Source organism: Phytophthora cinnamomi (assembly GCF_018691715.1).
Source record: "Phytophthora cinnamomi strain GKB4 chromosome Unknown Contig34, whole genome shotgun sequence".
Lineage (NCBI taxonomy): Eukaryota > Oomycota > Peronosporomycetes > Peronosporales > Peronosporaceae > Phytophthora > Phytophthora cinnamomi.
In genome coordinates, this window is record NW_027150967.1 from 7,882 (window position 1) to 79,492 (window position 71,611).

The 71,611-nt window shown below is 51.9% G+C and overlaps 4 protein-coding genes across 4 annotated transcripts; all 4 read right to left on the minus strand.

Annotated features, from left to right (window-relative positions):
• Positions 1-5,411: 5,411 nt before the first annotated feature.
• On the minus strand, positions 5,412-5,555 carry IUM83_17041 (TKL protein kinase; the record flags this gene model as incomplete). The annotated part of the gene is made up of 1 exon (XM_067941967.1): positions 5,412-5,555. A coding segment is annotated over one exon (144 nt), but the record flags the coding sequence as incomplete, so codon positions are not given.
• A 619-nt stretch (positions 5,556-6,174) lies between these two features.
• Positions 6,175-13,185, minus strand: IUM83_17042 (TKL protein kinase; the record flags this gene model as incomplete). The annotated part of the gene is made up of 3 exons (XM_067941968.1): positions 6,175-6,424; positions 6,486-6,640; positions 12,877-13,185. The coding sequence occupies 3 exons, from the start codon at positions 13,183-13,185 to the stop codon at positions 6,175-6,177; spliced, it is 714 nt and encodes a 237-aa protein (XP_067792539.1).
• Positions 13,186-30,090: 16,905 nt separating this feature from the next.
• On the minus strand, positions 30,091-30,824 carry IUM83_17043 (putative long-chain-fatty-acid-CoA ligase; the record flags this gene model as incomplete). Its single annotated transcript, XM_067941969.1, has 2 exons — positions 30,091-30,465; positions 30,762-30,824. The coding sequence occupies 2 exons, from the start codon at positions 30,822-30,824 to the stop codon at positions 30,091-30,093; spliced, it is 438 nt and encodes a 145-aa protein (XP_067792503.1).
• Positions 30,825-35,539: 4,715 nt separating this feature from the next.
• IUM83_17044 (Long-chain-fatty-acid-CoA ligase) lies at positions 35,540-36,212 on the minus strand (the record flags this gene model as incomplete). The annotated part of the gene is made up of 2 exons (XM_067941970.1): positions 35,540-35,919; positions 36,059-36,212. The coding sequence occupies 2 exons, from the start codon at positions 36,210-36,212 to the stop codon at positions 35,540-35,542; spliced, it is 534 nt and encodes a 177-aa protein (XP_067792505.1).
• Between the last annotated feature and the right edge of the window lie 35,399 nt (positions 36,213-71,611).

The window sequence follows — 71,611 nt, forward strand, 5'->3', positions numbered from 1 at the left end:
GCTTGTTTCTGGTACGTTCCACCGCATTCACATTCGATTTTCACACACCTTCGCTGTTTCAGGGCTTCTTTCCGCTGACGGTTTGCCTCTTGTTGCTCTTGATTAATCCGTTGTCGTTCTTCTGCGCTGGCTATCCCATATCGATGACGCTCCGTCTGTTCATGTCGTGTTTTGTGCCCTTGAGTGTATGTTTCTCCACCCCATTCAATAATTTGGGAAGCGTAATCCCTGTGTTTGTCTCGATGGCTTTCACGATAGTATTTCTGATCTTGACGCGTTTCCTCTGATATCCATGCGGCTTGCTTATTAACACAGCTGGTCGTGTCAATAACTAACTGCTCAAAAACGTTAAGATCACGTCGGCTATCAATCTCATGCTCAGAGATCAAATGAATCTTGACGTTTTCAATACCGTGCTCACGAAAATGGTGAAAGGTCATCGCTGAGCATCTTTCATTACCTTCGATCCATCGCTTGTAATGGCGTAAATGATCTCCAAATCGCTTTTCGATTGTCTTAGTAGTACTTCCTACATATACAATAGTTTCGTCGGTGTTGGTGATCTTGTAAACGCGTCCGATCATGATGTTATATTAATATAAAGATATTTGTTAGGATCAACTAGATTCTCGTTTGTAGGATCGAACGATTATATAATCGCCTTTCTTTACATAATTCTATCATCATTAGTCTTGACTAATAGGCGTCTTACCTGACCCACGAGCGATTTGCTTAACTTTATATCGATACTAACCTGGGACACGAGTAAGTGTAAGACTCCTCTATCTGTGAAGTTATTCATAGTTATGCTAATGTTGATTTGCTTTTCTAAGATCATGAATGCCCATAAATTAAATATTATTTTTTCAAATATTTCCTGATGCCTATCTATATAGATAGACTGGATAATAATCATGAGTTCATTAACGTTTGTAGCATAAAGGAAAGGTTATTGAAGATGTATATGCTTCTGATCAGGCTCTGTCGTTGGCTGCTGAATCAAAAGATTCTAATTGATTCAACTTGCGATTGCTGAGTTTATTAAGAGCAAATTCAATAATGATGACGGCTCGTTCCTAATGACTGGGAAAGCACAAAGGAAGACTATCGAACAGATCTATTCATTCGATTGTGGATACATCGATTGGCTAAAGAAGAATGACTTTGTTAATGAGAAGATGCAAGTTGTTAGCTGCTCTAAATGAGCTCTAAGCTAATGGTATTTTTTTGAAAAATAGAGAGCGCTTGTAAACTAAAAATATTTACAATTTATTTTGCTTCAATAGCCACCTCTATCCATTGCTGATAGGTGTCTTCTTTCCCTAAAGGGGTCAATACCATGCTTCGGGATATGATATTCAGTGTAAATGATTTATAATCCGGATGATGGCTCTCAATATGACAAAATGGCTTATTAGGTGCCTTTTACATTTCCTGCCTGAACTTGGAATAATATATTCACACATAATTATGGTTGGATCGTTGGATCGTATATATGATTATTTATATCTTTATATTTTCTCTATCAGGATGGATCGTTCTTTATATTTGAAAAACTGGCAGTCATTTGTGCATTAGCTGAAACAATATTGAGAAGTATTGTAGCGTCTGAAAAATTAGAGAATGCTCCTTTGCATCAGATGGTATCGAGAGGTCTTGCCCATTTTTTGACTACTTTTGGTATTCGACGGTTATATTACCTGTAGGTGGTAATATATTCGTTGAAAAAAAAACGGGCGGTCATTTGTGGTCCGGAATTACTACTCTGACCTGAGTAAGATACCCATCTTCGGGCAGGCCGTAGTGGCACGCATTCCACCGGAGATCAGACGCAAAAACCTCCGTTTCACTGACGCTCGTGGAGAGCTGGGAGCTTTCGTCGGCTGCAACGATTCAATAAAGAGTTTCAAGTTCACATTCCAGGCTCCAACCGCAGTGTTATCGAATCTCGAGATGTACGTGTGCTTGACCAAATGATACACGAACTCAACCCAGTCGATGAGGATGAAGACCTCGGTGACGCAACTGATGAAGATGACTCCGATGCAGAAGATTCTAGTGCTGAGGTCACTGCTGACCCAGCTCCATCGGAGCTGACAGCCGCTCGACGCTCCAAGCGTATTGCGCAACGAAACGAGGATCAGACGCATGCGTTCTCGGTGCCCGCCGAAGTCATTCGGGAGCCGATGAATTTGGCCAAGAGATCCCCTCGATGGCCCCGCTGGGAACAGGCCATAAGGGAGGAAATCGCGGCCCTCTTTGAAAACGGGACCTTTGAATGGGTTGAGCCCCCTCCTGGTGCCAAGATCCTCGATCATACGTTCCAGTTTAGGTTAAAGTTGGGATCCGACGGGGATATTGCTCGATTTAAGGCGAGACTATGCGCCAGGGGTGACAAACAAGAGTTCATACTGCTTTCCTGGACACCTATGCTCCAGTAGCTGCACTCGTCACGGTTCGCATCTTTCTGGCTATAGTGGCGAGGCTCGAGCTGCACGTGCGCCAGGGCGACGTGCCATCGGCCTATGGGAAGGTCGATCTCGTCGAAGAAATCTACATGCGTCCCGTGCCGGGATTTTCAGACGTAGAGCATACTGGACTGGTTTGGCGGCTACGCAAAGCGCTGTATGGACTTCGTCAAGCAGGTCGACAATGGCACAAGGAAATTGATGGTTTCCTCAGGGAGTATGGGCTCTCGCCGACGCGCGCAGACCCGTGTTTGTACTTTGCTTATGTGAATGACTCACTTCTGCTAGTGTGCTTGTATGTAGACGACCTCCTCATCGCACGCAAAGAAGAGGAGCAAGTGTTCCGTCTTATGGCTGCGTTCAGTCGCAAGTACCAGGTCAAGGACCTCGGCGAGCCCGACCAGTTCCTCGGCATGCGAGTGGAGAGACCATCGAAGTCCGTCCTGCTGCTCTCGCAAGCGGCGTACGTGCAGGAAATGCTGCACCGCTTTGCAGTTGACGAGACGCGACCAGCCAGTACACCCATGGTCCCGAACACGCGTTTGGACCTGGACGATCAAGTTCGAAGTCCACCGTCATGCAGCGCCAGCCGTACCGTCAAGCTGTCGGCGCGCTTCTGTATCTGGCTCGCGTGAGCCGACCGGACATCAGTTTCGCAGTGAGTCAGTTGCCAAGGCACTGCGCTTCACCAAGGAAAGCGGCTTGGGATGCGGTGAAGTTTTTGTTCCGCTACCTAAACGGGACCAACCCGATGCAGCTACGATTTGAACCAAGCATCGACGATATCATTGTGGCGTCCGATGCTGACTGGGCTAACGACCGCGTGGACAGGAAGTCGATCTCCGGACAGGTCGTGTTCCTTTTCGGGTGTCCAGTCTCTTGGGGCAGCTAGAAGCAGACCATCGTCGCGAAGTCAAGCACAGCTGCTGAGTACATCGCCGCAAATGTCGCCATCGAAGAGGCGATGATGGGGCGACTGATCGTCGACGAGGTCATGCACCGGAACACACCGTTGACGCTGTGCATGGACAGTCAGCCCGCCATCGCCCGATTAAAGAGACACGGGTTATCGAAGACCCAGAAGACCATGGACGTCAAGTTCAAGGCCGCCTAGAGCTTGCTTCAAGAGGGATCGATTGCAATGCAATATTTGCCGACGGGTGAAATGCCTGCCGATCTGCTCACTAAGGCTCTAGCCCGAATCCAGCACCTACGCAAGTGTGGCATGCGTTGCTATGCGAGCACCGGGTAGCAAAGCTGCTCCCGTGCTGCTTGTGGGGGAGGTGTGGAAATCGGCGGCGTGATACTGGTACAAGCGGCACGCAAGCCTGCCCCACTGTCCTGGACTCGGTGACAGTGGAGGCGTGGCCAGCGAGCGTTGGCCAGTGGACCTTGAAGAACGACGTCGTATGCGTATACATGAACCAGAAAGGAGGCAAACAGAATCTCTAAACCAATACACTTTTTTATTTATCCGCCTCACAGAGAAGCATCGCGTAACAAATCCGTAGTAGATGTCCTTCGGGAAGTACCAGGCATACGTGATGGCCCACAAATCCGTGAACCAAACAGATCGACCGTACAGTTGCGAGCCTAGAGGTGACCCCTTGCAGTCTCCATCGCGTTTTCCGGTTTTCTTCAGACCACCACTCGTCTCCCCCGCGGCATTGAGAGCAGGGTATGGATGGCACCCGTTGACGATTTGGAGACTCGGTTTGAACTTGACGGCGGCCTTCTCGGATATGGTGGTGGGCTCAGGCTGAGCAAATGGCTGCACTTCATCGTGGCCGATTGAGTCGGGTGCACCGCTAGCACGGTTCGGACCGTGTAAAACGGTTCACCCTGAACCGCCCTAGAACGCTTCCTATTGGCCGATCATGGGATGGGCGGCTTGGGCGGTTCGAGGGAGCCGGAAACGGTGTTTGCACAAGCCCACACGAGAGGACAACAACAAGGACAAGAGGGGAGTAGAGTTAAGAAGGACAAGTAGGACAACTTTGGTAACTTTAATCAACTCACTTTGGCATGTGCCACCAACATCACAAGCGTTCCTCAATAGGCTATGACAACGCTGAGCGTAGCGGCGGTAATGGTGATGAAAAGCAGCGAATGCAGGTTCATGGTGGGCAGTTCGCAGGAGGATCGAAACTGAAATGGTCTCCGATGACTGTGCTGGCCGCAGGCAGCCACGAGCAGAAGAGAGTCGGTTGGACTGTACACCCGCGACAATTTGCGAGTCGGTAAGGTACGGGAAGGATTATCCTTAGGACGGGGCCTTGGTAAATTCCATTTCGGCCAAACTCCGTAGCGAAGTTAGTCTTCTCAAGCGCGGCATCCGACACCCCCAACCATTTTAATGTTATACTACATGGTACATGTACAATAGTAGTAGGATTGGAATACATGTACGTGGTATACTTGATTGGTATTCGTTTGAAAAATTATGTTGCAGCAACTATTATACAATTGTGACTACCGGTACCACTATAATAGTCACTTACGTTGTCGACCATTGTTTGGACAAAGCCGTGCTTCGCTTGGAATAGATCTGGATTTTGCGATGAGCGTGCGAAAAGAAGTATATGATAATACCGTCAAGCACTAATACTAGATCGCTGTCACTTAAACCGGGAGGGCTACTATGAACCCGATGGTTGCAAATAGATTTGGGTGAGATGTATAATACGCAAGTGCGCTATCGTGCGTGACCCCGGTGACAGCATAGTTTGGCAATATGAAACTTGTGAGTGAGAGCTGCGGCAGAAGTGAACGAGAATTTCGTGATATCCCGATTTTGAAGTTTTTGTGTGCTGCAAAGTGTATTCCAGCCGAATTAATCATCGAAACACATCGACTCGGGACCTGACGGCGAGAACTCCACGCGCGGCATCCCCTTCGGCAGGATCGACGTGTCCGACAACGGCCGACTGTCATACCCCTCACCTGCACTAACGCGTACGGCAGCGAATGCACATCGAGCTCCGACAGCAGCACGCCGAACGAAAACATGTCAGTCTTGACATCGTAGCACTCCCCGAGCATGACCTCCGGCTCCATCCAGCGCGACGTCCCGACGCTCGCCGTCATGGTGTGGTCCAGCCGCTCGCGAGAGATGCCGAAGTCGGTTACATTTTTTTCGGTTCGTCTGCGGGTCGGGTCGGCCTCTGGTTCTGGTGTTTTAGAGAAGTTGCGTGCAGCTGATTTGAAAATTACGACCCAGGCCCCTGAACCCGACCAACCCTAGACATCCTCCGACATGCACACAAAACGTGCCGATAGGAGGGTGTCACAATACAATATCCCCCAGCTACGCGCTCCGCGCGATTCCAAAAACCCTAAGCCCGCTGCGGCTCGCACGCGTCGCCTCCGCTTGCGAGGCCGACCACTGCTGGGTCCTGGGTTTGCAGCTGCGTGCTCCGCACACGGACTGTCAAACCGCAGGCGGGGGCTCACTGCGCTCGCTTCGTACCATCCATCCCCAGGTTCCGACCAATCAGCAAACGGGGCAAATAATCTATCTGGGAATAGTCCGCATATCAAATCGGTAAGGGGTAGGGCAGTGGTTTTATAATTCGACGGGATTTGACTCGAAATTTGTATGATGCTCGTCTTAAGTGCGATAGGAAATTTGATCATATGTAGCGACAATCGCTAGTAATTATAACTGACTCTAATTTTCGGATTGGATCGGGTTGTCGATTCGAATTTACTGGTAATTTACCGCAATAAATCCCCAGACCCGGAAACCCGCTCCCCGAACCGCAGACGAACCGAATAAAATTCTACCGCCGAAGTCCGTCCGCTTGACCACCAGGTCGCTGCTTAGCAGGACGTTGCGCGACTTGAGGTCGCGGTGGATGATCGCCAGCACCAGCGAGTGAATGTAGGCCAGCGCACCGCAATGTGCATTGCGATCTGTGTCTTCTGCCGGTTGAAGCCGATGGCGCGACGCTCGGCTTCGTATCTGCCAACAGCGAGCGCAGGTCTCCGCCTTTCATGAACTCCAGCACCACGCACAGGTCCAACGCGGACGTCCACGTCACAACCACGAAGCGCACAAAGTGCGGGTGGTTGAGCGTCATGGTGATCTTGACTTCGACCACGAAGCTGTTGTCGTGGTCGTCATTCTCGTGGGTCTCGGGCGGCAGCTTCTTCACCCCCACCGTGTCCCCCTGAAGGAGCCCGAGAACACTTGGCCAAAGTTCTCTGACCGATGGACTGGCCCACCTGCACCTCTTTCCTCGGGATTCGCTAGCTGACCGAATAATAATCTTAATGAACGGAGGCGACCACTCCTCACATCCACGAGGACGGCATGTTGCCTGAACGCGGAAAAAAATCCGCGGATGTCGCTCGAGTGATCAAATGAATTACCTGTCACAGGTATTATACTCGAGTACAAGTGTTTTTTCTGGGATAGCAGTGACCTGTGGCCAGCCCAACACACATTAATCAGGCGTCACCGGTACCCGTTGTTTGGTACATTCGTGTCGCTAAAATCGGGGTCTTCAGATGGTACATCGGATAGCTCTCCCTGAAGTTAAAACTTTCGACGGGACCTACCGCTGGATCAGGAATAACGATGAACCGGACCGTGAGCCCTCCCCAGCAAGCCGTCAAGGGATATCTAAGTAGAGTCAGGCTACGGAGGTGGATGAAACCACTCTCGCGGAATCTGACAACCTTACTCGAGCAACAGCGAGTCGTGAATCTGGTGTTGGGATTCCGGCTGATATTGGTATTAAGAATCTCCCCGAGCTCGGGACGCCCGTTACTCCTCAACAGCTTATCATGGGAGAGTGTTTACGACAGGTTCTTTTGCAACGAACCCACTTCGCACACGTACGGGCAACGAGCAGCCCAGCGCCAACTAATTCTTCATGACAACGACGAAGAGATTGAGTGGGTGAGGAAATGCGAGCGGAATTTGGGGACCCGGTGGTGGACCCAAGGGGGAGGCGCAGTTCGAAGGTTGAAACAACGACCTATAGACTGAAAGGAATAAATTAATTGGAATTAAAAATTTCAAAATGGCAGCGGATAGAGCGCATAACCGTTTTTCGTTTTGCAATGCCGCCGTTGGAGGCTTGCATGGCGAACCCATTTTCCTGCATGACCCATCCACGTTGCATGTAGACTGCTTTGGAGAACATTCGGAGGATGTTCAGGTTTCCGGATAGATGATAGGAGTTTCGAAATCACTACTATTGCTAGGTACGGCAGGCGAGCAGCAGCGAGCCGCCCCCAGATAGTTTATTCTCGAATTCGCCTCCGATCGTAAAAGTACCCAGCCTTCTTTCTCTGACCGACGCTTCCCGACGCTCAGAACTCCACAGCCATGTCAACATCCCAAGTCATCGCCGGAGCAATCGCGTTTGTCGGACCCTGCAAGCCTGGAGTGCTTCTCGTACCTATCGGTTATCAAGGTCCTAGGTTCATCAGCACTCATGCGGATCACAGGCCCTGATACCAGCGACAGCAGCCAGAATTCGACATCGAGACATCTATTATACGCCACCGTATAGTGTACTAGGCGGAGACCGAGCTATGTCCAGGTTCATACGTCGGTCATTTAATCGTATTCGTACAACCCGCAGGCGCCTCCATAGACCAATGGACGTATGGAGTCGAAACGGGCTACAACAAAGATGGTGGTTCAGCCAACCTCCACATACGAACCGACCAACACAGTCATCAACTCAAACTAACAGGTCCATCAACAGTAATCGCAGTTGGTCGTCTCAACTACGTGCTCTGTACAGGTGCAGCAGTGAACGTCATGGTACTCAACGCACTGGAACTCGTGGATCGACAGAACGAAGCGATCGTCGCCTGTGGAAAGAGCAGATCAGGACTCCCCGCCAGTGTTATTATTACGACGATGCTCAGCGTGCCGTTCGTACCTGAGGAGCGCGTACCTCTGATTCGATCTGATACACTGGAGGTTGTCCACGTCCGGCGTCAGCACATTGTAGACTGCGAGCTAGTCGACTGCGGCAATGACCCGTCCGAGGTTTTCAACGACCCTGTTGCAACAGATAACGACGACGTCAAAGCGCGCACAAACCTGAGACCTCTATTGACTAACAATGTTGATCTAACTTTTAGTGATTCAGATGACGAAGGTAAAAGGGATTCAATGCCAACGGAGCAAGCAGATATCGAAATGGTGCGCTTACACACCTGCCCGTTGCAGAAACGAGCCCGGGTCGCCACGCCAAGCCACCAAGATCTCCTATTGCCGGACGACATCGACGTTCCTGTCCTGGGGAACTGCTCGGATGCTCACAAGTCAGCGTTCCGACAGTCGGAGATCGAGCAATATGTGCACAATACCATCGCACACCCGTTGCTAATTGGTAAGCAAGCTCAAGCAGCTTTAGAATCATCTCATCGCAAGGACCACGGACCAAATTTCTCGGCACCCCGCCCGTGTTACGTCTTTCGTACGATCTGAGTTTCGGCATTCGAGGACTCTCATTGATGCATTTCCGCCGATTCTTCCAAGAACTCGAGCAGCAAGCAGCTGTGGACGCGGTGAACATGAGTGATCTAATTCCCTCCAACCAGCAACTTCACCGAGTAATATCGACGAAATCGTCGACGCTTTCAAAACGCTGCTCTACTTTGCGGAAGGCTTCTACAACAACACAGTCTACAACTTCATTAAAGCTGGAGCCGATTTTATGGTACCGTACGCGTTGTTCACACGACCCCATGCAGCTACGTGCGCAATGTTCGTGTTCTGGATCAATGCAAAGATGGGAAAGTTTCGCAGTCAACTCATCACGGCGGGTCTCGAATCAGCAGCTCTCATCGGACGGGAATTTACTCGCAATGACGATCAACTCATGGAGCTCTATCAGGCTCGCCATGATCGCCAAATGGCTTCCCTGGTGCCGTCCTAATCGAGCCGCACCCCACCAGCAACCACTCGACGCAGCAACGACAAGCACGGAGCCAAAAAGTATCAATGGTTCCTCGGGAACTACTTGCTATGCTGCCGAAGCAAGGCAACAAGTCCATTTGCATGCGCTACTTGTCGAAGAAAGGATGCACCAGTCCAGCTCCGGGTATACGCTTTGATCCAAACAGGGCCCACTTCAAACCACTCGCTCTCCCAGCTGACGCGAAGGAATTCATAGACAAGAATTTCCTTGGTTTGGCCCCAGTATTCCAGGACCTGTGGCGCCAACACACAGGGACAGCACAGGATAACCTGGAAGTTCAGACAACTCACAGCCATCAGCAGGATGGACGAGCAATTTCAAATCAATATTCAGATTTCACTCAGAAACAGCGTGCTGCTCACTCAAGTTTTCATCAAACTCAGTTTGGGGGTAAGTCGTGCAATAACGGCCGCCCGGGAACTTCAATATCGAGAATTCGCAACCGGTCACATGGTGGAATTGCCGCACCAGCATTTTTGCCAAATCAGTCATTTCAATGTAGAGCGTATCATGGCCGACTCTGAGCTTGCGCGACGCTCATGTCTCTCGCTGGCCCATTTCATACGGATATATCGTAACCAGAGCTCAGATGATCCAAGGCCCAACAAGGACATATTCGAGCTCCCACAGCCAGCCGATCCAGACCACCGAGCAGTGGTCGAGCAGTGGAACTCCATTGTTCGCGAAGGCGTCCAGCCTCTGTGGAATAACAACAAGCCCCAAACGCGACCGACCAATCACAACTCCATGAAGAACCTCCACCAAGACGTCCTCGACCACATCGTCAAAGGCCAACATGACGGTCTCTATCTGCTGGTCGAAGCCGACCTGCGGAAGTCTGGGCTAATATCTTCATCAGCCCGATAGGAACAGTGGACAAGTCGGGGTCGGCAACTCAGGTTACTCCTTTCCAGATGGAGCCTTGGTGAAAGAGTTCACTGATCGCTCGAATTTTCCCATGATCACGTACAACCCCTCCACGCGATATCGCCCAACGAATATTCGAGCTCCGAATGAAATTCACTAATCAACCTATCCTGATGATGTTCGGTGATGTATCGGGTGCTTTCCGTCACATCCCCATGCACAAGGACCATGTCCACATGTTCACCTTCCGGTTCGAGAATTATATCGTTGTTGACCTTTCTTGCGGTTTCGGGTGGTGTGGATCGCCAGCGTTTCACTCGCTCGCGGGTACTCTCATCAACAATCTCTATGAGACGCAGAAGCCACATGCAGCACTCTCTCCTCTCTATCACAGTGAATTCACAGGAAACGTGTGGTGTGATGACAACACGTGCGTAGAGGTGAGCACGGGAACACGATGCCTCGGAGCAAACTTGGCACTACGCAAGGCAATGTCGACGGTACTCGGGCCGAAAGCTTTGAATGAAGACAAAATTACTGTATGGGCAACTCACACCAAGGCCCTAGGTCTGTTGTGGAATACGAACATTGACACAGTGTCGGTGCCCGACGCCAAACTTACACAGGCACGTACACGCGTTCTCAGCATTCTCAATACTATGAATTGCAACCTCAGTTGCTGGGCAATCTTCGCTACGTATCTACCTGTTTCCCGCCAACACGGGCATTTTATCAAAACATTCAAGTCTTTGCAACCGAATTTAAGTCACCGGATATGCACCGTCTGATTCCTCCGGAAGTGAAGGAGGATTTACGTTGGTTCTTCCTAGTGCTTACACTACACATAAAAGTCAACTCAATTCCCGTCGAACACTTTGTCAGGCTCGAACCTCCATCTCGGTACATTTGGATGGACGCATCTGACACAGGTCTCTGTGTTTTAAAGCCTCAACTGAAACAATTCATACGCATGCAATTCAGCGATGCAGAGCGAGAAACATTCGCAACGACAAAACAATAAAACTCTATAAACGTGCTGGAATTAATGAGTGCGGTCCTGGCGGTATGCATTGGGGTCCAGTATGGGCGGCAACTGGTCGAGAGCGGATCCATGTCTGCATGTGGATTGACAATACGAGTGCCGTGGCGTGGCTGTCCAACCGATCGAGTCGCCATCCAACCGCTCGATTGTTTAATCGACTGATTTCAGTGTCAGGGTTCCAATATGGGCTGACGTGCTCGGCGGCACATATCGCGGGAAAACAAAACACAATGGCCGACGCGGGGTGCCGAGCGTGGGTTCCAAATCACTCATTGTATTCTGTCTGGACTAACTTATCCGATGCATGGACACAGGTTCCAATAGTGCTGCCGTTCGACAATCTCTCGATGTATTGGGCAACGTTATCGGAGGACACGCTGTAGCGGAGTCAACCTCCGGAAAATATAACACTTATTGGCGGCAATGGTGTGAGTTTTCCCAACAGCTGGGATGGTCACCGTGGATCTCGTGCCCCGGAAGATCGACAAACAACAAACTAGGATGCTTCGCGGTCTACTGCTGGAAGTATGGGTGGAACCTGAAGAAACTAGGCACCATCATACTCAAGTTGGCTAGTATCAGGTGGTTTCACCGTCGATACCTGGGAATCAACTTGACTGTCTCGCCCGACTTTACCATGTTGCTGAGAGGAATTAAGCGCCTTTCACTCCCCGTTCACAAGCTCCAGCCAATTACTCCAGCTTTTCTGTGTCTTCTGTACCGCCGTCTCGACTTACAGCAGCCCCATCAACAACTCCTGTGGGGCAGCATTCTAATTGGCTTTTCCTTCTTGCTCCGGAGGTCGGAGTATATGCAGATAGGGCGGCGCCGGCATTTTTACTGCCTCAAGCCCCAAGATGTCTTCTTGTCCGACGCCCAAGGAAGGCCAACGAGTGAAAACAGCGCCACATCAGTCACGATCGGCCTGGAGGGCGCGAAGAACGACCAGTTTGGGCGAGGTGCATGGCGCACAATGCACGCGTCGAGAGACCCAATCATCTGTCCAGTCAGCTCTCTCAGGGAAATCAACGCGGCGCGAAGAATTACAGCCCACAATAGTCCCTACCTCTGCGGTGATCTCAAAGCTACAACGGTGCCAAGGTGATCAAATCAACCGCGCGGAGTATAGGAGTTCCAGAGGCAAATTACTCGACACATTCCGTGCCCATCGGAGGCGCCACTGCACTACTGTGCGGTCAGGCCAGCAATACGGCCATCAAATTACTTGGTCGGTGGCTCTCCAACTGCTTCGAGCAGTACCCGACACAAGCCAGCTCGACAATCACTTTATCGCGGCAAATGATGGGCGCCCCGGCGCACAGTAACCACGCGTAAGGGCCTTCGAGCACATCTCAATGGGGGGCCGCTCGCCACGCCCTTCTCGGCTGGTCGACGGCAAATAAATCACATTGCCCCAAACGACTGAATAGTATCCATGGAAACTAGTGGAGTCTTCTATTTTCAAAAACAAATTGAGTTAACGCGAACTATGGCAGTAGCATACACCTCGATTCTTTAATACTCCAACTCCTCACCCTTCAGCGCTCACTTTGCGAATACACATCAACACTCGGCTCATCTCATTCTTGGTCATATCATCTTTGAGGATCTCGTCCACGCCCACCTCGAAATTATGCTCGAAGTAGGTGTTCACGGGATCGTCGATGAGCAAGACGAAGAAACCGGCCGGGTGGCCGTATTGAGCGGGCGGCGCAGTCGGTGCGGCGGCGGCATCATGAAGGCGCACTCTCCCTGCAGCGACGAGAACAGCACGTCCCTCATGGCCCACGAGTTGTCGAATGCCGAAGTAGTCGTAGCTTTCTGGACGACTACAGGCGCTGTTGGCCCTGTATTCCAGAGATGGCTAGTGTTGCACCAATGTTACTTAATGACATCCGAAAAGCAGTCCCAAACGACAGTTCTTCGAACTACGAATTATATTTTTCTATGAGCCCAATAGTAATATAAATATAGTTAGTAAATCACATTTTCTCCCGAATTTTTAATATGACTTTAGGGGTGAAAGCGATATTACTACTTTTTCGACAGGGCGCACGACTTCAGGGGTACCGACATCCACATCTCAAGCTGAGATCAGCCATACGCGATTATCTCAGCTTCAGTCATCTCAGATAGCTGAGCCAAGCTCAGCGTTCTAGCTTCAGCACCCTCTGGAACTCCGCTCAGCCGTTGAAAGGGCGTTGCTCTGGCCAGAGAGCGCTTGACCAGGCTCCGCCACCTCCTGAGCCAAAGTAGTCAGTTCCAGGCGCATAGCAGAACCGAGTTGGCCCCGTCCTAGCCTCCGCTGAGCCTTGCGACCTCAAAGACATCTCATGACTCCCCAACAAGCTCAGCGCACCACCCTCGACTTGGCTACTATGACGAGTCGCAGCAGTTGTCTCCGGATGAGCACTTGACAGCAGAGAAACTTCGGCCTGAGCCTTCGGTTCATTCTGGGAGGCTTCTGTTTGACTCTGCGCAGGTACGCCTTGGTTGTGACCTTCATCGATGGCTTACACGTGTCTTGACCCATTCGCCCCGGGTTTTCTTCAGTACAAACACGACACTCCACACGAAACTTGCCCACCTCTTCCGAGACCTTGGACCTGGTCTCCGTAGCTTCTTCACTTCCTCCGGCGACTCCAGCTGAGACCCTTCCACAGGTCTTCACTCGTACCTCATACTTAGAGTGACCCCGAGAAAATTGGCTCGGTTTGAGCCTGTCCGTAGTCTGGGTTCTCGCTCTGCGCCCAGGGACACCCGCGCACCGCGCTCAAAAATGATCGAAATTCAGCAACCGCACTGAAGACTTGAGCCTATCTCAGCCCCCGCGCAGTCGCTCCGCCGAAACCTCAAAAGAGTCACTTACTCCCCGAAAATATGAAATACATGGTAATGTCGTTCAGAACACGTAATAATATAAAATAGCTAATTAGGCTCCTTCTCACACCGAGGCACACCCAAAAAGACTATATGGGATTTGCGTTTTGATGGAACCGGTCCTCGGCACCCTTTTACACAAGGAAACACTCCCACTTGCGTCCTTCGGGGCAAATTCGATGCGGATTCAATTATTACACACGCAAACAAGCCCTTTCAAGTGGGGGCGCACAGCGCCGTTCGGATGCCACCCCTAAACGGTGCTAAAACATCCTGCGAGCTGCCAGTGTGCCAAAGGTATTCGGCGCTTCAACCTGAGTTTTAGCCAATAAATGGCCGAGCTCAGCAAAATCCAGCGTGGTCATGCATAGGGTCAGCAAAGCTTCAACGAAGCCACGGTGACGCGTTGCTGATCCCCGGTGACTCATTGACCGGACGTGTGACGTAATCAGGGTGCAACCTGTCCCATCTCAGGTGATATATGAGTCCGCCGTCATTGGTGACGCTACCCTCCAGCAACGCGCATTCACCGTGTACCCATCGGTAACTCCAAGACCCGACAGTCTCAGACGAAATTCCAACTGATACCCCCGACATAAGTGTCCGCCAGAGTCCGCATCATCTGAGACCCAGGTCGCCGAACTGAGACTCCAGAGCGTCCGTTGAGCCCAAGCACATCCGCCAGCGCGTATCCGCGCCGCCGATCGACCAAGAAGCGCTTGATATGGCCCGGGAGCCCAAGAACACGATACAGCAAAGCGCGGCGAGCTTATCACCGAACTACCAATACTAGTTCATGTGCCGACAGTGGATCAGTTTGCTCGGGAGCGGAAGAATGCGCTGCGCCAAGAGCGTTGAGCTCCCAACGCGTGCAATCTGGGGTGGGGCTAGCGGATGAATACGTAAATGATTTAGTCGCGGATGATGCAGCTCGGGTGATGAAAATATGCTGCTCGGGTGATGAAAATATGCAGCTCCGGAATCGGTGCGCGGGGAAAACAGAAAGTGAACAGCAGCAGCGCTTGAAGAAAGAAAGGGTGAATCGCCGAGCAAAAGTAGGTAGCTGTACGGATGAAGATAGACGAGTTGAAGAGCAATTAAGTGACAGAGTTCTCGAGGCATGTGATCTGACCAATGCAGAAATTCAATGGATGAAAAACAAAACAGCGGGTTTTAAGGATCCGCGCCTCGACCTTGCATTTTACTAGTGTTGTGGGACGGATCCTCGCTCGTTTGTGTTTGGTAACGAGCAGGTTAGAGGCTCCTACACGTGATTGAAGCTCTGAACTACTGAATAATTATCCGTGGGCGAGTTATATCGCGGGTTGTCAGCGGTTGGTTAACGAACAAGCTTCGGAGTCAACCCCCATTTGGGCATGTGCGGCCTGCGGACGAATTTTGCTAGAAAACAAGTCTGAAAGGTGTATTTTTCCTCGTTACAGACCTTACGGTCTACGCTCAGGCTTTCTGATACCGCTTTACAACAGTCTTTATAGAGATGCACCGGAATTTATGGTTCGTAAGTACTGACAGCTTTTATTTATCGTGGGGACGCGTATTATCTGGTTCCAGAGCTCGTTCGAGATAGCGAAAATCTACTAGTGTATATCACAAATGAAAGCTTGTTATTTATTCTTACAACGCCCGCTCCCTCGACTCAACAGTTCAAAAAACGCCGTCGCGTTTCGCTTCAACCGGGATTCTTTAGCTATCCCAGCCTACGCAAACCTCTCGTTTTAACTTAATAAAACTCGATGGGTCAACATATCAGCATAATTGATTAGGGCACAGTAATTCAACATCACCGTTCAGTCTCCGACGGGGTCCGCTCACGTTTCGCCGGGCGGAAAGTTGGGGGGGGGGGGGCGGCTGCGCGCGACGCGCCCATACATTCCCCCATGGAGTGGTCTGGGATTGTAGTGGGTCTAATTTGACTCACTACTTTAGCTTACACGTCGCGCTACGCGTATGAGGAAGCGCAAGTACTTAGTAATAACTTGAGTTAATTATACTTGAGTACACAAGTATAATATAATTCAAATAAAGTCTCCAAGTGACTTAGGTTAGGTAAAATGAGAACTGTATTGTTTGTAAATTGATCTTCCTCCTAAATCTGCAAAACAGTTTACCATCTATGAAAGAGGTTGGCAGCGGCTGGCTGTCAGAGCCCCGCCAATATGCACGTCTCTAATTGGTAGAAAGATGCTGCTTCTACCAATAGGATCTTTGGGTATGTGTGGACCACTCACTGTGGTGGTCCACTTCAATGTATCCATTGGTGTGTCTTACACCAAGGTGAGGAAGCATCCAAAACTTTTAACAGATAACCTATCTGTTAAATAATAATTCACAAGTGGCTTGCAGCCACTTGTGCGTGTAACCCCGTTACACCATCCCCCCTTAAGGTTAGACGCGCGGGGTCTCCGCACGTCAATCTTCTGAATGACCATTCGTCGATTCTCTGCGTTTAAAAAAAAACCGCGCTCATTCGACGATGACCGCGTCTCGAGAGAAGAAGAATCCGAAGTCGGTGGAGAGTCATCTCTCGATCGATGACTACTTCAAGCGCCAGAAGGCGAAGTATGGCGACGTCGTCGTCGAAGTCGACGACGATGAAGACATGGAGGACGAGAAAGAATCGTCCTCAAAGGGCAGAGACTCAGTGTGGAGCGAATCGCTCGACCCCCACCCTAAGAACATTCGCCCGCGTGAAGGGGACGAATCGGACGCTTCGAGTTCGAAGCGTTCGCGAACTGAGAGTGATAGCCCACTCGCTTCCGCTGGGGCTCTCAGTTCTCCGCGCGCTGCAGTTGCAGCGCGTGATTTCAAAGTTCAAGGCTCTCCGCGCGCTACAGGCGCAGCGCACGATCCGTGGATGCCGTCCACGTCCGAGATCTCGGACCGGTATGGGAACTCGGTACCTCCGAATGAGGTGCCGTTATACGTGTGCAGCGCCATCAAAGATGACGCCGCGACTGCCGAGCTGCACTTTGATGCGGAGACGCATCAAAGGCGCGATTATTATATCGGACTCTTCCATGAGCTCCGATGGTTTCAAAGCAAGAAGACATCTTCTCGCAGCAAAGTGCCCGAGTGGCAGGCACTTTGTCAAAGTTGGAACGCCTTTGTTGAAAACTTCAACAAGAAACCGAGTGCTTACCGTGATCGGATTAAGCAAGTGCGTGATCGCTTCGAGACGTACTCGTAGCGTGGAAAGTTGGAGCAACTCCACGTTGCTGCGGAGGAGTCTAATGTGCCGTGCGCTGTGCCCGAGGGCTTTCAGTGCGCGAAGTGCTTCCCAGGTGCGGTCCGCTTGAGCGACCGCGACCTGAACGGGTACACGTCATTCCGTGTGCCCGAGAGTCTCAAAGAGCTCCGTGCTAAATTCTAAGCACGTGAGGGTTCGGGCGCTAGCGATGACCGCAGCGCTCGTTCTACTTCCGCTGCGCCAGCGCGTACTGCTCCTCGTACGCCCTCACCATTTCCGGAACGTCCTCCAGCAAGACGTTCCGCGGCTCCCATGTATCTTGATGGGGAGGAAATCCTCTCCAACGAATACGAAAACGATCCCCTTGAGGGTTCGTTTTCGGGATACTATGGTCAACAATCCGCTCAACAATCCAGTGGGTTGAGCCGCGGGCGTCACAGATCGGCGGTGGCGGGGGTGGGAATACGCCCCGGGTATGATCAGCCCCGGGCTGATTAGTACGCGCCTCTCCACGACCGGGTGACCACGGTGGAGCGTCTGCAGGGCGCTCAGTTCGCCGCCCTGAAGCAGGAGCTGGCGAACCAGAAGGCCCAAGTCGCGGCGGTCTGCGAGACCGCCTCAAATATCCAGGTCGAGTTGGGGACCCAGATGAAGGGGTTGCTCCAGCGCGTCCGCGCGCTGGAGGAGAGGCTGCTCGTCGCCGAGGCCAAGGCTTCCGCTTCTGCCTCGGCTCCTGCCGAGGCTTCGGGTCAGCCGAGTTAGATGGCTAGTGTCGCAGGTATGGCTTCAGCCGTCCGACGTAAAAGGTCGGATGGAGGCGCATGCTAGACGGTATGTCTAGCGTGTAAGCGTTGCCGTGCCGTGCCGTGCCAACACAGTGAACGGCCCGATGAAGCGCGGAGCAAGCTTACTTGCTCCGAAATCCGAAACTGCATGTTTAGGCAGGTTTTGAGTAGCTAACAAAACCAATGAACTAACTTTGAATTCATTTGTGTTGCATCTGCCCACATTGTCTGCGTTCAGCTTCTGTTTGTCAACAGAAGCTGGTATTGCGTCTTGGACAAACCGAATTACGGCTTGTCTTTTGGTGATGAAATGGATTGCATCCGAGCTGAAGTCATTCAGCTCGCTCTCCGCTAGAGGCCCGGCCTCTGCGTGGTTCTTTGCGATGTCTGCGCCCTGCGCAGACCCGTGGTCGTTGTCCTTGTTGGTGGAGGAGTCTGCGCAGGGCGCAGACTCATGTGGTTTGTCCATTGTTGCAGCTGACACTGTGCAAGTGTCAGCAGTTTTCTGCGGCTGCTGTATTGCAGTCGTAGATCCTCCCCCACTTAAAGTGGGAGCCACCACTCCGAGTAAACTCGGCAGACGGGGATGCCGCATGGCATTCACGTAGAACGGTGTATGCCCGGTCGAGGCATGCACTGAGTTGTTGATGGCGAATTCCGCCATCGATAAGCACTCGCTCCAGTATTGGAACGAGTGAGCGTAGCTCTTCAACATATCGACGAGCACGCGATTCACGCGCTCGGTTTGGCCGTCCGTCTGCGGATGGTCCGCAGTCGACAGTGAAAGCTGGCTTCCAAGAAGTGTAAACACTTCTTGCCACAGGTTCGCTGTGAAGCGTGGGTCTCGGTCCGACACAATGTCGGTCGGCATGCCATGGTGTTTGAACACCATGTCTACGAGCAGACGGGCCGTCAGCTTCGCGGTCACCTCTGCTGGCACCGCAGCATGATGGTACATCTTGCTGAAGCGGTCGACGAAGACCACAACACCGGTATCCCCTCCGCTATCCGGGGGAAGACCAAAGATGAAGTCCAAAGACATGGACTTCCAACACTCCGACGGAGTCGGTAGTGATTGCAAGGAGCCTGCGCGAATGGCGCAGGCTTCACGCGTTGGCATACCTCGCAAGCACGGATGTACTTGCGCACCCACTTATACTGATAATCCAGTAGAAGTCGCGCGTGAGAAGACGTATGTTTTCTCACGTCCGAGATGTCCCGCAGTAGGGGCATCATGGTACTCGTACATGATCCTGAGTCGCAGGTCATGGTCATTCGGCACGACAACGCGATCCGCGTTGTCGTCGACTGCATTGTAAAGCAGTAATCCGTCGTGTACTCGAAAGCGGTGTGCACGCGCACGAAAGTGCTTGGGCAGCTTCTGACGGGACCTGTCAGAAGACGCTGTGCCATAGACCAGTAAGAGCTTCGTGTCCGCGTACGCGGCCTTCACGTCGTCCAACAGAGACGATGTGGGTTTGCTTGATCGCATGACGTCAATGGCATTGACGTCAGCAGCTTCTGCGTAGCCCGGCCGACGTGATAACGCGTCGGCCACTACATTCAACCTTCCGGGCTTGTATTCGACCCGGAAGTTATACTCCGCAAAGAATGAGAGCCATCTCGCCATTCTTTGTGATATGTGCGGTGACTTCACTGCAGTGCGCAGTGATGCATGGTCGGTGTAGACCATAAACGGTCTACTTCCAAGCAAATACACTCGGAACTTTGCGAGTGCGTATTTCATGGCAAGGCGTTCCTTGTCATGTACCGGATAGTTGCGCTCAGCTGGCTTCAGCTGACGCGATTGGTAATAGACGACACGATCACGGCCCTCGTGATCGTGCTGCATCAACCCGCATCCGATCGCGAAGTCGGATGCGTCACACACTACGTGAAATGGGCGATCTTGGTCAGCCACTGCCAAGATCGGCGCCTCAGGGCCGTTCTTAAGGGAGCGGTAGGCTGGGTGTGCGGTGTGCGTAGAGAGTACCACTCTGCGCGTCGTCGTTAAGAATGACGGAGTGTAGGGCGGTAGGCCGCTGTACCAGACTGTACCTGTGTCCGAGAAATTGTCTCATTCACAAAACGCCCCGAACCCCCTGTGGCAGATACTACGTATGTTCCCTCAGCTAGTCGATTCGGACGACGAGGAATGGAGCAGTTCGTCCAGTGATGAAGAGATGAATGACATTGCCGTGTGTGTCGCTGCAGCGACGCAGGCGCTTGCCCTTAGAGAAGATTATTCAGAGGAGCTCGCGCTGGGCTAGACAATGGTGCGCAGCAACTCTCCATTTGGATGGGGAGTCAGAATCTGGGCAGCCTACCACGGACAGCCCCCCCCCCCCCCCCCCTCGTGGTGTGCGTAGGGAGCCTACCGATCCGTGATCGAAAATTCCCTCGAGGTAGAGAGCCGGTGCGCAGCCTACCGGGCCTACCGAGCCTACCGCACACCCGTTCCGTTAAGAACGGCCCTCAGTCGAGCTCCGCTTGACTGCATCGAATGCCTTTTGGCAATCGGTTGTCCAATTCCACACAGCTTCCTTCTTAAGAAGCTGTGACAGCGGGCGGATCTTGCCCGCGTAATCCTCCACGTACTTGCACAAGTACGTGGCCAAGCCAAGGAACTGCCTCAGTTCCTTGACACTTGCAGGCGTTGGCCATTCATTAATCACTCTGACCTTTTCCGAGTCAGGGCGAACGCCATTTTTCCCTACGAGACACCCGAGGACGGGTATCTCGCTCGCCCCGAAGATACACTTCTTCAGGTTCGCGTAGAGCTTATACTTTCGCATAAGCTCAAGTAGGTTCCGGAGATGCACCCTGTGCATCTCTATGTCGGTCTTCCCGTCCACAGCCCGGCTGTGGATGAACACATTATCGAAGTAGCTCGGCGCGAAGTCGCGCACCGAGCGCAACAAGTGCGTCACGCACCTGTTGAAGGTCGCAGGGGCGTTCTTGAGCCCCTGCGGCATTACTAGCCATTCCCAGAGCATGCCACTTGGCGTGCTCACTGCCGTGAGAGGGATATCGCTCTCACGCATTAGGATTTGATAGAATCCGTCTCGCAAGTCGAGAGCACTGTAAACGGTGCTCCCGGCCATCGAATCGATGCTAACATCTTTTCGCGGTATCGTCGTCTGCGCCGGTACCGTCGCATCGTTCAGCTTGTTATACGCATGAACGATGCGCCATCCGCCCTGTGGCTTCTTGACACAGAACGTCGGAGCACTGTGCGGGGACTTTGATTCCCGCACTTGTCCTGCTCTGCGACGACTTTCAAAGAAGTCGTCAATCGCCTTCACTTGATCTCGCGGCAGTGGCCACTGCCGCGTAACACAGTACTTCGTGCCCGGCACGAGATCAATCGCGTGCTGAATGCCCTTATCCTGCGGAAGCTCCGCAGGAATCGCTTCCGGGAGTACGTCTTTGTACACCCTCAACAACTCGTAATATGGACTCGACTTCAGCGAGTCCCAGCCTTGTTCCCCGAAGCGCTCTCGCTTCGTCTTCGCACTGAGAGTGTCTTCACTCTTAGTGGCACTTCCCATGAAGAGCTGCCTGAGCTCTTCGCTCTCGCTCTCCGTTCTTTCGCTGTCCGACAGAATGCAGACTTGCTCGATGCGTCCATCGTGCAAGTCGAGCGTGAAGCCCTTCCAGTTCATGGCTGGAAGCGAAGTCAACTCCGACGCCCTCGTCGGAGGATTAGCGAGTTCCATTTCCTGATACTGGAATCCAGTATCGGTACGCGTGAAGATGCTTAGCGTCTCGACGTCCGGCGTCACCGCCTCAGTCTACCCGGCAGACGGTTCTCGTTGCGTCTCGGTCCCGGACCGAGACTTGCGCAGCGTTCTTCGCATACGCCGTCTTCTTGTTGTGCGGAGCCCGGCTCCGCACGGTGGTTCTTCTGGTCCAGGCCCGGCCATGGACAGTTGTTCGCCGGAGGACCCTGTCCGCGGGCGCGCGGTATCAAGCCCGGCTTGATCGCATGGCGCTTCGTCGTACAGCCCGGCTGCACGACAGCATGCAAATTGCGTCAGTACGGGACGTTTGTAACCGTCCGTACTGTTTGCAGCGTCAACTCGCAGAGTTGACACGCCTTTGTCACCTCGACGCCAGTTATTGGCGGAGCCCCTCATGACCGAGGGTGCGTCGACTCCCGGAGTCGACGCGTCGTCGTCGACCTGACCGCTTCGGGTCAGGGACTGTCCTATGCGCACTTGAACGCGAGTGTTGGTTCCCGGAACAGACACATCCTCATCTTCCGACGTCGGCAGCACCGCCGATGTGGATCCCACTTGTGCGCATCCTCGCGCACCCCTTGGGCACTCCGGGACAGCGGCATTAAGCGCTGTCTCGACTGGCGAGTCGCGCGCACCTGCTGGTACGTGCGCTGCGGTAACAGGGCCATCGCTCTCTGTTCCGCAGTCGCGACCGAAGCGCACGAGGGTGCACTTCTTCCAGTCAATTACCGGATCATAACAACGTCGAACTTATCGTCCAGGTCCAGGACGATAAAGTGTTCGACAAACACTCGTTGTTTGTACGAGAAGCGCACGTTCACGACGCGCTTCTCGGTCTTCACGATGGCACCTGTTACCAGTCGCACTTCCAGAAGACTTCGAGGTACATTTACCTCCTCGAAGTCAAGACTCGGCAGGCTCCGTAGTCGAACAAAGTTGTTCGACGCGCCTGAATCTACCAAAGCTCGAAGAGGGTCACTCGCTCTCTTCGAGTAAACCTTCAAGATGACTAGGTTCGGCCTGTCATCTTGTTTCCTGCAGTGAGAGCTGGTCTCACTGGGCGCTGCAGTCCTCAGCGTCGCGTGCCCGATGTCGGCACGCGCGACTGCATTACCAGTAGGGCGCCCCGCGCCTACTGGATGTTCGCGTTTTTTGTTGGTCCGCGGCGATGCCTAGCATCGCCACGACGGCCACCTCCAGGGGGCATGGGAGCTGTGCACTCCCGTGCAAAGTGACCGATCCTTCCGCAACGGAAGCATCGCACGTTACCTCCCTGCTGCTGGTAACCAGCAGTTGTTACATTCGAGAGGTCCATTGGTTCTGGACCTCCCGGCCTCGCTACCGGGCGCGGTTGCGGCCTCGGTACGTTTACGTGGAGTTTAGCCTGCCGCAGGCTAAACTCTTCTTGCATGGCAAGAGTGATTGCAGCTTCTAGAGTACTCGGGTACTCTCGGAAGAGATAGGTCTTCACAGGCCCTTCTCTAAGCCCTTTCATGAACGTGACGACCTTGGTCGCCTCGTCAATCGGGTTAGTCACGATATTTGATACCAAATATCGTGCGCGCTGCGCGTAAGCATGGACGTCATGCTTACCCTGCTGAAGGTCGAGGAACTCCGCCCTCGACCGGAACTCGTTTTGCGGGGGCTCAAACGCTTGTTTGAGCTCCTCTTTGAACACTTCGTCGGTGCTGAAGCACGTAGGATCGGAGAGTCGGCGTCCATACGCCCAACTCCTCGCTCGTCCGCCAAGGCAGGACATGGCGAACGCAACCTTCGACAACGGGTCGACGATACGTCGAGCCGCAATGGCTGTTTCGAGTTCGACAAGCCATCGGAGGAGAGGCTCGCCCTCTCTTCCCACGAAATTGTTTACGCTCAACTTTAATGGTTGAGCACGCGGTGTCGTCCCTGACGACGCCATCACTGAGGAAGCAGCATCACGCTGCTCCTTCATGATGAATCCTAGAGCAACACCATGTTGCTCTGTCGGCGATAACGTACGCAGCATCGTAGCTATCGCCGCCTCCCCAATGACTGTTGACAGTCGTTGGAGGGCTTCCCACTCTGGGTCAGACAGGTGGGGGCAGTCAGCGCGTGCAACATGCGTTGCAGGCGTGTTGGAGCTCTCCATGGGCACCTCCGTGCTCATGTGGTTCTCGGCTCCGCGTTCATACACCGCGTACGAACGTCAAGCAGTCGGTCGTTGGACGGACTACAAAGTGCCACCAGGTGTAGTGGGTCTAACTTGACTCACTACTTTATCTTACACGTCGCGCTACGTGTATGAGGAAGCGTAAGTACTTAGTACATACTTAGGTTAATTATATTTGAATACACAAATATAAGTTAAGTAAGATAGGATTCCAAGTGACTTAGTTTAGGTAAAATGAGAACTGTATTGTTTGTAAATTGATCTTCCTCTAAAATCTGCTAAATCTGTGTATCATCTATGAAAGGGGTTGACAGCGGCTGGCTGTCAGAGCCCCGTCAATATGCACGTCTCTAATTGGTAGAAAGATGCTTTCTACCAATAGGGTCTTTGGGTAGGTGTGGACCACTCATGTGTGGTGGCCCACTTCAATGTATCCATTGGTGTGCCTTACACCAATGTGAGGAAGTATCTAAAACCTTTAACAGATATTTATCTGTTACCATAAGTGACAAATGTCATGTACAAGTGACTGTTGTCACTTGTGACCGTTGTCATGCACAAGTGACTGTTGTCACTTGTGTGTGTAACCCCGTTACACGATCCGTGACGCCCGCGGCTCAACCCACTGGATTGTTGAGCGGATTGTTGACCATAGTATCCCGAAAACGAACCCTCAAGGGGATCGTTTTCGTATTCGTTGGAGAGGATTTCCTCCCCATCAAGATACATGGGAACCGCGGAACGTCTTGCTGGAGGACGTTCCGGAAAAGGTGAGGGCGTACGAGGAGCAGTACGCGCTGGCACAGCGGAAGTAGTACGAGCACTGCAATCATCATCAGCGCCCGAACCCTCGCGTGCTAAGAACTTAGCCCGGAGCTCATTGAAAGTATCGGGCACACGGATTGACGTGTACCCGTTTAGGTCGCGGTCGCTCAAGCGCACCGCGCCTGGGAAACGCTTCATGCACTGATAGCTCTCAGGCACAGCGCACGGCACATTAGCCTCCTCCGCAGCAACGAGGAGCTGATCCAACTTACCGCGCTTTGAGTACGTCTCGAAGCGATCACGCACTTGCTTAATCCGTTCACGGTAAGCATCCGGCTTCTTGTTGAAGTTCTCAACAAAAACATTCCAACTTTGACACAGTGCCTGCCACTCGGGCACTTTGCTGCAAGAAGATGTTTTCTTGCTTTGAAACCATCAGAGCTCATGGGAGAGTCAGATGGAGTAATCGCGCCTTTGAGGCGACTCCGCATCAAAGTGCAACTTAGCGACAACGGCGTCATCCTTGATGGCGCTGCATACGTACAGCGGCACCTCATTCGGAGATACCGACTTTCCATACCAGTCCGTGATCTCGGACGCGGACGGCATCCACGGGTCGCGCGCTGCAGGTGCCGCGCTCGGAGAACTGAGCGCCCCAGCAGAAGCGAGTGGGGGTATCGCTCTCAGTTCGTGAACGCTTCGAGCTCGAAGCTTCCGATTCATCCCTCTCACGCTGGCGAACGTTCCCAGCGTGGGGGTCGAGCAAGTCGCTCGACACTGAGTCCTTGCGCTTAGAAAGCAAATCCTTTTCGTCATCCATGCCTGTTTCGTCGTCGCCGCCGAAGTCGACGACGTCACCGTACTTCGCCTCCTGGCGCGTGTAGTACTGGTCGATGGAGAGATTACTCTCCATCGTCTTTGAGTCCTTCTTCTCTTGGAGCGCGCTCATCGTTGTATGAGCGCGGGTTTCTTCTCCAAACGCGGAGAATTGACGAATGGTTAATTCAGAGATTGACGTGCGGGGGCCGTGCGCGTGTAATCTTAAGGGGGGATGGTGTAATGGAGTTACACGCACAAGTGGCTACAGGCCACTTGTGATTATACCAGATAAAATATCTGTTAAAAGTTTTAGATACTTCCTCGCCTTGGTGTAAGTCACACCAATGGCTACATTGAAGTGGGCCCCACAATGAGTGGTCCACACATACCCGAAGATTCTATTGGTAGAAAGATGCTGCTTTCTACCAATCAGAGATGTGCATATTGACGGGCTAGCTGGTGCCAATCCCTTTCATAAATAATAAAACAGTTTTAATATATTTAGGAGGAAGATCAATTTAGAAAAAACAATACAGTTCTCATTTTACCCTACTTAAGCTATATAGTTTTTATGTTACCTTACCTAATTACTTTGGCGTCTTTATTTTGATTAAATTATACTTGAGGACTCAAGTATATTTTATTCTAATTAAATCTAAACTACCGCTTCCTCATACACGTAGCGTAACGTGTAAGCTTAAGTAGTTAGCCAAGGTAGGCCCACTACACTGCGTGTCTAGCATTGACCTATAGCTCACCACCTCGTCAACAATAAATAATTTTAACCAATCAAGTGACGGTTGCAAACCTGGTTGCACAACTCGCTGGTATTTATACAGTACAGCTAACATGCCCACTCCGACTGTAACCTACCGCCGGCCACCACGAGAACTATAGCCATGACGTGATGAATGATAATTTGTCATTATACGGGTACAGTCACTCTAGAAGAACTGAGTGAGCGACCACTGCGGGTTAACCTCACCTCCGCTTACTGCTGGTTCGTAGGCTAAACATCAATCTCGTATCACTAACCACAATTTCGAGATTAGAGGATATTTTGATTCGAATTTGAATGTCATGGGTCATCAGCCTGACATTATGTGTGTGTGAAGTACGTAGAAGGTATAATTATCTCAGTAGCCTGATTTGGTATTGAAGACCATGGTTTTTGAGTCCCAGTTGATGGCGTTAGCGCAATTTTTGGTTAAACAAGAAAAGAAAGCGTTAGGCCTATACAATGTTCAAGAATAGGTTTTGGTGTGCAAAATATATTCGTTTCTTTGGCGATACACCTCGGGGTTCGAGCTCATCGACGAATGCGGTACATGTAGCACGCTTGAACACTAGGCCTGACAGCGTTTTGTCCAAATCGTCCTCAAAACAGCGACCAAGCTCTTGTTTTTTGCAGTTTGGAGCATCAACTGAAACAGCGGGAAATGTTCCGGTCAGTTTGTCAAACGTTCTCAACTCTATACACTGTACATTCTGTAGGACGGTGTTCATGCGTGCTAGCCAGAGATTTGTGGCCATGCTTTCAGAAAAATTAAACACTCCAGGTCCATTCTCAACCGGACCCATGCGACCGCACCAGATGAAAATGTAAATGCGGCCGCAATCCTTCTTCACAGCCAGCTGATGCCAGCTACACGTTTTTGAACTCAAAAACGTTCCAACAGGGAAATGGATGTTTGCAATGCAGACAACCTATAACTGATAATAATACTCGGTCTGCAACAGCTGGTGTGCTATGATTGGTGGACCTCTGAGGCCCTGGTCTAAGAAAAAGTTCTGAAACTCGTTCTGAACGAACTTGCGTTTTCATTGGCTAATCTCGCATGCGGCACTCAGAACGAGTTTCGGTTTTGGACCCGTTCTGTATGGCGTTCTCAGAACGCTTCGGCGAGGCGTTCTGACTCGGAACGAGTTTTGTCGTGGCCATATGCTAATTCTGCCCACATCACTACCGATGCATTTCGCTGCGACATAAGCCCCAGTGAGGCAAACTCACGTAGTCTCTTGCTGTAGGACTGCGCCCGGAGGTAGACAAGGTCAGCGTTGGTCCCTGTGTGACGGAGCTCACTTGTATGTGGCTTGCAGGACGACCATGAGCCTCTCACCGGCTTGCAGTGTGTGAAACTGCTATTACACGCCCAGAACTCGTTCTGATCACGTTGGTGTTTGGGAACCAATTTCGGAACGCGTCTACATCGACCAGAACGTCGCGTTCAGCTAACCCAGCACCTACTTGGAATCTCAGTACGGTTTTACTTACACCAGGGCCTGAGGGTCCAAATGGGACCCTCGGAGGATGGGCTGGGGCTCCCAACCCTCGCCGTGCGGCAACTTGAACGCATGAGCCGGTTGAGAATGCACCTCAGTGCCATCTGGTCTCGATTTGTAACAGTGCAGGATCGTTATCAGGATCGTGCGGCGATTTGTGTCTAATGACATAGCCGGGATATATTTACGAATTTCTGTTGTAATAGGGCAGCCCCCAGTACTACGTGATAATAATGCAATTCTTTTAAAAAAAAATGGCAAGTTCAAGAGTTCTCTGTATATTATCCAGAGAATAGTATATTATCTAGTTGCGTGTTGCCTGAATCTTTTAGGGGCGACATTCATGTAGTCATTTAACGCTGCCATTCGGGTAAGATAAGGGAGGGGCTCAAGTAATACGATGAAAGAACTCTATCTAATGGAACGACTTAAACTGGATTTCCTGCAATACTTCACGGCAACACAAGATGCGCTGGGGGAAACAGAGAGACTGTTTAGCTTAGAAGCAGACCTTACTTCGTGGTAAAATCCAGAACTCCTCTGCTTTCTTGTCGTTGCTCACACTTTCACGCTTGAATTCGTTTGACTTTCTGTGGACGCCCTTGATGCTGGTTCGGACTTTTGAGGTATTCTTCGTCGGCGCCATTTTTGGCAATGATTTGTTTTCCCAGACTGTACTTTGCATTCCATGCTGTCCACTGTTTTAGAGGGCGAGAGCCAGCAAATGACGACGGATAATCCCAGTCATAATTCTATCGTACTGTATTGGTAAATCTTGGGGGTGCCCTATCACGCGTACAAAGGACATTTCTGTGATAGATCTTTTTACTGGCTGACACCATCTCGCTCGTTCCATCGTGAACGACCTCCATATATTTTGATCGACCTCGATTTGCGTTTCCAAAACGCAAACTAGGATCGTTTTACCTTATGGTAGAGTCCTCAAGACCCAACAATCAACACCCAGCCATGTGTAGTGGAGGAAATCTCCAGCCTGTCCAAGCTAGCAGCTTCAACACCAACTGGTCGCAGTCAATAACGGCAAACGTGATGATTGCGACAACAAATCGTGTGCATAACGAAAAGCAAGCGAAGCATAACGTAAAGCTGATGACCAGCCAGAAATCCAGTGCGCCAAAACGACAAACTTGATGACTAGCTAACGACAACCTATATTACAGTAGCTGCGGCTTCATTGGTTAGCAGGAGCCGCAGCACTAGGAGTACCTCGTGTCCTATTCACTTTGCTAGTTACCTATGGCAATACACTACGGCTAAACTGCCGGGAGCCTCGCCGACTCCCCCAGCGTGTCTTCGATTTCCCTGCAGACACTACACCATGCGCTATCCAGCACGACTCTTGTGGATCTTGCGGTCGTCCTCCTCGCAAGTGGCATTGCAGTGTCGAAGGCAGACCAGACTGGTGTGACGAACGCCGCCGTTGTTCACTCCTCGGATGTTCTCGCTGGCGAGGACAAGCGATTTCTTAGAAGGTACCAAAAGGTGCTTGACGAAGACGACGAGGAAGAGAGAGTGATGAGCGCGAATACGCTGAGCGATATGATGCACGATGAGGTTTACCGATTTCAGATGTTCCAGAAGTGGAAGGAACTTGGACATACTGCGGACAGCGTATTCCCCCATGTGCCAAAAAGTCTCTACGAGTACTACATAATCTTCCTGCGTATGAATGCCAAGAAGCATTAGCATGCCATTTGCATGTTTCAACTCTTGAAGCACGCCCCACAACGCCAGGCAGGAGACTGTATAGCCTCGCTGCGTTCTACTAGTACGTAACTGGGAAACTCGAACGGTACTGTAAAAGAAAAATCGTCTACAAATAGATGTTCTCTTCAGAAAATCGAATTCCCATTTGAAAACGTTTCCCGCATAACTGTGAAGGGGGATGTTCGCTCAACTAGCCTCTGGTATAAATGTAGAAGTACCCAGGACCATTGATGCTTTAGCAGTTGAACTAGGAAACTACACAAAAGGACTCAGCGATAGGCTACACCTTGTTGCGGCCAATGGCATTGACTACGGTCACCGAGGCAGCAGCAACGATTGGTGTGTTTGGTACTACCCGAGGCGATTCTGGGTCGGCTTCCCATCAAGACGTCAGCGTGAATCAATACTCCAGAACTGGAATCGCCCATAATCTTGGCGTTATCCAACACCACGGGTACGAGAAGCCTGTCAGGTTTAAATACACCGTTGCTTTGGTTTCGTCACAGATGACCGCCTGCAGCTCTTTGTAGAGCTCGTCGATCTGCGGCTGGAAGTACGCCTTCAGCTGCGGCCGCTTCAGCTTGACCGTCGGTGTCACCAGGTCGTCGTCAGACGAGAACGACTTCGGGTGGAAGTCCACGTTGCGGACGCGCTCGACAACGCGCAGTTGTGTTGCCTTGGTCACGCGCTCCGTGTCGTCGCGCACGTCCTTCTGGTACTCGGGGTTGGCGAGCACCTTGGCCTTGCTTGCGTTGTCGCCACTGAATCCGTGCTCCTGGGCTCACACCTTCAACGCCTCCACATTGGGCATCACCACACCAACCAGACAGGTCTGCAGCGAGTCGCTGTAAACACGAAGAGCTGTGTAATGTGCTTGCACTTGGAGTAGGCGTTCTCGATCTTCTCGGCGGCGACGTATTCCCCTGCGCCAGCTTGAAGATGTTCTTCTTGCGGTTGATGATGCTAGGCTTGCCGTCGGCGTTCCAGCAGCCGATGTCTCCCGTGTGTACCCATCCACGTTCGTGAATGGCCTCGCGCGCCATCTTCGGGTTCTCATAGTACACGACGAACCTTGACGAGGATCTCGCCGCGCGGGCGGGGCTTGTCGCGGCTCGTGTAGCCAATTTCGGGCATGTCCTCTAGCTGTACATGACGGGCGTGCCCACGTGCGACTCGGTGGGCAGCCGACTCGATCTATCGGCAACCGGGATGCTACATCGTTGTAACAGTGGAGGTCTACGGGCGCGCCTTCAGCAGACACATGTACGAGATGGACGTCATGCGCGCGGTGAACGCGACGTGCTTGACGAACGCGACGTGCGCGATGAGTTCAGCGAGCACGACGAGCAGAGAGCGAGTTTGTTGGGGATGCGTATTATATATTATATATTATATAATTTACCACAAATCCATGTAGTTTACATCGAGTCCGTGTAGTTTACCTCGCATCTGTCTACTACAGTACAGTATTGTTATGCAGTGTTGCTCGAGACAATTGTTATGCAGTGTTGCTCGAGACAATTCGGAAAGTAGATTTTGTATGTACTGTACATCTACGTTGATTTTCGTCATCTGAATGAGATGACCTTCTCAGTTATGCGGATAATATTATCTACCACTTTCGAAATTCCCAGATTTAGCACCGTCGGATCAAATAGCTTTGAAGTGGTCGTCCTCTATTTGTTTAATCAACTAACCACAGACGAGCTTTCTTCTACAGTACCGCGTTCGAGTTTCCCAGATGCGTAGAACGCAGCGAGGCGATAGAGCCCCCCGCTTATCGTGTCCTCCTTTGGGTGGTGTTATGGGGCATGGTTCAAGTCCTGGCTGCTTGAAACATACCTCTTAGCCATGAATACTCCTGAACACTTTCCACAGTTCGTAGAGATCATGTGGCGCATGCTCGCGGATTTGGGCCTTGGTAATTCCACGTGCTTTCCATTCTTGAAACATTTCGAAGCGGAAATTTGCATCGTTCTGCATCCTGTGAAAATTCAACGCGGCAAACAATTCGTCCGCGCTAAACGTGGGATATATACCTCTCTCTTCCTCGTTGTATTCAGGAAGGTTGACTTTGTCATCCGTCGTTTGATGGCTTCGAAGGAATCTCTTGTCCTCGCCAGCGAGAGCATGCGAGGAGTGAACAACGTCCACGTGGTCTGATCGGCCTTTGACACTTCCAAGGAGGACGGCCGCAAGAACCACAAGGGTCACGTTGAAGAGACGCATGGCTGGATGTTGGTTGTTGGGTCTTGAGGAGTGGAGGAGAAATTGCAGAATGAGAAATGCGGAAGAAGAACGTCGCCCTCTCGAGTAGCTCAAAATGACTGGTGGTTGTCCCTTTAGCCCTTCACCGCAACGCACGGCCTCAACACGTAAAAACTGTCAGGTTTCGGCAAAAACGGTGCAGAGATCAGATATATGGGGGTGACACAGCGTCTTTGCCTTATCTGTGAGTATTAGTATCAGTTATATGTTGGCTGGATTTGCAGATTCCATTTTCCCCATGTTGGAACGCTTTTGAGTTTAAATAGCTTGCACGAGCTGTCTGTGAACAAGAACTGCACCCGCATTTTCATTATCATCCGACGCGGCGACATGTAACTGTACGATGCGGTGCGGTTGCATGGGTCCGGTTGAGAATAGACCTCAGGTGTTGAAGTGAGAAAGCATGGCCATATACCTCTAGCTAGCACACATGAACAGCGTTCTGCACACTCTACAGTATAGAGCTGATGTCAAACTGATCGGAACATATCCCGTTGTTTCAGTTGATGCTCCAAACTGCACAAAACAAGAGCTTGGCCACTGTTTTGTCTATTTTGAGGAGGATTTGGACAAACGCTATCAGACCTAGTGTTCAAGCGTGCTACCGCATTCATCGATCCCGTGGTACATCACCAAAGGGGTTGAGAGAAACAAATCTATTTTGCTCACAAAAGCATTTATATCACACATTGGCCTCTATTCTTGAACAGTGTATAGGCCTGATTCTTTTTACCAAAATATTGCGCCAACACTATTATCCGGGACACATAAACCACGGCCTTTAACATCAAATCAGGCTGTATGCGCCGAAATAGTGTATTATGATTGTTCTAACATGCTTGAGCACGGGTTTGCAAGCTGCCTAAAAAGTGCTCCGGATTTTTCTGCAAGTCGTGAAAAATGTTGTTCGTTCTTGAAAAACGTAGTATTAAATAAAAAGTTGTATGGACCAGTCATCTGCACCTTGGTTTGTAAAACTTGCAAGTTGGGTGGGAAATGGTGTACCGACTTCCTTTGTATGTTACTGACGTCTGCTTATGACAGACAAATGTTCTGATTCAATCAAATCGGAAGATTTTATTCCTCTCGCAGCAATACATTTTGATTGGTCAACCTAATTCCATGTTGCCTAAATCGACTTCTCTTAATAAGTGTCAGTGTACCTAACCCCATGGCCTGATGTTTTGCTATTCGGAGTATAAGAGTCCGATTTGGGCAATCTGACTGAAAGGCACAATAAATCATTGTCGTCGTCTCGAACACTCCGATCACTTGACTTGGTCACCAAATCAAGTGATTACTCCCACCAAGAGTAATCTACATCACACTGGATGTTTTATAACTCATCGTCGCTGAAGTCGATGGCGGGCGGTGCGATACAACTTCCATGGTGTAGTCTTGGACGATAGATACGTAAGAAACGGCTCCAGTGCGACAAACGATTCTAGTGGGACACAGAGACATATTGGGTCGACACCCCCTCCACTAATGCAGTTAATAACCTGCATCATTTTAGTTACTAACGACAGTGTACTAGTTAGTATAATTTGAGTTTATCTCTTATTTTTCCTTACCATCTCGGCTGTTCGCTGGGACATGGCGCAGGATCGTTATTGGGATCGTGCCTTCGAAACACCGTAAACCGAAATACCGTAAACCACGGGTTGATTACAACACTCGTAAAAAAAAGTTCCCGTCCTATATAATCTGTTGACAAATTATGAGTTTTTTTACAGCGTAAAAACTAAACGTGATCAGCCATTGTTGCATAATTTGCGGACTTGACGAAATGCTTAGCCTTTTCGAAAGCTCGCTCGTGAACAGCACCTTTCTCCGTTGCTATCGCTCTTGGTTCATGCGAGGAAGCAACTAGTCTGCTACGATTGGTAGTCCTCATACTTCCCCAACCCCCGCAGTGCGACATGCATCAAATTTGATGAATGAACGCCTATTTTTGCTCCTCGACGCATGCGGTTGAGAATGCACCTCAGAGCCATCTGGTCCCGGTTCAGGATCATTATTGGGATCGTGCGGCGATTCGTGCTTAATGATGTAGCCCGGATGTAAGTACAAATTTCTTTGTAATAGCCCCACGTGGTAATAATGTAATGATTTGAAAAACCTGACATTCCTTGCTGTCCAGTGTTTTAGAGAGCCAGAACCATCAACCGGCAACGGATTATACGAGCTCATAATTCTATAGGTCAAGTTGGTTATCTTAGGATCTGACGGGGGGTCCTATTACGAAGGGAATTCTTTTTGGTAGATCTATTTACTGGTTGACACGTTCCTCATGCGACTATAACCTTTCCTCCTATGACGTTTGCGCGCTCGATAGTAAGTTGCGAAGTGAGTACATTTAGCAGTTAGACAAAGCTCCTTAACGCTGCTTGCCTTACAGGAGGCTCTGCAGCTCCTACCACTGGTGCTGATTATGCAGTGCCGCGGTTGACGCGGCGTCGATTATGTAGGTGTATTAATAGTTTATGAGCGTCGTCCTCCACTACCCTACCCCTACTAACCCTATCCTTACCAGGGTCTACGATTATTCATTGATTACAAGTACTGTACATGTAATATGGTACAGTATGCTCATTAAGATTCCCTTCCTAGTGCGGTGCAGTGCATGATCGTTATTGAGATCGTGCCTCGTGAAATACCGTAGGGCTACGTGTACATGTAAAATAATAATCATACACATGTCACATCAGTGGAGCCACCGGTACCCATGAAACTGCCGCATTTCTCATTCTACGATTTCTCCTCCAGTCCTCAAGACCCAACAACCAACGCCCTGTCTATCCAGCACGACTCTTGTGGATCTTGCGGTCGTCCTCCTCGCAAGTGGCATTGCAGTGTCGAAGGCGACCAAACCGGTGTGTCGAACGTGGCCGTTGTTCACTCCTCGGATGTTCTCGCTGGCGAGGACAAGCGATTTCTTAGAAGGTACCAAACGGTGCTTGACGAAGACGACGAGGAAGAGAGAGTGATGAGCGCGAATACGCTGAGCGATATGATGCACAATGAGGTTTACCGATTTCAGATGTTCCAGAAGTGGAAGGAACTTGGACATACCGCGGACAGCGTATTCCCCCATGTGCCAAAAAGTCTCTACGAGTACTACATAATCTTCCTGCGTATGAATGCCAAGAAGCATTAGCATGCCATTTGCATGTTTCAACTCTTGAAGCACGCCCCACAACGCCAGGCAGGAGACTGTATAGCCTCGCTGCGTTCTACTAGTACGTAACTGGGAAACTCGAACGGTACTGTAAAAGAAAAATCGTCTACAAATAGATGTTCTCTTCAGAAAATCGAATTCCCATTTGAAAACGTTTCCCGCATAACTGTGAAGGGGGATGTTCGCTCAACTAGCCTCTGGTATAAATGTAGAAGTACCCAGGACCATTGATGCTTTAGCAGTTGAACTAGGAAACTACACAAAAGGACTCAGCGATAGGCTACACCTTGTTGCGGCCAATGGCATTGACTACGGTCACCGAGGCAGCAGCAACGATTGGTGTGTTTGGTACTACCCGAGGCGATTCTGGGTCGGCTTCCCATCAAGACGTCAGCGTGAATCAATACTCCAGAACTGGAATCGCCCATAATCTTGGCGTTATCCGACACCACGGGTACGAGAAGCCTGTCAGGTTTAAATACACCGTTGCTTTGGTTTCGTCACAGATGACCGCCTGCAGCTCTTTGTAGAGCTCGTCGATCTGCGGCTGGAAGTACGCCTTCAGCTGCGGCCGCTTCAGCTTGACCGTCGGTGTCACCAGGTCGTCGTCAGACGAGAACGACTTCGGGTGGAAGTCCACGTTGCGGACGCGCTCGACAACGCGCAGTTGTGCTGCCTTGGTCACGCGCTCCGTGTCGTCGCGCACGTCCTTCTGGTACTCGGGGTTGGCGAGCACCTTGGCCTTGCTTGCGTTGTCGCCACTGAATCCGTGCTCCTGGGCTCACACCTTCAACGCCTCCACATTGGGCACCACCACATCAACCAGACAGGTCTGCAGCGAGTCGCTGTAAACACGAAGAGCTGTGTAATGTGCTTGCACTTGGAGTAGGCGTTCTCGATCTTCTCGGCGGCGACGTACTCCCCTGCGCCAGCTTGAAGATGTTCTTCTTGCGGTTGATGATGCTAGGTTTGCCGTCGGCGTTCCAGCAGCCGATGTCTCCCGTGTGTACCCATCCACGTTCGTGAATGGCCTCGCGCGTCATCTCCGGGTTCTCATAGTACACGGAGAACATCCTGGGGCCCTTGACGAGGTCTCGCCGCGCGGGCGGGGCTTGTCGCGGCTCGTGTAGCCAATTTCGGGTTCGTCCTCTAGCTGCACTTGGCTGTACATGACGGGCGTGCCCACGTGCGACTCGATGGGTAGCCGGCTCGATCTATCCCAACCGGGATGCTGCATCGTCTTGGTCTTCGTTTGTCACTCGTTGATTTGCGAACTCAGGAAGAATGGTCGATTACCGATTCGTGGTCTTCTCGATTTGCTAAGTAGTAGTGCTATCTTCTTGTCGTTTATTCGATCAGTGTCTGGAATACGATGCCTGTCCGTTGGGTGAGATGTAGCTGAACATGACGTACTCGGAATATATCGTGGTTTCTTCGTTGGAACTCCCCGAAGAAACTGGATGTTGGCAAATTTTGAGAATGCTTGTGAAGTTCTTTTGATTCGGCTTGTCGGTCTGTCTAAGCAGCCGACGGTAGTGAGCTCCGAATGTTGTGTAAATCGCGGCAAGGGTGGTATTGAGTGGTTCAGGGTCGATTTCCTCGAAGCAGAACCGGTTTCGTTCTGTCCAGCGGTGGTGGAGGGTAATGCACCTGATCATATTCCATAGTGATAGAATCTCAGCTTGTTGGTTATTCCAGCGTGGTGCTACTTGCAGCTTGTGGGGCAACACAATATTTGTCCTTCAAAGAAGCGGCACCAGTCTTTCCACAGTTCTTTCAACAGTGCGTCAGACTTGGAGCAGTCCTTGAAGAGATGTTTTGCTGTCTCTATGTTGTTGCATGTAGGATAAGGCAGCACTGGATATTTGGATCTAGATGTTTGAGGAACCAAAAGCGCGACCTTACTGGCAAAATACGTTGCGCGATGCGCATTTGTAGATCATCGTAAATTGGCAGGAGTTCCGATCTGTGTTGGCGTCCAAATCTCACAAAGGCGGAAACATCTTCTAACGTTGTGGCAGTTAGATCTTGGCAGATAGTATGTTGGGTGGGGTTTAGCAGCTCTGGTTGTAGTAGTTGTTTTACCTTGTCCCGGGGTATGTGAGGAAATGCGAATATTTTTGCGGCTGTTTTTACTCCTACGTTGGGAAGGAAAGTCGTCGCTTGGTTTGTTTGAAGTTCCAAGTTGCCTAGTGTTGCTTCCACTTGGGAAATAACTTGCATGGGCTCTTTATGGAGACTTCGGAGCCACTTTTTCTGAGTCTGTAGAGGGACGATAGTATTGCTAGGATCCAGGGTTTTCCTTAGGAATGTGGAAATTGATGGATGTTTGCCAATGTCGTCAATAATATCTTGCATACAAGCGTATTGTAGATTTTTGGCTACCTGGAGTCTGAAACTCCTTTTCGGCTCCGCAATTGTCGCAATGTTTCGTTTGTGCCCTTGTGGAGTTGTGTAATGGAGGAGAGGGTTTTTTGATATCCAGAGTGGGGCACATAGTAGTGCTTTTGCAGGGCGGTTCTGTCCTCCTTTCACGGGCCACTCGATCTTGTGCCATAGCTTCCAAGTTTCGGTCCACCAATGGGGCAGAGCCTCCCCTCCATACGTAGCAGGCACTTGAACTTGGAAGGCGAGATGTCCAGGAAGTCTAGCGGGTGGTTTACTGGTACGGATGGAGTTAGCGTCTCGAAGAACGTGGCTGCTAGGGATGGCCAGTTTCCCTTCTCTGGAGCTTCTGTCATCTTCGCAAACTGCTGGAGAAGTTGTAGTCGTTGTACATTTAGTTGTGTTTGCAGGTGGGGAAGTTGGAATCCGCCTGCCTTTCGCGGTTGATACAGTCGCTCAGTTGGAGCCAGTTGAATGAAGGTCGAGTCCTCTTCATTTTTCCGGGTCAGCACAAACTTATTTAACATTCGCTGTCATCTCCGAACGCAGGAAGTTGGGATCGTAGTGTGCGGGGTGAAGTGCCAAAGTACGGAGAGTATCATAGTGTGTACTGGTAGGAGCCGCCCCCGGAGTGTTCTCGCTCGCCGACCCCATATTCCGAACCCTCTGTAGAATTTGTTGTTGAGTTCGGCGACTATTGTGTCATCCGATATGTGTTGGCCGATTGGTATGCCTAAATATTTGACTGAATCGTTGGGGCCTAGACACTTAACTTCGGGGATTACTGGACACGTTTGCCTTTTGTTTAGTGGCAATAACGCGGACTTTTTAAGTTGAGGCGTGCTCCTGATCCTTGACAGTAGATTTGCACCTGTTCTAGTTGTTGTCGTAATCTATTCGGGTTCGTGGCTATCAATGTCGAGTCATCTGCAAAGTATAGACCAGCTATCGTGGTTTGTACATTGACCGGTACACCAAGGTCTTGGCGTTGGCGGATAAGATTGCCAAGTGGCTCGATACAGAGTAAGAAAAGAAGTGATGACAGCGGATCACCATGTTCCACGCCTCGCGTTACTTGCAGAGGTCGTAGTAGAAACCCGTTTAATAAAATCAATGCAAGAGGTTTGTTGTACAGGAGGCAAATCCACGAGATAAAACGTTCGCCAAAGCCAAGGATTGCCAGAATAAGAAAGAGGTACTCCCAAATCACTCTGTCATATGCCTTCTCGAAGTCTAGGAACAGAGCCATCGCTTCCGAGTTAGTCATCGTTGCATGATGTTGGAGGTCATTTAGTAGGCGTACTTGATGATGTAGTGATCTACCAGAAACAAATCCTTTTTGATCGGGGTGTATAATGGTAGGTAGAACCTCTTTGAGGCGGTAAATTAGCACCTTCGATAGGACTTTGACGTCTACCGGCATAAGTGCGATCGGTCTGTAGTTGCCTGGATCGCTCCGGTCTCCCTTCTTGTAGAGAAGGGTGACACAGGATTTTCGTTGGGAAGGTAGCAGAATCCCTCGGTCTAGTTGGTACTGAAACACTCTGCATAGTATTTTTCCAAAAACCTCGGGTGATGTCTGGTAAAACGCTGGGGTTAGCCCATCCAGTCCTGGAGCAGAATTGCTTTGCATGTGTTTGATAGATGCTGTAAGTTCATCGGCGGGTGTTATTGGACTATCCAAATTTTCAACATCTTCTCCTGAAAGTTTTAGTTTAATCGACTCGAGCAAGGCCGCTCGCTTTTCTTCATCAATCACAGTTCCATCTAGTGGACTCGTTGGGTCTCCGAAAATTGTCCCCCAGTGGGAACGAAAACGTTGTTGCACTTCTTGAGGGTCGGTGGATATTTCCCCCGACTCTAGTTTCACTGACGTCACCTGCACAGGACGCAGTAGGGAAATAGGCGGTCGAAAAAATGCTGAGGTTGATGTCTCCATGCTACCTGCGTGGAAATCAGAGGCAGAGTCCTGTTGGAGTCGAGCCACATGTTCTTTCCGCGCTGTATAGACAGCTTTTGCCTCTTGATAAGTGTTATGGGCACTGTGTGACGGATTATCGACGTAATTTTCCATGCTGTGTTCGAAGCATTTTTCCGCTGCTCGAAGGCCTTGATTTTCTTGGATTGCCATTACTGCTTGCAGGGATTTTAACTGGTTTGCCATTCGGCGTTTCCACCCTAACCATACTAATCCAGGGTTATTGGCGTTAAGTATGTCTGGAAGGAGGAGTTTTGCTTCGTTTTCGATTGCTTCTTTGATGAGTGGACATTCCAACATTTTTGTGGGGAGGCGCCAATACCCTTTACCTCGCGGTTGGCAGCATTGCCTTAAGGTGACACTATGTGCTAAATGATCGCCCGAGTGAGGAACTTGAAAGTAGCGTGATGATCCGTAGTAGCGTGTCGTGAATGTATCGGACATAAAGCAATAATCGAGTCTGTTTTTCCTGGGTGGTAGTCCTGTGAAGACACGGCGCTCTGGGTGTTGAATTCGCCAACAATCAGATACGCCTCGACTAGCTATCCACTCCAAAGCGCTCTGTCTTGGTCGGTTATGTCTAGCTGACACCGTAGCCGAGTCTAGAAGTGGGTTAAAGGTCACGTTTAGGTCTCCCATTATGTCAGGCCCACCTCTGGCCTGCTGAGCAAGCAAGCCAGAGCGATGCGGCGCAAAGGCTCTGGCTTGCTTGCTAGCGGTCAGAGGCTTGAAGTTCCTGTGGCAGCTACCCGAGAGGGTCAGCCGTCACAGTGAACATGCATTTTGTAGGAAAAACATGAAAAAGAAACATGGAACATACATTTAGTAGAAAAGAAATGAAAAGAAAACAAAAAGACGCAGGGTAGCGCATAGTCAAGGAAAACCCCAGAAATACGCAAAGAGAGCCCTGTGCTCGCGTAGGAGCACAGCGAGGCATGCATGTTAGGCTAGCAGTAGCAATTCAGTTTTAAATAAACCGTCTACCCCGCACATCGACCACAACTACCGCGCTTCTCGACAGGACCAACACTCGCACCCACTTCAACGACAAACACTCTTCGGGCCCAACGCGACATCTGGTAGCACTTGCGGGGGGAAGGCTCGCTGCTGCACGGCACTCAAGGGGAGGCTTTTTCAGCTTGAGGTGTAAGTGTCACGTCAGCGTGACCAACCCAGCTGTTGGGGAGACTTTGGTACATTAATAGGGCAACCTATTATTGTACGCTGACCGTGGGAAATAACTGGAGGGCAGCCGTGGTGCAAATTTGTTTTGCATCTGGCCTCGGTGACAGCCCATTTGCCCAAGTAGCTACTGTTCTCAAAAGACTGCACCGCATATAAATCGAGCACTATAAGTCTCGAAGCCGGTTAGTCAGTTTTTGTTCTTGGTAGCCCGGCACAGCAAAATTTGGCGAAGCGAAGACCAGGACGACAACCGTCACCGCTCGACCTCTCACGCGTCATCGACCTCTCACGTGTCATCGACCTCTTCAAAGGCATCGAAGAAGTCCAAGACCTCCCACAGCGCATAACTCGGCCAATTTTAGGAAGCAGCATAGGCTATTTTCTTTAACAGGTTTTCTCTTTTACTTTCTTTTAGTCAGTGCCCCTAAAAGTAGATTGCTCCCACCGGTATCAAGTTTCAAGGGTGAACACACAAAGTACGAAGTTTTCGCGTGTTCAAGATGGCGGATCCGGCCCAACTAATGCATAGTATGTTGGCGGCCATGGAGAAGCAGACAGAATTGATCGACGAGCTGCGCAAGTCAAGGCAGCTGTCGCAAATAAAGCTGGATGGGATAAAAATGCCCAGCTACGGGGGGACGCTCAAGGAATCGTTCCAACTATACCGGGAGCAGGTGGAGCAGTACTTTTTAGCTAAGGGCATAGACTGGAAGGATAGTAAGTTGAGGGGACGCATTTTGGCTGTGTTAGCGGGATCGCTGAAGTATGGAGCCGCGCAGTGGTACATCGTCAAGAAGGACGATGTGAAGAGTGTGGAAGACTTCTTTTTGAAGCTGGAGGAAGAGTTCGTGCCTCCGGATCTGCAAGAACGTCTTCGGGACCAGATGAATGACTTGAAGGAGCGTCAGTGTCGAGACCTGCCCGATTATATCAGCAAGTTCAGGCACTTGATTACTCAAGTCAAGGAGATGAGCGAACTGGACAAGATCATGTATTTCTTGCGTGGTCTGCCGTCAAGTATTCGGGAGGAAGTCCAGTATCGCAGGAGTGCAACGTTGACCGACGCTATTACCGTAGCGCTCGACTATGACCGGTCTCACGCGCATCGTGGACGCTCGGATGGAGCACGCGACAGACCGAGGTACCGATCGTACGACAACAGACGATCGAAGAGCAACAACGATGGACCAGTGCCGATGGAGATCGACAACGTAAGGGTACCGTCGAAGGAGGAATGTATGCGCCGAAACCTGTGTTTCCGGTGCGGGAGTAGCGCCCATCGGGCTCGTCAATGTCCGATACAGCCGCAGCAGACGCAAATGGCTAAGCGGAATGCGCCGAAGTACAACAACTCGGGCAGTAATCAAGGGCGTAAGCCGAGGATGAACATGGTCCTCGAGGATGACGAACAGGTGGATACTGTCGTCATGGATCGCGTGACTATGAGTGTGGCTGACATCCAGGAACAAGCGGATGAGTTACAGGCATTCATGGACAAGGCACGTGTGCAAGTGGAAGAGACTGTCACTGCAGCGTCAGAAATGACGGAAGATGCTGGCTCGTGTGGACTACAGCCAGTTGAAGAACCGAGTTTGCATGCGATGCAACCGGAATTGGAGTCTGGTGTGTGCGGATCGCCGCCAGAGCAGGAAGCTGAGTTGCATGAGAAGCAGCCAGTGAAGTTGGTTCAGCAAGGATCGCAACCAACAAGTACAACGGAGACCTTGAAGGTGAACGCAGTGAAGTCCGAACGTACGAGTAACCTTTTCATCAGGAAGGGTCGCATCAATGGCAGAGATGTCCGAATTCTGTTGGACACGGGTGCAAGCACGAACATGATTATGCCAGGTTTGGCTAGTAATGTGCTTCTGTCAAGACGACTTCAAGCTCAGCGCTTTGATGGCACGTTAACACCGGCGACGGATGTCAAACACGTGGAAGCGCCAGTGAGCATGGATGGGTACTTCTTTCCAGCGATCGAGTTCGTGGAATGGAAGTTGCCGGAGTCGCACGACGTCATTTTGGGGAAACCGTGGTTTAAGGACTACAACCCTCAAGTGGATTGGCAAAAGGAGGAGGTTGTCATACCTGACCGGATGCAATTCATCGACGTCGATGCACCGTCGTTCTCGCACAACTTGAAGGAAGGCGAGTATGAGCAGGTGTTTCGGGTAAAGATACAACTTGTGCCCGAAATGGAAGGAATTCCAGAACCGATCTTCAACGTAGTCGGTAAGGAGTTCAAGGATGTGTTTCCGGAGCAATTACCAGACGGATTGCCTCCGATGCGTGAAGTCAACTTTGAAGTGACGTTGAAGAAGGGGGCTCAACCAAGCTCTCGTGCACCGTTCCGCATGTCGAAGATGGAACAGGATGCTTTCGAAGAATTTGTCAAAGACAAGTTGAAGAAAGGATGGATTGAAGTGTCGAACTCGCCGTGGGTTTCGAACATCTTCGCTATCCCGAAGAAGGACCCAGTCACAGGTCAAATGCCGAAAAGGGCTGAATGGTTGCGTAGCGGCAATTTGAAGATTCCGTTGCGTTGGGTGTTCGACTACCGTTATCTCAACAACGCGACTGTCATTGCCAAGATCCCGTTGCCATTAATCGAGGAGTTGTTCGATAAGATGGTAGGTTGTGTCATTTACACGTTGATCGACCTTGCGCAGGGATATCATCAAATGCTGGTGGTGAAGTCAAGTCGTCCGTACACTGCGTTTCGAACACACAAGGAAACGTATCAGTGGTGTGTAGCGCCCATGGGAGTGGCTGGACTCCCAGGGACATGGTCCAGGCTCATACACAAGCTGTTCGACAAGTACGGATTTGTCGTCGTGTATCGCGATGACATCTACGTCTTCTCGAAGAGTATGGAGGAGCATGTGGAGCATCTGCGTGTTATTTGGATGGTACTGCGTCGCGAGAAGCTTTTTGCACACATGGCAAAGTGTTCGTTTGGTCAGTCCGAAGTGGCTTTCCTAGGACATGTCGTCTCGCAGGCAGGAGTAAGCGTTGATCCGCGTAAAACGGAAGTCATAGCCAAGTATCCGACTCCGACGAATCGAAAGGTGTCGTTGAGTTTCTTGGGTTTGGCAGGGTATTATCGCAGAATTATCTGTGATTTTGTCGAGATTGCTCGTCCGTTGAGGGATTTGACGAAGGGAGATGTCCCATGGAGTTGGGCGAAGCCTGTGGAGGACGCGTATTTGCATCTCAAGCTCGCACTTCAGCAAGCGCCTACGCTGAAGTTGCCGGACTTTGAGCGACCGTTTATCGTGACGACGGACGCGTCAGGACATTGTATTGGTGGAGTTCTGTCACAAAAGTATGACGGAGCAGATCATCCGATTGCCTTCTATTCGAAGAAGTTGCATGAGCGTGGATGGCCTACGCATGAGAAGGAGCTACTAGCTATCAAAGTGGCTACGGATTAGTGGAGACACTATCTGCATGGACGCCCATTCGACGTCTACACGGATAACGCAGCGTGTTCGTGGATGTTGCATCACCCACGAGTGTCACCAAAGATGGCTCGTTTTTACGCACTTTTCGCAATACACGTTTACTTTGCATCATGTGCGGTAAGATGAACGTTGTAGCGGATGCGCTCTCACGGCCTCCACCGGATGGACTGGAAGACGAAGAGGAGAAAGAAGCACCTCTTCCGGATGTGACGTATACCGTTCATGACTGCGACGACGAATGCGCAAGAATGCCGCACCAGGTCATGACCACCGTATTAAGTCTGCAGTGTTGCGCAACTTGTCAACGGATGATACTCACCTGTTACTCGACGATGTCAACTTACGGGGGGAGGGTCGCCCGATTGGCGTAGCACAGCAACAAGTCAACAGCGTCGACTATCATTTTGTAAGTCCGCACTTGGCCCCTGAGACGAAAAGAGCGTTTCAGGAAGGATACGAATCAGACCCTGCTTTCAAGCAACAGTGGTCTAATGGAGCTGGAAAGGAGAAGTTCGTCAAGCACAATGGGCTTCTGTTTTTCAAACAGACGAAAGGCGAAACTGTCTACCGACTTTGTGTGCCGAAGGTAAAAGAGCTTCGCACAAATGTCATGATCGAGTTTCATGATGGAAAGACGTCCGCGCATCCTGGAAGTCGACGTACGTACCTGAAAGCAGCGCAATGGTACTACTGGCCGACTATGGACCGCGACGTAAGGGAATACGTTCGCACATGTGAGACTTGTGCACGATGGAAGTCCAGTAGCCAGAAGAAAAAAGGACTACTGATGCCGATACCAGTGCCAAAGGAATGCTGGGAAGTGGTGTCAATGGATTTCATCACGGGTTTGCCAGTGTCGGAAGGGTTTGATGCAATACTAGTTGCAGTGGACAAGTTGTCCAAGCGAGCGAAGTATGCACCAACGTATTCAACAGCTGACGCGAAGGACACGGCTAAAGTGTTCTTTGATGCAGTTGTTCGGCATCACGGATTGCCGAAGGTCATCATCAGTGATCGCGACTCGAAGTTCATCTCGGACTTTTGGAAGTCATTGATGAAGTTGATGGGTATCAAACTCAGCATGACAACTGCGCACCGAGCTCAGGCAGATGGCCAGACGGAGCGCCAGAACCTCGTGCTCGAAGATGCATTGAGATGCATGATCTCGTATCACGGTGACGATTGGGTTAAGCACCTAGGGACTATCGAATATGCGCATTCGACCCTCGTCAACGCGTCTACGAAGTTCGCGCCATTCGAACTTGACACAGGACGTAAGGTGTCAAACATTGTGGCAGAGGAGATGAAAGACCTGCTGCAATCGGAGAATGATGTGACGCTCGCGGAGTTCGCGAAGAACTTTGCGAAGGAGCGACAGGAGATCGTAGAACGTGCTCAGAAGAATTTGGAAGAAGCTCAAGCAAGACAAAAGGAGTACTACGATCGCAAGCGCAGACAAGTTGTCTTTAAAAGAGGTGACTTAGTGCTGCTCGACACGAAGAACTTACCGCTGAAAACCGTAAACAAGAACACGGAATTGAAGAAAGCGAAATTAGCGGCTAAGAAGGTTGGACCGTTCGTGATTGAACGTATGGTGAACGACAACGTGGCGAAGTTGATACTTCCGCGCACGATGAAACGTCTTAATCCGACATTCAACGTGGAGTTACTGACCCATTACCAAACGAATCGTGAGGATTTTCCGAATCGACCGATTCCGAAGGCTGTACCTCTAATCTTGGACGAGGACACTGGAGAAGAACTCTACATTGTGGAGAAGCTGCTCAAGAAACGAACTAGACGTCGCAAACGTCAATGGCTCGTGAAGTGGCATGGGTTGCCGGAGCATGAGGCAACCTGGGAAAGCGAAGCGCAGATCAAGCACGTTTCGCATTGGCGTCAACTCCTGGATGAGTATCGACTCCGCCAACGCGAAGTCAACCAGGGGGAGATGTCAGGCCCACCTCTGGCCTGCTGAGCAAGCAAGCCAGAGCGATGCGGCGCAAAGGCTCTGGCTTGCTTGCTAGCGGTCAGAGGCTTGAAGTTCCTGTGGCAGCTACCCGAGAGGGTCAGCCGTCACAGTGAACATGCATTTTGTAGGAAAAACATGAAAAAGAAACATGGAACATACATTTAGTAGAAAAGAAATGAAAAGAAAACAAAAAGACGCAGGGTAGCGCATAGTCAAGGAAAACCCCAGAAATACGCAAAGAGAGCCCTGTGCTCGCGTAGGAGCACAGCGAGGCATGCATGTTAGGCTAGCAGTAGCAATTCAGTTTTAAATAAACCGTCTACCCCGCACATCGACCACAACTACCGCGCTTCTCGACAGGACCAACACTCGCACCCACTTCAACGACAAACACTCTTCGGGCCCAACGCGACACATTACCCGGTGTACGTCGCCACGGTTGATTTCCCGTGTCAACAGGGTCTCATAGAAGTTATAATTTTCTTGTGGGTCGACCGGTGCATACACATTGTGGATGTATAGGTCTTTGTTTTGAACCCGTATTCGCACTACTAGGTAACGACCGGGGATTGTCCAATCTTCCATTTCTTCAGCTGAATCAAATCCAGGAAAATCGTTATGGATTATGGTAGCAACTCCACCACTTCTAGAGAACAGAGTGGTTGTATGCACGGCATTTCGGTCTGATATGAAATATTTGCAGTCGAAAGTGGCTTGCTGAAGGAATTGAAATTTGTTGGCATGATGAACATCTCTAAACTTCGTCTCTTGTAAGCAGGCCACGTGGTAGTTGGAAATCGTCTTGTCAATCAGTTTGTACCCATTTTCTTGACTCCGTTAGTATTTACGGTCAAGATGGATACGTTTTCCCAGAGCGAGCCCTTAACAGTCAATGTACAGTGGGCCTGCTGCTAGCAGCATGTTGCCATCCTGCACCTGCATTTGTAGCATCGCTTTTCCTCTGCTAGCCATTCATGGTTGTTCCTCAGGTGGATGAGTGTGGCCAGGATTGGGTGTGTCCACCCAGAGCTTGTCACTCGATCTAGAATGATCCGTCCGCACTCAGTGCGAAGGATAGCCATTAGTACATTCGGGTGTAGTAGTCGGGTGTCTGAGGTCTGGATCCATGGCACATGGGTCGTGGCTAACGTTTGGATCCAGAAGTCGTTTTTGAAGATCTCATGGGCTGCGGTATACAACAGCAGTTCCAACAGCGCCAGTGCTAGAGAGATATCGTATAGTTTCGACTCGTCCTTCATGTTCACCAGCATTTCTCCGGTTCTTTTGAATAACGCCGTACGGGATGTCAGGGCAGCAAGCCCAGTCAGTTTTTTTTTTTTTCCATTTTGTAGTGAATTTGTTGCCGTTGGTCACTGAGCCGTGCACATAGCGGAACCACAGGTGCACACGCGTTAGTTCTTCAATCAGCTCTGAGTTTTGGCGCATCCACCGTGAGACTTTCAGCAAGAAAGCTAGACGGTTTTTGCTAATCTCTTTCATCACATTTTCGGAGCTCGTTTCGCTCGAGAAAACCTTCGTTTCCTCTGCTTCTAATGCCTGTTAAAGGGTTTTGTTTTCTTGTTCGAAAACGAGTTTTGATTTGACGATATTTTCCGCCGTCTCCGGAATCAATTCTCTGACTGTAATAGGGTTCGTCGATAGTTTCACCTTGTTTTTCTGGTTTTCGTGGTAGTACGCGTACTCATTGCTGTTGGTGCTCTGTTCCGACGGGTTGATGCGGGTTACTACGATTTGGTAGCCCGAATCCCCATTTTCGTCGGGGTTCGACACACAACATTCCAACTCCGGGTCTAGTTCATCAAGGTGACTCCAGAAGTTGGGTGAGTTCCAGGATTGTGACGACGTCGTTGGTGGTGGACCACTTCGTCGGCTCTGTAGTCTCTTGGGCGAATGTGGGAATGTATCGCCTGGGAATTCGGTTGTCGGAGATGAAGGCTCTGACATGTCCGAATCTGCGCCAATGTCTAGGGATAGATCGAGTTGGATGTCATCGGACTCAGCGCCATGCGAGACCGGGCTTAGGACTGTGCCCGTGTTTTCCGCGCTCTCCATGGTAATATCGATACCGATCGGGGGTGGCATTGCGTGACTGACAATGCCTCCCTCGCGTGATCGTTTCTCTCCTAGTTGTTTGGACGTTTTGTTGCGAGGTTTCTCAATGTTCGACACTTTCTGCCGGTATTCCCCGAACGGCAGTTTGCTCAGGTCGAGACAGTTGGGAGCCATTTTGCTTGGCTGGAGGTGGTAGTACTGTGGCGATGCGGGCTCCAAAATCAGGGAATAGCCTCGCGGCTAGACCTCGATCTCAGACCACTCAACTCAGAATCTGAGATTAGATCTCAGATCCCAAGCTGGGTGAGGCGTGTGTTCCTGACTCTTGCAATCCCTTGACTTGGTTCTTCCTAAGGCTACGCTGTGGGCCCAGACTTGCGTCGGCCACACCAGCTGCCTCCGAACTCGACAGTTCCCAGATGCCCCCAGACGAAGCTTGCTCCTTGCTTGGAAGGCCCTTGTACGCACGTGCTGAGTCCGCTGTGCCCCGTTTTCTTGAATATAAACACGTTCACTCCACACACACTTAGTCCACTTCTCTTCTCAGGCCCTTGGACTCTGGGCCTTAACAGCCTCCTCCTTGCTCAGCGACTCCGGCTTCGAGTCGCTTCCAGTCACGACACTTCCTCCGGCGGCTCAGACTGAGAGCCGCACAACGGTCTTCACTCGCCCCTCAGACCAGAGTGGCCCCGAGAGTTGGCTCGGTCTGAGCCTGCCTTGATCCAGGGTTCTCGCTCTGCACCCTGGGACTTCCGCGCACCACGCCTTGATGTAGGCGACACAGCGAAGCTGGGAACCACTATCCCAGACTATTCGCGCCACACGGATACCACCAGCAACCCCAGAAACCACTATCCCAGGTGTTGCTCTGCCGAAACCTCAGAGCGGAGCACCTTCCGCCCGAAAATATGAAGCACCGCCAGGAAACCAGCCAACCAGCACGAAAAACCAGCCAAACCAATGTCCCGCGTGTGGAAATACAACAACGAAGGCAAACCGGGCCGAAACACGAAAAGGCTTGGTTGTTGAACTTGAATTTATTTGGAGTTAGCTGAGCTTGACCGTAGAACACTTGTAGCGACTCCACTTGACCTTGCGCGCGCCGCCGGGGGCAGGGACTTGGTCCCTGTGTAGCAACACGCCCGTCGGCGCAAGACGAACTCCGCAGCTTGCGGTCTTCGGGGCAAAACAAACTCTGATTATTATCATGCACATGCACATACAAAGGGCATATCAAGTAAGGGTGCAAACATCTCCTGGGTACACCTTGAACAAGGGTGAGACACCCACTAAGCTACTGGCTTGGCGGCGCCCGTGAATGCGCGTCGGCCCTTCCATTGGCCTGTCTGTGTCAGTCATCACTTGATTACACTGATTACACCTGGGTGCAAATCAGTGGTATCCTGATTACGCCAGGATCTTGTGGCCGGGATTGGGCGGACTTGGTCTGTCATCACCTGATTACACTGATTACTCTGGGTACAAATCAGTGTGTAATCAGGATGACGCCAAGATTCTGCGGCTCCCGTTGGCCCAAATCCATAGGCGACTGGTCAGGCCGAATCTTGTGTGCCCGACACCAGGGGCCGAAAAGCCACAACGGGGCGACCCTTCAGAGTGACCTTCCAAGCGGCAACCGCCAACTCCAAAGAGCAACTACCGCAGCTCCCAGACCGGCAATGTAGCCATCGCTGTGTACCCACTTCATAGGCGAGACCACGAAGTCGCACTTCAGGCCCTGCAGGCACGCCGTAGGCTTTTAGTCACGTCCTAGGCTTGGAGCGTCAGCTGTCTTTCACCAGTTGCCACTTATCCTCACGAACATCGTGCATCTTGACACCAACTTGCGCCCACAATCACCGTGTCTCAGTTTTGGCACAAGTTGAGGGACTGCCGGGCTGAAAACCTGAGCTGGGGGCAAAAATACGATGTTGATTCCATACCCCGGCTGTCCAACCGATTTGACATGTCTCAATTCTGGCTCGAATTCTGGGACTCTGAGGCCGGGAATCTGAGCTGGGGGCAAAAATACGATGTTGATTCCATACCCCGGCTGTCCAACCAATTTGACGAGTCTCAGTTTTGGTGCAACTTCTGGGACTCTGAGTCTGGGAATCTGAGCTGGGGGCAAAATTACGATGTTGACTCCATATCTCAGTTGTGGCACCCCAAAGCCGAGATGAAATCAGACGCCGCACGCCACGCCCTCTTCCCAGACCCCAGACTGCACATCTCAGGGTCTGGTCCATAGGCAAACCTCAGACCGAACTCCAAATCACAAAGTCTCAGACTTTTGCCATCACTCTCAGGTCTCAGAACTCCGGGCATTCCAAACTGTGACGTCACCAATCTGAGACCTGGGGTCTGAGACTTAAGCAACCATGGGACTTCAAATCACAAACCCAGAAGGCCAGGGCTCAGCTCTTCGCCCAGAGTCCGATTCAAGGCCTGGAACCTCAGATCTGTGGCCTCTAGAGCGATTCTCAGACCTCGGAATCCAGACCGAATTCAAATCTCAGACCTGGGGATCTGGGGTCGCCGCAACTCGACGTTCGCAGAGCTCAGTTTCCAGATGTAGCCAGCACAACCTGAAGTATGTACAAAAACCAGACTTGGATCAAGAAATATCCACGTTTCAAGTGACATGTGGCCGGTACGTGGTAGGGTTTGGGCCTCTGACTGATGGGTCCTGGCCAAGAATTGGCTCGGACCTCGTCACAACCGTCCCTTATGTGCGCTGGGTCCAAAGAGATCATTCTCGAGTTGGCCCCGGCGCACATAACCGGAAGATGCCCACACTCGCCCCGTCCCGGCCGCGAAATCTCTTGCCGCGGCTCCCGGGTCTCGGGCCCAGCCATTTCGTGAACAGTCCGGAGTCACAGAACTTCACATTGCAGCGCTGGCACGCGCAGCACATTTTTCGGATGGCCGACGACCACACGGACGACCAGCGGCTCCCCGCGCCATCGCAAGGTGGCGGTGGACAAGACGCGGGGTCGCGGGGCGCTCCTGCGGCTCCCACAACCTCCGGCAGCGTGTCCACGTCCACAAGCAGCACGTTCACGGCCTCTGGCAGCACTCCCACGGCTTCCGCCTCCGTGTTCACGGCGACGGCGACCTCCACAAGCGCGTTTGCGTCGTCGGCGACCTCCACGAGGGCGCACACGGGCTCCACGACATCTTCGGCAGCTTCCAGCATGTCTCCAGTGACTCCAGCATCCGCCTCGACGGTCCCTCGCTCTGCACCGGCACTGCCGGCTTCGCAGCCACCGTCCGGCAGCACCACGAGCTCATGCACGTCGATCACACCGCCATCCGCATCCACGACGCTCGCATCAGTGAGCACGGCAGCTTTGACGCCACCGCCAGCGTTGCAAACGCCTTCGGCGACGTCTCCGGCGGGTCCATGGCGGTCGTTCACGCTCTTCAGTCCCTCGCAACGCCACCCGTCGCCCGTGCCGTCCACCATTCGGGTCCCCGCGACGCTTGACGACGTGGAGAACCGCGCAAACCTCGTTGATGGGTTGGATGGGGTCGCGCGCATCGAAGATGTTACGCGCTTCTCGAGCACCGAGTTGGCGTGGTTGAGCAGGATGGCACACGTCACCGCTTCGCAGGACGTGATCCAGCCAGTCGCTTCCGTGCCGCTGAACTTCTCGGATCCAAGATCGCGTATCCGCTTCGAGCGAGAGACCGTCCCTCTGGTGCAATGTTTCGGCGTGGAGCACTTCGCGCGCCGCGTTGTCGGTACGGCCCAGTGCTTGCAGCGCGTGCTGAACTACGCTCAAGCACTCGAGCGTCCCAGTCCCGGTGGTGCGGCCCACATTCAAGTCGGGCAGCTCTCGGCCGAGATCAATCGGCTGACCGTGGAGCTGAAGCGCGAGCGCGAGCGCCACGCTCAGGAGATGCGCGACTATCAAGGCTCTCACCAGTACTACGCTGCCGCAGCCGGGCGAGAACAGGTGGTCCGTGGTGAGCTCCAGGCCGCTGAGGCTCAGCTCAATTTCCAGCTGTCCGAGAACAAGAAGCTTCGGGCTCAGCTCAGGGCACAGCCACCAGCCCCACCTCCGGCCAGCAGTCCGGATCGGCTACTTCGAGCTGAAGTTCAAGCGCTAACCAAGAGGCTGGACGACGTGCAGGCTGAGAACCAAGCGCTTTGCGGGCAGCTGAAGAAGTGCGGCAGCGACCTCGCCGCCTGCCAGAGCACCCTGCACGCCAGCGACGTCTACACCACGCAACTCAAGCACCAGCTACTGAGCGCGGTCCCGTTCTCAGCTGAGGCGCTGATGAACTTCCTGATGGCGAACTGCAGCGCTTCGGGGCACTGGGCGCGCCTGTATGAGCTGCTTCAGCGTTTCCAGAGCCAGACGGACGTCCCAGCCAGCTTCAGGACGACGCTCCAAATCTCGGCGCGGGACCAGACTTCGGATGACTGTGGGCCCTACGTTCCGCTCAACACCGCCAACCCAGTTCCAAGCCCAGCGTCCGCGATCGTTCTCAGCGCTGCGGCTTCGACGTTGACGTCTCTCCTGGGTTCGGCTGTGCCTCCGGCGGCGTCAGCGACATCGGCTCAGGTTCCCACTTCGGTCCCGGTCCAAGCTCAAGCCTCAGCTCAGCCCAGCAGCACGTTAGCTCAGCCCAAGGCCACGTCGACAGCAAAGCCGAGCAAGAAGAAGAACAAGAAGCCAAGCTCCGCCCGGACTCCTTCGCTGAGCAGCGCTCGAAAGGCTGGTGGCAAGGTAGCCAAAGTTCCAGCCCAGCCAAGCAAGTCTTCAGGTCTTCTCGCCGCTTCCAGCACAAGTCCATCCAAGCACCTCAGGATCAAGCGTATCAGCGATCGGATGAGTCTGCCCGGCTACCCTTCGTCCCATTCGCCCCAGAAGGTTCGCGCCTCCAAGGAATCTCCGTCCCGGGTCTCAGATCGTCTGGCAGCGCTCAAACTCCCCCGACATCTGCCGTGGGAGCATGTCCGTGGCGACGTCAGGGAGTTGATGCGCGCCGGCGTCGACTTCTGGGACGCCGTGGACCAAGCTGGGAAGGCGCAACTCCTGCATGACTAATTTGGGAAGAAGGCCCTCGTGAGCATGCTGGTCTCGGCGATCTACTGGGAGCAATTGGATTCCACGCCTTGGCTGGCGTACGTGCCGTCAGCGTACTACGAGGCAGCGATCAAGCGGGTCCGCGACGTGCACTTGAGTCAACGGCCGCCCAACTGGGATCCCTTGCCTGAGAAGCCCAGCCCGGAGGACGAGGACGACGACTCTTCAATCGACACTGACTTCTCAGATGTCGACGACGATGCCGATGACGATGATGATGAGCTGGGCAGTGGCGGGCACTACCAAGTCAAGAGCTCCAAGTCAGGTGCCGCTTCAGGGAGAAGCTCCAGTGGGGGCAAAAGGATACGCGACCCAACTTCGTCCGCCGGTGGCTCAACTTCCAAGCGCGGCAAGACTTCGTCCCGTACAACTTCGCACGGTAGGTCCAGTCCTGTTGATCTGCAGGTTCCAGTGTCTGACCAAGCGATTGACCCAGCTCGTACATTGGCTCCGCAGCAGACCTCAGCTCGCTCGAGTGGACTCTCTAAGGCAGGACTCGCAGCGCGCCCAGATGATGGAGTTATCGAAGAACCGCAACCGGGCCAAGGTAGCTGGCTGCATTATGGCATCAGAGTCCAAGACCTTCCCCGGCAGACGTTTGGCTTCCCCAGATACGCGCCGTGCAAGAGCCATATTCAGCACCTGCACCAGCGCTGGGAACCGGTCGAGTACTTGGAACTTCTCAAGACAAAGCCCTGGGATGCCATGTGGAATCAGCGAATCCAGACTCTGGTATTCTTTCGATGTCGCGACTTGGGCCCGGTTATGGTTCGCGCTCTGAAGCGCGTGGTCAACTTCATGAGCCTCTGGCGGCGAGCTTACTGGGAACGCTTGCACTGGGTCACGGTGGATACACGTTTTGATTATGAAGCCATGGCTGCACTTTTGGGCATTCCTGAGCTTGTGGATCTCTACCGTGACCGCAAGGAGCGCAGTGCCGAGTTCGAGGTTCGACGTCGAGAGCTCATGGATGATCTGGGACGCGTCAAAGGCTACACGGATGATATCTGGTACGAGCCTGGACTCTGGGTCGTCCCTCACGATCCTTGTCATTGGATCCTTCGCCACCCAAGTCGCCAGATCTCGCTCCCGGATCAGCTCGAGACTTTGGACGATGCTGAGCCGGCTCGCACGCAATTCGCCACTCGCAACTCGGACGACGCGTTTCTGGACCTGGCCCCGTCCGAGCTCCAAAGAGACCTACTGGACGATGAAGAGCGAGCCCAGAATCCGATCGACCCAAGCATCATTTACGATCAAGCTGAGTTGGAGAGAGTTTTGGAGAGCCTTCGGCGCCACCGAGGAGAGGAGGATGAGTAGTTCACAGAGATGTAGCGTTTTTAACTTAATATGACGTCCTCACAATTTTGCATTGCGTGTGTCACTTGAGTTCTTACGCATCTCAGCTTGTTTTCACTTCCTCAGCTAGGAACCGCTTCGGCTCACTCCAGGCATCTTCAGAATAGGGTAAACATGTAAAACTTCAACAAATTTCAAACACGAAGCAACACTAACACATGCACGGTTTAGGCTGAATACCTCTACTGAGCCTCAGGCTCAGTAGAGGTTGAGCCTCAGGCTCAGGAGGTTCATCGCCAGCCTGCATAGCTTTAAACCGTGCCTGCGCTCGCGTGCTCTTGTTGAATTCGTAAAGTAAAGCTCCACAATTCAGCTGCGACATCGGCAGCCACTCCAACTCCGAATAACCCTTCCACTTTACCAAATACTCTCGGACTCTTCTCGACGTCCGGGTTCTCTTGACCCAGCGGACATCTCGGATGGCCTCAACCTCATAGACATCCTGAGTTTCATCGGGCTCGTCAATATCCTCGGGCAGTAAGGCTGAATCTAGATCATCTTCCTCAGAAACTTCAATCTCAGCTGTGGGTCGGTCTGGGAACAGCGCTCGTGGCTTGAGTCGACTCACGTGGACCCACGGGTAGAGCTTGTACCCAGTCCCCTCGATTTTCAGCTTGCACCGATAGTCATCTGAGACTTCCAAGATCCGGAACGGCCCATGCCAGAGATGAGCAAATTTCTTGCTCAGTCCAGGTTGCACTCGGGCCAAGTATAACCAAACAGCATCACCGACAGCAAACCCTGACTTCAGCCTCTCAGAGAGTTCAGCCCAGACCTTAGTTTGAGCTTTCGAACGTTTCTCTTTGGCTTTAGCTTGGAGGTCCTTAGCCCAAGCTTGGGCGTACTCATATTGCCTCTGCACGTTCCGTCGCCACTCATAAGCGGTCCTTTGATCCAGCCCAGTTGGGGAGATCCCAGCATAGCTGAGACTGTGCTTTTCGGGTCCCAACCGTGAACCAAATAAAATGGAGTGTCGAGACGAGTAGCGTCGAAGGACGTGTTCAGAGCCCACATCAACTTCTCCACTTGGTCGTCCCAGTCGCTTTCGTCAGGCTCGGAGACGTAAGCTCGGATAGCTCGGACTACGGTTTGCACAGAGCGTTCTTGCTGGCCATTGGCCTGAGGGCGGTAGGCTAGGGTCGCACGCTGTCGACTTCCCAGCATTTCCCGGAACTTGGTGAAAACCTCACTCATAAACCGAGGATCTCGGTCATGACGCAGCATTTCACTCGCTCCAAACCTCTGAAAGACATATTCCATGTAAATCTCAGCCACATCCTGAGCTGTAGTAGAACTCATAGGCCGCCCAATAACATACCCTGAGAAAGCACACTGGAAAAGCAGCAGAAATACATTACCACGGTCTGACTTAGGAAGATGTGTCACAAAGTCCATAGAGACCACCTCAAAGGGCCGAGACGCCAGAATATTTCCGGGTGAAGGCCCTGGGTTGGGCGGAGCTCCTTTAGCAGTGACACAATCCACACATTCCTTGACATAGCGTTCCACATCTGCATACATCCCAGGCCAATAGTATTCTTGGCGAAGTCTCTCGAAGGTGCGAGTAATTCCCTGATGGCCGCCTTGATAATCTTCATGGCTCAGCTGCAACAGGTCGTCCCTGAGAGCGGAAGGTACTACCAATCTCAGATTCCCAGCAGCGTCCCTGGGTCGACCTGGGGTAGGACGGCTCAGATAATACAGGATATCCCGAGAGTCTAGCACGTAACGATCCACAACCTTCGCCACATCTTCAGCTTCGGCCGCGGACATGTCTTCAAGTTCACCTTTAAGATAAGCTCTGAGCTGTTTTGTCCAGGGCTCAGCTTCTTGCTGCACGAGGATTCGTCGCCACCTTTCGGCTATTGATGCGGCGGGTGTCGTCATCTCAGGTACATACCTGGGTTCTGCTTCAGCCTGGATTTCTGAAGTCTCCGTTGGGGGTTCCCTGTCTGCATCAGCGCCCGCTTCTTGCCGCCGGGCTTGATTACGAGTGACCACAAAAATCTTTGCGTCAGGAGTCAATGGTTCAGCCGCAGCTTCGAGAGAGGTTGGTTCTGTCTTGGGTCCGGGCGCAGATTTTGTGACAACTAAGTGTTCCGCCGAGGAGTTAGCAGGTTCAGGTGCCTCAGATTTCACCAATTTCTCAGGGATTCGATTCATCTGTCTGAGCTGACTCAGCTCCACCGGGTCATCGACCACTACTGGGCCCTTAGCAAGGAGTGTCTTTGAGGTCAAATAATCTGCGGCAGCATTGAATTCTCGCTTGACATGTACTAGTCTCAGCGATTTAAACTTGAGGCGGGTAGACTCGAACTGAGCCAGCAATAATTGAAGCCCAGGGTTCAAACATTGAATCAAACCTTGTGCCTGCTGAATAGCAATTCGAGAATCTCCAACTACAACCAAATTTGATATTCCACGCTCTAAGGCCATGCGAGTGCCCTCGATTAGACCATGATACTCGGCTTCATTCACCGTGACACCTTCGAAATGAAAACCTCGAGCTTCTACAACGTCCCAGGACGGCAACTTCCACAGGATGCATCCAGAACTGCCTCGCCGATCTGAAAATTTAGCTGCTCCGTCAAAACTAAGCAGCCATCCCTCGTAATCAGCTTCAAGCATCTCCAGACTGATGGGTGGAGCTCGGACTACACGTCCCTTAGCCGGGATCAGGTTCTCAGCGATTTTATCAAGCTGCTCCCGGGGGGTAATCCCAGCTCCTAGAATTGCAGCGAGTCCGTCTTCATCACGCTCTACTCTGTGAACCTCCAAGGGCCATGGAGCCAAGCGAGCAGCCCACTGCTCACAGCGACCTTCCAGGGACTGAGACCTGAACAACCACTTCAGAACCGAATACCGGGTATAGACCTTCAGCAATTTGCATCCAACCAGCATTGTGTAGAAAACTCTGAGAACCCTGAGTAGGGCTACGACCTCTTTCTCAGCTGGGTGGTATCTGAGTTCCTGATCATGAAGCACCCTTCCGGTGTAACGCACCGGATGAATTACTCCATCGTATTCTTGTCCCAGCACGGCACAGACAGCCCAAGGATTAGCGTGAACTATGATCACAAACGGCTTTTCCCTGTCTGGGTGTCTGAGCAATGGCGTCGAAACAATTTTCTCTTTCAGGATCCCAAACGCCTCCTTAGCTCGACTGAGATCTCGGCCTTCCCGGACTTGATCGTCGGTCAACTCGTAGAGGACAGAGGCTACAACTGGGAGGTCTTCAATAAACTTATTGTAGTAATTGAGACTTCCCAGAAAAGACTGAACTCCCTTTAAAGTCGACGGGAACGGCAAATCTCGGACTCCCTTGGCGATCTTCGGCTTAGCTCGGATCCCCTCAGCCCCAATTTCGTGGGACAAGTACGAGATTGTCTTTTTACCGAATTCACTCTTAGGTAGGCTCACAGAAATTCCCCAGTATCGCAGTCGGTACAACAATCGATTCAGGTCGATACACAGTTGATCCCAGGTCTCAGCTCCATAAGCGATGTCATCGATGTACGAACTTCGTCCCAGAACTGGGTTCAGCTGAGGAGGGGCTGGTATGTTTCTCCGAAACACCGTCAGCTCTGCACACAACACCGGCAATTCATTCTCAACTCCATCTGAGCCCTTTAGCTTAATCCCCAGAAACCTCAGCACATCTGGGTCCACCTGAGCCTCTTCCGAGGCTGGAAGGCGGACAAATCCCCACAGACAATTGTCCAACAGTTGTTGGTAGATCAGCGGGGCATTTTTCAAGCCAAACGGCATGCGGGTCCACTGATAATGGCCTAACGGGCAAATAAAAGCTGATATGAGCTTAGCCCTGATCGTCATAGGCACAGCCCAGAATCCACTAGCCATGTCCAAGCTGAGAAACCACATCGCACTCTCAAACCCGATCAATAAGTCATCGATCAAAGGCAGAGGGTAATGCATTAGCTTGATCAGCTGGTTCACCAGTCTGTAGTCAATGCAAAGTCGAATATCAACTCCATTCTTCTTCATCACAATGACATTGGGTGATGCCCAATCTGAGTGTGAAGTCTCGATCAGTCCAGTTTCCAGTAACTTCTTGAGAAGATCGTACACCTTCGGCAACAGATGCGGAGGAATCGATCTCGAGCGCTGAGCTATAGGCTTGGCGTCACCAACATCTAAGTCACAGACAACACCTCGCGCAGGGGCTGGGACTGCATTCCCATCTCCCAGAAAACTTGCGTGATGTCTTTCCAAGATCTCCCGGATCTGGGAGTCCATCTCAGGTGTAGTTTCACCAACTTCGCCGATGTCAGCTGAGTTCAGGTCCGCTTTGGGGTTCAAGTCCTTCAGTTCAGGGAGAGCCGCTAGTTGATCTCGGAGATCACTCAGCAGCGCGCTTCGTGATAAAACACCGTAGCTTCTTCATCTATTTCAGCCTCCATTCTCAGACATCGAGAAAACGTCTCGTCCAACTGAGATCTGGGGTTGCTCACAAAAGTCTCCGATTGTCTCGAAAAAACTCTCTTCAGTTCCTGATCAGCATTCTCAGAGGTCTCTGGCTCAGATTTTCGCGCAAATCTCGGGTTCGTTAGGATCTTCTGAGGCCAAGGATAAGAATGCTTCTCAACGGCAGGGGGTTCGTTCAACTCCCGAAGTTTCTCAGCTTCCTCTTCTCGCCTCAGAAAATCCTCAGAGGGCTCAGCTTCAAAAATCAACTGTGCCCATTCTCGATACTTCCGAGATCGCGGCCGCACAAAAGTCTCCATGTGGCAGGTAATCCTTCTCCACCAAACAAGCAACCACAGTGTGTTGATATACTGGGGTCAACCGGTCTGAGATATTGACAATCTTGACTGCTTTCGGTTTCCGCCCAGCTCCATAGATGAATTGTGTCACCCATTGCTTGCCCCTCCCAGCCCATTCCTGGACTTTCTGAGGGTCGGCACGGTCATACTTCACAGGGCGAATCACAGATTCTCCTGGTTGTAGCCAGGCGGTCTCCAACATTCTGACTCCGATTTCCAAACCAATATGATCCACCTCAGGTCCTCCAACTAAGAAAAGACTTTCCTCATCTGGGAGTTGAACCATGCCTTCGCGTGCACAGAGGCGAACCCCAGCAGCAATCATGAAGTCCATTCCCAGAAGACAGTCGACACCTTCTCCAACATTACCAACCCAGATATCCATGATGTAAACAACCCGAGTTCCGAGCGTCAACTTGATCCTAGCTTGAGCTGAAACATAGGTGGGAACGTCCCCGACCCCAGTTACTTTGAGTCTGTAACCACGTCTGAGCTTGAGCCTTAACCTGCGTGCAAGGTCTAAGCTCATAAAACTCGTAGTAGCCCCAGAATCCAACATAATCTGTAATCTGTGATCGAAAATCGCTCCATGCACCTTTGCCACCGCCCGTTTTTCACCAAGTAAAGTGTGATTGCTCCACCAGCCATATCTCTGACCTGGGACTAGGGCAAACTCGAGATGGTTCTCAAGCTCAGCCTCAGAGTCTGGGTCTTCGAGGTCAGCTCCAACGGAATAGACACATCCTTGCTCAGATGAAGACATACATTTGGGGTTATTACTGCGCCAACATGGAAGGGCAGAGCCCACATATGCATATGCGCAGCATGCTTGGGACTTCGGCTCGTCACGCACTGGTTCCCAGACCAGCGAGCCTAGTGGTTTAACGGCATCCCAGACTCCGGGCCATCCAATAGAGCTTGGACTACCTCAGGAGCGAGGCCCTCGATGGAACCCCCAGCACGGATGACATCCTGTACTGCTTTTAGAGCCGACCACATGTCGCATAAACCCCGGCGATGGTATTCGCCGCACTTGGAACATGGTTGGCGTCGACAGAACTAAGTCGGGTGACCCTCCTCGTGACAACGTCCACAGATGAGCTTGCTCCAGCATTTCTCCGTAGTATGGCGGCTGCTGCCGCATTCTCCACAAGTCTCAGCATGCTGGTACTCATCGCTTCTGGGCTGGGATCTGGGCTTCCAAGCCAATTTCTCAGCAACTCGGTAAATCTCCTCATCCAGCAGGGCTGTTGTACAGCTTAGCTCAGATGGTTCTGTGATCTCCTTCCCGGACATCTGTGCCTCTTTGGGGCTCAGATTCTCAGCTCCGGTCTCAGTTTCGGTCTCAGCTTTATTATCTGAGGGAATCTCCGAGTCATCCTTGAAATGGACATGTCGTCTCAGATCTGAGTCGAAATTTCCTCCATCAGCCAAGAACGCCCGGCCCTCAGCTCGTCGTTGCTGAGGCTTAAACCTGCCAAACTGCACAGTCTGGGATGGGCTTCGCTTTTGCTGAGCATCCCGGCTTTCATCTCGCTGCAGAGCTTCAATACGTTTCAAAGTCTCCTCCAACTCGCTCAGCGTGTCAAACCTCTGACCTTGCAGAGTGGTTCTCAGCCGAGAATCACCCACAGCTTTGATGAAGCGCCTAATATGCGCTTCACGGTCTGGGGTTGGCTTCAGATAAGCGATGTTGGCCTTCTTTACAGCACGGTTGAGGCGGTAGAAGAACATTCTGGGGTCTCTCGGTCTCGGATCCTCATCTCGTAGTACCGCTCAGCCTTGGAACCAATGCTTCGGCACCATTCCTTCTTGAAAACGTGTGAAAGCTGTTTCCAGTCTGAGCGGACATCATCTGAGAGCTGAGTACACCAGTCTTTCAGAGAACCTGAGAGTCTCATACGAAGCTGGACAATCCGAGTTCGTTCATCCCAGGGTGCCATGGTAGCATAGTACATGAAACGCTCCCACCAGTTGACTCGGTCCTCCAGGGTGCATATTCATTGAACTTTTCCAGAGCATCATGGGGAATCATCGCTTGGACTACCACTCGAGTCCCAGAGCTGGGATGAGCACTCTTGGACTGGGCCACAGCTCCAAACTGATTTTCGAGCTCATCCTGAGAAGAGTCACTTGAGCTGGAATCGTCTGACTCAGATCCGCTATCATCTGGGCCTTCTGGCGGCGACGTCCGAGATTTCTGACTTCGGCGAGACGCTGAGCCTGACTTCATCTCAGACCTGGTCTCAGATTTGGTCTCAGAAGTCTTGGTCCTGGTTGAAGCCTGGGCTTTCCCAGCTGAACTTGGCTTGCTTTGACTGGCTTTTACCAATTGGTGCACAATACTCGTCAGCTGAGCAAGCTGGGCCGTCACAGAGTCTCCAGGAGTCTGAGATGTAACCGGGATGGCTGGGATAATCTGAGCTGGGGTCTCAGACTGAGATCGAGAAGCAGCGGTTTGGCGAAGTTGGTCTTGAGCCGCTTGGAAGCGGCGGATTTTCTCTTCTTGGATCGCCACTGCCTTCTTGTGTTCGATCTGAGCTTGGGCATATTTCTCATTCATCATTCTCAGCTCAGATTCGTATTCGGCTCGAATGCGGCTCGCTTCAGCTTCCTCAGCTTTCTTCCGCTCAGCCTGCCGAGCTCGATCCTCAGCTTCTCTGAGACTTTGTTGCACACCCAAGAGATACCGAGCTCGGGTTTCGTCTTCCTTGCGTTTCTGAGACTCCTCCTCAGCCCTCTGCTTGGCCAACCGCTCGAGTGCTTCCAACTGAAGTTGTTGCTCTGACTTCTGAGATCTGGGAGCTGAGTTTAAACTTGTTTGGGGAATATACTGCTGAGAGCGGTGATCAATCGTCTCGGCTCCTTGCTCCACAAGTAAAGTTCTCAGCTCAGCCTCGAGCTCAGCTCGTCTTGCCTGAGCCGCAGCAATTCTGGCTTCCGCCTCAGCTCGGACTCGGGCTATCTCGCGTTGATACAAATTCTCCAGTTCAGTGTCAGTCACAGGAGGCTGAGAAATTTTCGGAAAAGCATATTGCGGGGTCTGACGAATTTCCCAGGTCGGTTTCACAGATGGGGTCACAGTTCTCTGAGGTTCCGCATCATTCATGCCGCTGAGAGCGTTCTTCTCAGATTCTGGTGTGCCAGGCAATGGCACTTGCGAGGGGTTCACGTCCCTGGCCGTCCCAGTCTCAGACCGAGCTGAGGCTGAAGTAGTCTGGGGTGTAACTGAGACCATTACAGCTGGGAAATTACTCCGCGCGGCTTAGGTCACAGATCCCATCATCACCGTTGCACTTGAAGTGGGTCCAAACGTTCCAGCTCCAACACCATAATCTGAGAAAGACATCAGAGACGATCCCGAGGAACTTAATCCAGACAGGTCCGTCCCTTGGTCATTCCCAGCCATGGAGGCATCAGAACCAGCTTTTGCACCGACCACACTTGGAACTGTGCTCGATCTTGCACTTCGCATAGCATCCGAATCACTCCCAGACCCGTGCCAGGATAGCAGAGATGTTGAGGGGATCGAAGGATCTGAGCGTAACGAGGGCAGCGGAATCTCAGCCGGTTCATGGCTCAGCTGGGGTTTTTTGCGAATTGGTTCTTCATCCAAGCTCGAAGCTGGGCTTCTCGGCCGAAGACCAGTCAGCTGAAGACGCATTACCACTTCTGGGCCAAGGAAAAGCTGGGCATCCTCACCCATAGCCACATCTCCATCTCGATCAACTGGAAATCCGAGTTGGGTCTCAGATCTCTGAGCGGCAGACTGGGTCTGAAGAGAATCTGAGGTTTGTCGAACATAGTATGCTGTAGTACCAACCACAGATTTCCAAGTTGCCAGCTCAATGCCGAGGAAATGAGCGATTCGCTCGATCTCAACTCGGACCCGAGAATCTGGGACCCCAGACACTTCATTCAAGCTGGGCCAAGCTGGGACTCGGTTCACAAATTCATACCCAGCTTCCCAGAGCATAGTCTGCAACAGCGCCACGCAGGCAATCGGTGGAAGCAATTTCAGCGAAACTTTCACAGCTCTCAGGTCTGAGATGACCGGGGAGTCGACGTCGCTCAGCTCGAAACACGTTCAACCACCTAGCGGCAGGCGACCGGGTCACAGAAAACAAGTGTCGACCGGTCGACTCAGCAGCTTCGATGAATCCCCACAGGTCGTAACCACCGTGACACGGGTTGTACGCGATGTCGACCGGGTGAACAGTCTCAGCTGGGACTCCCATCCACATCTCAAACTGGGATCGTGCATAGCTCAGCATTTCTTCGTCAGTCATCTCTGGGAGTGGGGCTAGAGCCCAAGTCTCAGCTTCTCCCTCAGGCACACCTTGCAATCTGCGAGTGGTTCTCTGCTCAGGCCACAGAGTACTTGACCAAGCACCGCCACCACTTGCATAGCTGGGAAGTGTGACACCAGGCGCATAACTCAGCCTTGTAGGGGTCGTCCCAGCCCCAGAAACACTTTTCGTTCTCAGATGTAGCTCGCGCTTACCCAAAGGCTGAGCGCACCACCCTCGGCTTGGCTACCAGGATTACCCCCAGCAGTTGGCTCCGGGCTGTCACTCGGCGCTTGAGCAGCAGTCATCTCAGCTGAGAAACTTCCTCGAGGCATCGGCCTGTGACTCGCTGGAGGTAATCCCAAGACTCGAGCCATCATTTCTCGGAACATCTTGCTTTGGTTCCGAATCTTGACCAGTCGCAGTTTGCTTCTTCACTGGCGAGCTGGGCGGCGGCTCGGCATTTTCAGTTTTGGGCGCAGCTTCAGGTTCAGCACTCATCTCAGCTTCTTCCTCAGTGGATACGCCCAGATCATCACTCGCTGGGACCCTTTCCGACTTCCTGGACCTTGGCGTCCCAGCATTTTCCGGCATTACTTCAGCCGGCAAGCCAGCAACTCTGAGACTTCGCTTCGGCGAAGTCTCAGGCATCTCACCGCTTGTCTTGGAACTTTCGAGTCGGGAGCAGTCGACACGACTTGCACACGTCCGTCACCAACGGCGTTTCCTGATCTGGGCACGCGCACCAGCTGTGGTGATGCGGGCTCCATAATCAGGGAATAGTATCGCGGCTAGACCTTGATCTCAGACCACTTAACTCAGAATCTGAGATCAGATCTCAGATTCCAAGCGGGTGAGCCGTGTGTTCCTCACTCTTGCAATCCCTTGTCTTGGTTCTTCCTAAGGCTACGCTGTGGGCCCAGACTTGCGTCGGCCACACCAGCCGCCTCCGAACTCGAGCGTTCCCAGGTGCCCCCCATACGAAGCTTGATCCTTGCTTGGAAGGCCCTTGTACGCGCGTGCAAAGTCCGCTGTGCCTCGTTTTCTTGAATATAAACACGTCCACTTCACACACACTAGTCCACTTCTCTTCACAGGCCCTTGGACTCTGGACCTTAACAGCCTCCTCCATGCTCAGCGACTCCGATTTTGAGTTGCTTCCAGTCACGACACTTCCTCCTGCGGCTCAGACTGAGAGCCGCACAACGGTCTTCACTCGCCCCTCAGACCAGAGTGGCCCCGAGAGTTGGCTCGGTCTGAGCCTGCCTTGATCCAGGGTTCTCGCTCTGCACCCTGGGACTTCCGCGCACCACGCCTTGATGTAGGCGACACAGCGAAGCTGGGAACCACTATCCCAGACTATTCGCGCCACACGGATACCACCAGCAACCCCAGAAACCACTATCCCAGGTGTTGCTCTGCCGAAACCTCAGAGCGGAGCACCTTCCGCCCGAAAATATGAAGCACCGCCAGGAAACCAGCCAACCAGCACGAAAACCAGCCAAACCAATGTCCCGCGTGTGGAAATACAACAACGAAGGCAAACCGGGCCGAAACACGAAAAGGCTTGGTTGTTGAACTTGAATTTATTTGGAGTTAGCTGAGCTTGACCGTAGAACACTTGTAGCGACTCTACTTGACCTTGCGCGCCGCCGGGGCAGGGACTTGGTCCCTGTAGCAACACGCCCGTCGGCGCAAGACGAACTCCGCAGCTTGCGGTCTTCGGGCAAAACAAACTCTGATTATTATCATGCACATGCACATACAAAGGGCCTATCAAGTAAGGGTGCAAACATCTCCTGGGTACACCTTGAACAAGGGTGAGACACCCACTAAGCTACTGGCTTGGCGGCGCCCGTGAATGCGCGTCGGCCCTTCCATTGGCCTGTCTGTGTCAGTCATCACTTGATTACACTGATTACACCTGGGTGCAAATCAGTGATATCCTGATTACGCCAGGATCTTGTGGCCGGGATTGGGCGGACTTGGTCTGTCATCACCTGATTACACTGATTACTCTGGGTACAAATCAGTGTGTAATCAGGATGACGCCAAGATTCTGCGGCTCCCGTTGGCCCAAATCCATAGGCGACTGGTCAGGCCGAATCTTGTGTGCCCGACACCAGGGGCCGAAAAGCCACAAGAGGGCGACCCTTCAGAGCGACCTTCCAAGCGGCAACCGCCAACTTGAAATAGCAACTACCGCAGCTCCCAGACCGGCAATGTAGCCATCGCTTGTGTACCCACTTCATATGCGAGACCACGAAGTCGCACTTCAGGCCCTGCAGGCACGCCGTAGGCTTTAGTCACGTCCTAGGCTTGGAGCGTCAGTTGTCTTTCACCAGTTGCCACTTATCCTCACGAACATCGTGCATCTTGACACCAACTTGCGCCCACAATCACCGTGTCTCAGTTTTGGCACAAGTTGAGGGACTGCCGGGCTGAAAACCTGAGCTGGGGGAAAAATACGATGTTGATTCCATACCCCGTCTGTCCAACCGATTTGACATGTCTCAATTCTGGCTCGAATTCTGGGATTCTGAGGCTGGGAATCTGAGCTGGGGGGCAAAATACGATGTTGATTCCATACCCCGGCTGTCCAACCAATTTGACGAGTCTCAGTTTTGGTGCAACTTCTGGGACTCTGAGTCTGGGAATCTGAGCTGGGGGCAAAATTACGATGTTGACTCCATATCTCAGTTGTGGCACCCCAAAGCCGAGATGAAATCAGACGCCGCACGCCACGCCCTCTTCCCAGACCCCAGACTGCACATCTCAGGGTCTGGTCCATAGGCAAACCTCAGACCGAACTCCAAATCACAAAGTCTCAGACTTTTGCCATCACTCTCAGGTCTCAGAACTCCGGGCATTCCAAACTGTGACGTCACCAATCTGAGACCTGGGTCTGAGACTTAAGCAACCATGGGACTTCAAATCACAAACCCAGAAGGCCAGGGCTCAGCTCTTCGCCCAGAGTCCGATTCAAGGCCTGGAACCTCAGATCTGTGGCCTCTAGAGCGATTCTCAGACCTCGGAATCCAGACCGAATTCAAATCTCAGACCTGGGGATCTGGGGTCGCCGCAACTCAACATTCGCAGAGCTCAGTTTCCAGATGTAGCCAGCACAACTTGAAGTATGTACAAAAACCAGACTTGGATCAAGAAATATCCACGTTTCAAGTGACATGTGGCCGGTACGTGGTAGGGTTTGGGCCTCTGACTGATGGGTCCTGGCCAAGAATTGGCTCGGACCTCGTCACAGTACTGAGGAGGCACGTCTTTGCCTTTGACCGCGTATAGGACACCGTCCATTAAAAACTGTGAGCATACCGAGCCGTTGACCAGTAGGCTCGGCGGGCATGTTGGGCTTGCAAGAAAGAAACGTAGAATCCCTGAAGACACTCGTGTTTCCCGGCTGATGAACGTAGCGTTGTAGTAGATTGGCTTGCAGCCCATTAGTACCAACGCTTGAAACACCTTTCTAGCAGTGGCTTGGCTGCGAACGCCCATGATATCGATGAAGTAGTTGTCTGAGAGTGGATCACAAATCTTAAACTCCAGTCTTTTTCCGAGGAACACACAACGTTGTCCCTCAAGTTTCTTTTTTGTTTCTTTGGAGTCTACCTGGAACATCAGTCGGTTTCGAGGTAGCTTGTGCACATGCACGATGGCGTGTTTGTCCAGTAAGTCTCTAATGATTGGGTTATCATCGATCAGCTTCAGCTTGGCGATAATCTTCGGGCGTGACAAATTTTGCAGGTTTCCACCAAAGCTTGCTTGAACGCTGAAGGGAGCATCTCGAACGGGAGTAGGTTGCGCGTTTTCGGCAAGGCGAAGAAGTTGTTCAGAACCTCGAACACCTTTGTTGTACGCTTCGCGTACTAACTCCAGACTATCTTCGTCCGCTATTATGCTGCCAGGTTCGTCTTCATGTTGGCCGCAATTGTCCTCGCGGAACTCGTGACTTCCATTCAGGAGGTCCCCAATAGTGACTCCACTTTTAGGAGGTCCGTTACGTTGCGGTGTTGGACCGTGCACCGGGGCGTCGCCACTAGCAGGTATGGGGGCGGGTACGCAGGCTTCAGGTTGGTTGTTTCCCTGCGAGCTTGGTTCGCAGTGGGTCGCTTCGCTTCGCTGGGCGACAGCGTGAGCGGGAGGTGGAGCACCAGCATGGTTTTGTGCCACTTGCTGTACGGCGGTGGCAGACATGGTCATGTTGGGAAGAAGGCTTGAAGGGTCGTTGGTTTCCCAAGTTACTCGAAGGCGGCAAATTGAGAAGTGATTTGCGAACTCAAACAGCGCCGATGTCTTCGTCTCTCATACTTCACTACCCTGTTCAGAGGAAACTTTAGGCGAAAGCAGTGGTGGGGAGGCCAACGTGAGCTCCGTCTTCGATGCGTGACGAAGCTGGCGAGTTTCGGCAGGTCGAAACCGAACATGTCGGCGGGGTATCCGGCGTCCATGAGCTTCTGTGCGTGCTGCTGCTGCACGGGCACCACGATGCAGCAGCCAAAGCCACCGCCTGTCATGTGCGCGCCGAAGATGCCCTCACAGCCGCAAGCCGTTTCGAGCAGGTAGTCCAGATCGTGCGTGCTCGCCTTGTAGTCTTCGCGCAGAGATTCGTGGCTCTTGAACACGAGCTTACCCGGTTCAGCGTACTGGTGCGCACGGATGCGGTCACCGTGGGCTAGCCCCCACGTGATTACTTGTCGCGCGCGGCGTGGGTTGCTCTCGGTGGTGAGCCTCTGCGTTCCTAACGAACTGTGAATGCCTAGTTAATGGCGGGGCGCTAGACACAGTCCTAACGAACTGTGAATTATACACCCGAAACGAGCAGCTCCGAACGGCGCTCATACCGTCGTCCCCTTCACTGGTCAAAACAAAGAATCACAGGCGTCGATGCAGACGCAAACTGTGCCTAGTATCCCGCCGTTAACTATTCACAGTTCGTTGCCGTTTTAAAGCATCTCATTTGTGAGGTACGGTAATCGTAATGATTACCGTACATCGCAGAAAGAATGCGTAGTAGTAGTAAATGTGGTCTCACGTTCATTGCGCTAGTTAAGAGTCGACTTATTGGGCCTCCTGGCTAGTGCATCGTTCGCATACATCGGGTCTCTCTTCTGAAGGTGTGTAGGCGAGGAGGGCTGGATAAGAAAGAATGCGTAGCAAATAGAATGCCAAAACCAGATTTTCGGTTTCGTTTGATAGCTATTTCTTAGAAGAAGCAGTTTCCAATCGCTGGCGAACATAATATGTGATGCATAATCGTTTTACCTAATGGACGCCGCCCAAAATCCGCCATAGATGGCTTGATGACCTTAGTATAACACTGCTCAGTGACTTTGCCAAAACGTAGCTCCACAACTGACAAAAAAGCGGGGATTGCGTCCTGTTCAATGAGCCCGGGTCACGACACACGAAAGTCCAAAATGGTCATTTGACACAGTACACAATTTAGGCGCGAAAACCTGCTGCATATATCTTTCATAGTCTTCCAAAGGTCACTTTGCAATCTTGTCCAGAAGCCAGCAGATCCCCTCTCACGCAATCCTACAACAATGCTATCTCTCTCGCTTGTACTAGCGCTGGTCGCCGTGCTGGAGAACCAAGGGGACGTCTTGAAATGTGTGCGTCGTGACGTGAATGAGCTCCTCATTGCGGCGGAGCTCAAGCGCCAGATGCGAGTTCGCCACCGACTTTCGGCAGGGTGTCTTGGAGCGCTGCATCTCTCACCGTGGGTCCTGCTGTACGAGTACGGCACGGACGAGAACTTGCTAACCGTCACGACACTGACACGGTAAGTAGATCTGGACGAGAATGGCTCGTTGTTTCTCACTGCTATCTGATTATGCTGTGATTACTAGCGCTGCCTTCGACAAGCTTCTGGTCGGTTTGTGCCCTACTGCAGTATTCACCGCCCTGATCGTAAAGGCGGAAGACCTCCTAAACTACAGCATCACCATCAAGTCCTCAGGCTCCTCATGCATTACTACGAGGGATCGATGGGTTTGAAGACCCTATGCCAAGTATTTTCAGTTCCACCAGCGAGGCCGCAGAGAACGCTTGCTCGCGGTGAGCTGGCACTACAAGTTACACTAACGGGGGGGGGGGGTATCCTGCGAGAATAGGCTGACCATCACTGGAGCATCAGCAACGGATGGCTGCCTGGGTGGAAACAAGGGAACCGTTGCTTAAGAATGCTCTTGGCTACGTTGACGGCAAGTGTGACGAGGTCCTAGCCAATTCTAGGCCAGGACCCATCGGTCAGAAGCCCAAACGCTACCACGTACTTGCCATATGTCACTTGATTCGTGGATATTTGTTGACTTTGTACAGACTTCAAGTTGGATTGGCTAGATTTGGAAACTGAGCTCTGTGGAGGTCAAGATGCAGCGACCTCGGACCCCAGGTCTGAGATTTGAATTCAGTCTGGGGGCTGAGGTCTGAGATTCGCTCTAGAGGCCCCAGATCTGGGGTTACAGGCCTTTAATCGGACCCTGGGCAGAGATCTGAGCTTGGGCCTTTTGGATCTGTGACTTGGCGTCACTTGGTTGCTTAAGTCTCAGATCCCAGATCTCAGATCCGAGTTCTAAAAGTTTGGAGTACCGGCAGATCTGGGACCTGAGAGTGATGCCAAACGTTTGAGTCTTTGGTGTGGCGAGGTTAGCAGGAAAATTCTGAACCCGCCCGTCGGCTACCCGAAACCGCTCGGCCCGACCCAACATTGACTACTGCGAACTTCAAGTGGACTGGCTCGCTCCTGGTGAAATGGCCTGGCTAGGTCTGCGGCTTGGGTGTATTCCGCCCAGACTCTGGGCCAAGCTGGCATGCAGTTGAGACCCAGGGTGCTTGACTTCGACCACCGGGGGTCTGAGCTGAGAGTCCGGAGTCCAAGCTGAGAGTCCAAAGTCTGAGCACAGCCTTCACTGTGAATATGGAGTCTGAGCTGAGAGTCTTGAGTCTGGGCTGAGATCCAGGAATCTGGGCTCAGCCTCTGCTGTGATCATGGAGTCTGCGCTGGGAGCCCCAAGTCTGGGCTGGAAGTATGGAGTCTGAGCTGAGATCACGGAGTCTGGGCCCAGCTCCCGCAGTGGCTATGGACTGTCCGCCCAGAGTATGGAGTCTCAGCCAAGGGTCTGGGATCTGGGCGATGTCCGGGGTTTGAGCGAGTTGAATCGGGGCGGTCTGGGAGAAGTCGACTTGACATTCAGTCAGTCACTTCATATCAGCCGTACTACCCTTAGGCCCCCCCTTTGTGGGTATAAGTGCCTCACCTGCAGTGACCGATTGGCATCACCGGGGACCTCTACGTGGCTGGCCTGACCTCGGTCGTAGTGAATACAATGACCTGCCCAGCACGAAGAGTCGCCCAAGTCAGTATTTGACGGATTACATCTCAGCATTGTTCCAGGTGTACCCAAAGGGAAATTGCGCCCTCACGTGATAAATCTTACTTTGTGCATGTGTTAAATTCAATCAGAGTTCGATCCCCCCCCCAAAGACGCAGGTGGTGCTTCCGCAGGGTCCAAGGAGATCATCCGACTAAATTCAGCTCCACATACCAACTCCGTTGCTATTCCTACGGGGTTGCAGCGGTGGGGGTATTTCATATTGTTACGCGCTGGGTACTTGCATACCCAGTGTCGTATTTCGTGTTTTCGGGCGGAAGGTGATCCGCCCTGAGGTTTCAAGGCAGAGCAGCACCTGGGATAGTGGTTTCCATGGCTGCTGGTGAATCCGTGTGGCGCGACTGATCTGGGATAGTGGTTCCCAGCGTCGCTGTTCGCCTACATCAAGGCGTGGTGCGCGGAAGCCCCAGGGCGCAGAGCGAGAACCCTGGACCAAGACAGGCTCAAGCCGAGCCAATTCTCGGGGCCACTC